The sequence below is a fragment of the Thunnus maccoyii genome, chromosome 24, assembly GCF_910596095.1.
Source record: "Thunnus maccoyii chromosome 24, fThuMac1.1, whole genome shotgun sequence".
NCBI classification, from domain to species: Eukaryota; Metazoa; Chordata; class Actinopteri; order Scombriformes; family Scombridae; genus Thunnus; species Thunnus maccoyii.
In genome coordinates, this window is record NC_056556.1 from 6,656,112 (window position 1) to 6,728,200 (window position 72,089).

General features: G+C 40.7%; 1 protein-coding gene and 1 long non-coding RNA gene across 2 annotated transcripts in view; one reads left to right on the top strand and one right to left on the bottom strand.

The window, feature by feature from the left end:
• The first annotated feature begins 15,297 nt into the window (after positions 1 to 15,297).
• On the top strand, positions 15,298 to 20,829 carry LOC121892391. The gene is made up of 3 exons (XR_006094410.1): positions 15,298 to 15,642; positions 15,947 to 16,187; positions 20,546 to 20,829. It is a non-coding gene; the product is annotated as an uncharacterized LOC121892391 (long non-coding RNA).
• Positions 20,830 to 71,123: 50,294 nt separating this feature from the next.
• Positions 71,124 to 72,089, bottom strand: part of LOC121892332 (transmembrane protein 182-like) — a 4,939-nt gene continuing 3,973 nt past the window's right edge. Inside the window, exon 5 of the mRNA XM_042405335.1 lies at positions 71,124 to 71,479. Within this exon, the coding sequence (XP_042261269.1) occupies positions 71,205 to 71,479 (275 nt within the window). The 3' untranslated portion in view covers positions 71,124 to 71,204. The remainder of the gene's footprint in view (positions 71,480 to 72,089) is intronic.

The following is a 72,089-nucleotide window of genomic DNA, read 5'->3' on the forward strand; positions in this document are numbered from 1 at the left end:
GTCAACCTCGCAAACACTACTCTGCCTGCCATACCTGGCAGAGGCACAATTGGATAACGAGCGGGGCTGTTTGCACCACCGGGTGCCTCATTCAGTGGGAATCAGGGGTGACAACAAATGTTTTTTTCTTTCTTTTTTTTTTCTTTTTGTGCAGTTAGTGGTCACAGGGAGTGTTTTACCCATCATGCTGAGCTAAAAAGAGACTAACAGGATACACACGTCAACGAACACCACATACAGTTTTACTCTGTGAGATGAGTCAAAAAATGAATCATTTTAAACAGGACGACTTTGTGTTTTGCAGACAAATCTCTTGATTTTTTTAAAAAAGGTTTTTGTAGTTATTCTCTTTCCTTCGACATCCTTGATCAGTGTTTCTAAAATCATAACTCTACGCTTCATAGTTGACCTTAAATCTATTGTCCATTATACTATTCGCCTCTGATGAAACATTTGAGCTAATCATGTTTTGCTTGCCAGCGTGCTCTCCCACACAGTCCTTCTTTGCAGAGCACACACACACTTCAAAATCAGCACCCAAAGCATGTATTAAATGCAGCATTCGATCCTTAATTAGGCAGTATATGGTTAATTTTTAATATCAACTTTCACCTGTTATTTTGTGCAGTAATACTACATGAAGGCAGGCAGTCACATCTAACCAGAAATGAGTAAAGAAGCAACAACAAAAAATAAACTAGCGTCAAAACTATAAAGATATATTTTTTTTATTCTATCAATTTTAATGTTACAATTTCATCAGAAATCAGATTGAGCACTTTGTATTTTGGAAAAAAACAAGCTTTAATTGCTTTAAGGGTAGATTTATTTGTAGCTATTCACCCTGGAAAGCAAAGTGAACAGTGCATTGCTCAAGATTCTGGTCTTCTTCACTCTGTATGATGGAATAGGAGCAGAAACTCTGAGCTACTAGAATAAGATTAAGAACAAAAATGGTTAGAGTAACACTTTAACCATGTGCCATCACAGCCCAGCTGTACGCAGATGTTCATTCCAGCGAAACATGACAGCCAACACTATTTCAAGGATTTCCCACACTTTAAACAGTACATGTGAGAACTTATCAGCGGGAACAGCTTTGGAATAAAAACCTTCTCTAAACCAGAGGCTTCAGTGACCTGTGGATAGGAAACCATTGTCCTGGGGATGTCCGCCGCCTTTGACAACCACCAGCTGCTCCTCAACACCCTTACTGACCTTGTGATCTCTAGGTCTGAGCTCTGATGGTTCATCTACTATTGTTCCTGTCTAGTTCACATGTGTAGACCTTCTTTATTACATTCATGATCACATACTGTACATCATCATTTCAGGGTGACAGAATAATTGTTAGGGCAGAAGGAGCCAAACCTTTGGACTCAAATGATCTCCATTGAAGTTGGTCTTCAAGTTGATTAAGTGCATCAAAGCTTGCAGTCATTTAAAATGCTGCAGGATCATCAGATAACAAATATTTGAGTGAAAAAATGTGAAATATTGCATAATATTCCTCAGATGCCAAAGGTATTGATCAAAGTTCAGGTCTCGCCACCAATTTGCTGTTTCCAATCAAATCTTTGCCCCTTTGCGAAGCTAATTTAACAAGTTAACATGACAACGAACAAAAAAAATTCCTTTTCATTCAGGGTCCATAATTACAATATGTGATTATTCACATTGTCATAGTTTGTTTTTGGAGGATGGAGGCTGGAGAAAACGTGCGTGTGGCAATCATTAAGGTATTGTTTGGTTAAGGAAGCATCATTTGCGACTGTCGTGCAGGATTTAGCTACTAATTACTATGTACATTTAAGACTAAAAATATCTCAGAGGTGGCTGATTGTGTTACAGAGGTATACGTTGCTTGTTAATTGCTCAGGTTTTCATAAAGCCTGTTTTTATCTACAGATTGTCTGGTTGAAAATTTTCTGTTTACTTCAAAATAATTACCTGTCACACAAGCGGTCGAGTCACGGGGACAGTTTAACGTTCTCAGCAGATATAATTTTTCTTTAAGCGGGTGGTGTTGAAATTAATGCCCCCGCCCAGACACACGGTCGGCCCCTAGACAGCCGTTTGACCTCTGACCTTCCAATTGTCTTGTTGTTCCAGGGTAAACAGAGACAGAAGGCTGAATGTCTGTTGATCTAATGGCCTGTTTGCCTGCCTGTTATGCAAGATTCAGATTGTGTTAGGTTTACCAAAAAATGTTGGGACAGGATGATGGATACACATATAGCACATCTGACTCATGGTGGAGACCAAAATTTTATTTTATGAGAGATTTTTGCAAGATCACAACATTTTCATGTTAGCCAAGTAACCACAACCTTTTTTAACTATTCAGTAGTTGCTTTAAACAGATATTGTAGAAAGAAACAAATATTTAGAATTGAACATAAGAGTTTTGCAGAAACATCCATAATCAACCTTTTCGTCCGGCAATAGGGTTGAAATACACCAACAGGCTGGTTTGGTTTGGTATTTTTCAAAAAATTTACCATTTTATTTGATTTCATTTCGCAGATGCTTTTTTCCAAAATGAAGTACATCTGAGAGCTGATACAACGCAAGCAGGGATCTAGTCAGGAGAGAACAACACATGCAAATGTTTTGCATCTTAAGTGCAGCTCAACAAAATACAGTGTAATCAGACACCCAAAAATAAACACTGTACACTAGTGTTTTACATGGAAGTAGGGTTAGGCTTAGGGTTAAAAAGCCCCCTACATTTGCATCCAGGAGCAAAGAAAATGAAGACTTACTGGACTTGCCATCTTATTTTACTTCTACAGTTTGCAGTAAAAGTGGTAGATTTTGAAGCCCATATATTGCTACACACACTTCCCTCCCACTGCTAACAGGATTTTCTATCATGCATGGCAAATCAATAATGCACATTCAGTAATGTACTCATGCAAACAGCATACACTAGTAAAATTCAGTCCTGTACAGCAGTGGAAACTTGGGGGTTACAGTTTATCAACCTGCCCATGTGTCTGCCAAACCGTCACTCAACCAGCATCAGAGATAAAGAGAAGAAAACTTGTTCTCAGAATAGAATCAGCTGTTCTCTGCACTGTCAGATGCTCCTACTCTCAGGAGGAGCTCTACTCATCCGACATCGGCACAGATAAGACCAAGACTTCATTTTCAGGAGGAGTGATGTAGAGCAGCTAAATGAGGGTTACTACAGAATGGTCGAAAAGGTGCAGCATCAAGCCGAACAGAGCCGCGTACTGCCTCAAAGCCATATCATCTCTTCTTTGTGACTGACCTCTCGAAACACTTTCTGGTTCTGAGGTGAATGATTCAACCCCCCGCTAGCCCAAATCCTAAACCTCACCCTCCAGTGTTTAAGTAGAAAAAAAAAAAATCAAGAGAAAAGAGGAAATTAATTTTGTTTTAACTCCTTTCACCTTTAAATGTGCCCCTGGGTAGCCAGGAGGCAATGAGAAGTGAGGTTGGATGTGATAACAGCTATCTGCAGGCTTATGCTCTGCTGCTCTTTGCTCTCTTTATCCCACAATGCACTTCCACAATGACTGTTCAGGGGTCATTTGAGATATATTCAATGTTTGTATTGAACACTGGATGAAATATCCAAACATATCTGTCCAAAGAAAGCTTTTATAGCTGTTACTGAATGTGTTGTATCTTCAACTCGGCCTTAACTGTACTTGCTAACATGACATTTCATGGGTAAGGTTTATCCAAAGCGCTGCCATTGTCATGCATATTTTAGATATAGGTGACCCCAGTGGGAAACAAATCACTAATCCTGCCCTTGACAGAGCCGTGCTGGACCACAGATTAGAGTTTTATCACTGCAAACATTAAGGAAGGCCTGATACCTTCGGGGGGAAAATTAATCTGATTTAGTCAAATCTGAGATTGGTCTTTTTAGGTGACAAATTAAAAGACACTGAGGTCTCTTTAAACTTGTTGCCACATGCCACTGATTGTTTCTTGCATGGTGAGCTCCCACTGTAAATGATTTCCTGTCTCATATAGATTTATGGTAAGTGAACATCTGGTTGCACGGGATTTTGTGTCGGAATTTATAAGTGCGTGCGTCTATGCTGTTTCTAGCAGAATAGCATGTATCCTATTTCGTGTTGTGTTGTGTTTTGTGTATACATTAGCGGACATGAATGAAAAAGGAAAAAAGGTGGAGTAAATGAAAAGAAAAGGATCAACCGATAGGATCTCAAGAAAGAAGCCAGAGGTTGTTAAAGGTAATGAATCTATACCTGTGTCTGTGCAGCCATTGTCGCTTATAATTGCAGTGGTGTTCTTCAGCGGCTGAGAAATGCCAAAGAGGACCGCTCAAACAAAACACCTGCCCCTGCTGTTATTTTACGACAATATTTCCTCCCTGAAAAATCCCCTGTCTCAGCCTTTCACAGGCTTCCCTGCCAAGGGTGCAAGAAAGAAAAACATTTTTTATACTAAGAGAGAAGGGGTGCCACTTGGGAGACAAAGGGAAAAGTGGTGACATTATGACGCGCCCGCGATGCTAATTAAAATAAGAGAAAGAGTCCATTCAGCAATGTTTCACAGATACAAAACAATAAGCTTTTGTGTTAAAAGAGAAATGTAATCCATACTAACCCTGTGCGGGGTTTGTGTTGTGTGCTTGGCAACGGACATTCCTCCTTCAATGATAAGCTTTACAATGAAATGTCACTTTTCTGCCATTTCCGCAAGGATTCATGCTTCTGTGGTGGTGGGTTTATGCAAAGTGAAGCGTTTCACTGCGTTTCATTTTATTTCCTTTGCTTGTCATTTAAGCAGTTTGTTGTTGGTACCGTATATAAAACTCTTCTATGGCTTGTTGTCATTTAAGTCTCTGTTATCCAATTCAGCTTTGTCTTTGCTTGTCATCTTTTTTGAAGGAGATGATGTGTGATTTTTTTTTTTTTTTTTCTAAAGGCCCTTAGGGTTTGTTTTATTTCACGTCAAGAAAATTTATATTTTTGATGTGCCGTATCACTGAGCATGTAAATACTGTAAGCCAATCTGAACATTCGCCTATTTGGGTATTCTCAAGAATGCATTCTGTCAGTTTCTATCTTGTTGTCAGTCGCAGGATGAATGCATTAAGCAAGACTTCAATGTCTCTAAACTGTAAGACTCTGCCCTCAGTCAAGTAGGAGGCTCTGAATATTCTCTTCAAGCTATGTGTGGGCATATACAGTACAGGAAAGAAAAAACACAAACACCTGTAAGTGCGTAAATATATTGAGTCATTAAAAACAAAGACAATAAAAGTGTATAAGTCCTGACCTACTTGGCATTTTGGCACTTTGGAGAACCTTCCAGCTCACTGGAGGTGGAAATACGTTTCTATAAAGACTCAGTAATATTTAGATGTGGTGATTCAAGGGGGCATAAAAGGCATTTGACTTTCCCCTGCTGTTCATGAATCCACTTGCTGGTGTGAACATGGGGGCATTATCATCTTGAAATATGGAAACTTCATGAATGAAAAACACTTGCGCCATGGGGTGCACCTGCAAAATAGCCTTGTATTCCTTAGTCATTATTCCACCATGCAGAGGAATGACTGGACTTATGACTCCCACTAGATTGCTATGCATAAAGATCTACCTCCATGTTTAACTGTTACAACAGTCGCTATATAGACATACTTGAGGACAGTTTGTCAGTTTGGTCCAGACTGACAAAAAGACAGGAGCTAAAGTGGCCCGTTTCAGACAGAGGCCCAACTGAGGTGCTGCATAAACGGCCAGTATAAGATAAATACTGTGTTTTTTTTTTTTAAAGCTGTAATTCATGCAAAGATATTCCAGCAGAGCCCCAGAATAAAAATAGACCTGAAAATGTGCATGATACGTCCTCTTGAGTGAAAAAGCAAAAGCTTACAACATACAATTTGTGTTCTGAGACTATGAAGATCATGTTTCAATCCATCCATCACTGTTTGTAAGGTTGGATTTACACTTCTTTGGGTTTTGTGCTGTCACGATGTGTTCCTTTTGCTTCTCTTTATTATTATATTGGCTATTTCATGTGTCACAGTACAAAGACTGTATGGATTCACTAGTTTCTTTGATATGTCAGTGATGCAAATGCAATGATGGTTCGAATTGACAAGAAACTCTTGCTGCTCTGACAAAAGAACTGGGCCAATTTATACAGCAAATGATTGTTAGCATTTTCTTTTAGATAACTTGACGAATGAGAAAAGTGAAGTGTCCTCTCGTGTGACAAACTGTATTCATATGGTTAACAAAATGAAACTCTGACCTTTGTTCCTTTCAGTTTCAACCTGCCAACTACTTGTCCAACCTACTGAAAGTACATGCTGTATCAAAAAGAGGATGATTGACAGTAATGGCAGGTTCCAGCTGAAAGAAAAAGGTGTATTCAACTGCTAATAGTGCTCATACTGCCTTTTGTTCCTCATGGGGTGAAACTCTGAGGTGTCTAAATGTGCATGTGTCTAATTACTCCCTTTAAAATGAATATTTCAACTACAAAATATGCCTTCGTCAATGACTCTTAAAAGAAAAGGTCTGCCTTGAACAATCATTGAAATTATCGCCTGGAAATAGACATATTACAAAACACAAGTGCCTACCAGGAAAATGATCAATCTCGCCTGTGAAATGAGTGTAAAATACAAGATATGTACTAACCCACCCACAGAAAAGAAATACACGAAGAAGATGAGAATAAAAACAGATAGCAGGGTGTGGAGGTGGAAAGGGTGGAATTGATCAACCAATGCACCGACCTTGGTATAACGCCAGGGTCATGCAAAGAAGTTTTGAGTTAATTTTTAATTTTCAAGGAACATATTTCTTATTCAGCTCAAGTCTGTCTTCACTGAATGTTTTAGTTGCCAAACCTCAACCAAAGTTTTAGTCTAACCTTGACCAAACGTTGGTCTCCGTAGATTAATGTGCTCATTTTTGGACTTTTACGGGATTTTGGAACTGACAAACTAGAACTAGAAGTTGTTTTTTTTTTTGCAGCATAAAAATTCACAATTATTCTGACCGTGCTTCCCACTCATCCACCCTGAAGTCTACTGGCTATATTTGGCAAGGTGAGCTCCTACAGATCTATGGTAAGGTGAACACAGGGTGAAAGAAGAATTAAGAAAGCAAGACATAAGTGCTCCGGGGCTCCACAGACCTGGACAAAGCTGTAGGTGGTGGTGAACACTTGGTCAGACACACTCTCTACCTCCCTTTCTCCCTCTCTAGAGCAATGGAGGTGGGAGTGCATTTCCTTTTTGTACAAAAAACAACATATAAACAGCTTTTTCCTTCCTCTTTTCTTTCTAACTCAGTGTCTTTACCCCTTTAGGACACTGTAGGTAAACAAAATTTGTAATGTTTACTTAGTTGCAGTCACCAGGGTACTTGTCAGCAGTGGCTCCGGCTTGTTGCAGCATCAGGTACATCTGAGTGGTTGGTGGGATCTGAGGCATCAGGGAGGCTGCGATGGCGAGGAGGAGGAGGAGGAGGAGGAGGATGGGTGGGGTGGGGGTGGGAGGGTGCAGGGGAATCGATGCAAGGCTCTTTTAGGCTCAGTTCCCTGGCTGTGCAGCTGCTAGCAATTACCTGAGAGGGAGAGGAAAGGCTGTGAAGTAACCCAGCGCTGAAGGCCTCTTCTCGGCTCACACCCTGAGGCTCTCTAATTACTCCACCAAAAGCCTGAATATCTGTCAGAACCAATCAGAGGCAGCCAGGAAACAGGAACATGGCGAGGCATTCATTTGTTTGTGAGGCAAACACTCGCCAGGTACTTAGCACCGAATCAATGTTTGATTTATTAATGCGTGTATGCAGGTCAGGGAGCCGTGCTTTATTACGACAATTCTCCCACTTCACAACAAAAGCTGTGGAAAATAGAATTATTAGGTGCAATTGCTTTTGTTTTTTTTTATCTTCCTTTGCAGTAGTAAGCTTGGTTTTGAGCTAGTGAACTTTTAGTCACATGCAAGAATGAGACAAGTTCGTAAGGAGTTGTTGGCAAAGGGCAAAAAGTAAAGTTTGAAAAAAAACAAAAAACACAAGAGGTGCTTCTTCTAGATGATAATCTTCATTTCTGCATCCTCTCCCCGACTCTCCTTTCCTCCCCCTCGTCCTTTTCTTCATCTTCTTCGCAGGATTGGCTTTGGAGTGCGGCCGTCCCCCCTGCCATATGCTTGGCGCCGCTCGTCTTTTAGAACCACTTTGTCACTCTCCCCAGTTTGGAGGTAGACTTTGAAAGTGATGTCGCAGGATGCAAAACACCCAGGGAAGGTGGGCCAACACCAGACAATGATTAATACTGCTTTCAGCGATCTCCTTGAAGGAAACTGAAGCATCATTGCATCGCAGTAGAATTACTTTAGCTTAGAAGGTAGGAGGGGACAGACGGGGGAGAGGGTGAGAAAGCAGAACCATAATTCTTTGAATCACCATATACGGATGTTTTTTAATTAAAATGTTCAGTGAAAACACATTATTCACAACCTTGAATTGCACGGGCAAAACTTATACTTTATGCATTGGGGGGAGGGAGGAGTGTGGAGGGGGGGACGTGTTGAGACTGTCACATTCACGAAAGCCTCATCTTGATTTCCATGCCATTCCTCCAAGGTTGAGCAGGTTGTTTTGCACCTTCCATTTGAGTTACAAAATGATAAATGATAAGAGTAAATGTCCACACTTTTCTTAACTTTCAGTGTTTGAGAAGTGTGCACACGCTGAGGCGCAACTGTTGGGGATTTTGGAGTTGGAGGGAGGAGAGTTTGTTGAGGAATGTCGGGTTGTGCCGGGTTGTGCCTGTGCATAAATGTTTGCAGTGATGATGATGTGTGGTGGAGTCTCCCCGCAAGGCCTGGTCACTTTGACCATGAGGCCAAGGATCATGTGTTCTCAGCGGCTGGCTAATATGTACTGGAACAGTGAGTCGCCCTCGTTAATAGAGGCCTAATTAAGACTAATAGAGCACAATGGTGCAGGTCTACTGAGGGCGCCCTGTGACTCATGCCTCCTCTGGGAGGTGGGAAGGTGTTAGCCTGCTTTCTTCAAGGACTAAGGAGTAAATTACACCTTGAATTTCAGTGATGTGGTGGAATATAACTCAATTATTGGAAATATAATCTTACTTGTACTTTACTTGAGTACTTCTATTTCCACGCTTCTTATACTTCACTAAAATTCAAATGTAAATATTGTTCTTTCTACTTCTTTACATTTATTTGACAGCTACAGTGGTCAGATAAAAATATAATGTCAGCTTGGAGACGACAAATTTCTAAATTGCAAAAATATCAGTAACACTTGTGTGAGAAACCTCCACTTTACCTCTAAACTACAACTTTTTAATAGAAAGCCTGTGTTAGCTTGTATGTCTGTTTTTCAGCGTTTTGGAAGAGCAACACCAAATTGCTCCCTTTATGTAACTTTTTGAATCCAGGATTTTTAATGAAGTATTTATGCATTGTTGTATTACTACATTTACTTATGTAAAATGATCTAAATACTTCTTCCAGCATGGGCTAATTGAAGAGCTGTGGGCTTCTTATTCTACATGACTGAATGAGCTGTATTACAGTTTTGAAATGGAAGTATTCCTACTATTTGATTTTTATCGAGTAACTATGGTAATCTATGCAGTTAGGAAAGGAAAAGAGCTGCAACTGACTTTTATCCCCTTTTTGAAAGTGAGAAAAGATTTGGGGGGATGAAATGGCAAAGTGATAAGACTTATGAATGCCTGCTTTTAGGGAGTAATAAGGAAGATCATTCTGAAATGAGTGCTGATTAATGCATTTTGACTGTGGTGAGGACTTAAAAATAAAGACAGAGAAACAAAGAAAGTCATGACTCATTCTTTTTCTATCCTGCACACACACACACACACACACATTTATGCACGGAGAGACATTCCCACACTCAATAAAACTACCTTTCTTTCGTATAGCAATTTATCTGAACTAATTAGAGGCTGCAAGTATCCCACAGATGAAATCTCAGTTAGTACCTACCATGCAAATTAAAGCAACGCAGCCCCATACTCCATTACACATATCATTATAAACTCTGCCCCACTTCAAAACCCCTGCTACCAATAATCAATCTTACCATGTTGGGAAATAAAATGCAAAGCGCTGAATTAACAAGCAGGCGTGACAGGCTGATTATTGATTTAATGTCAGTGGCTGGCTGGCACATGCATCTCTGAGGCACAGCACACTATTAAAACGTCCTAACTAGGGTAATTGCATTAGACACCTTTTTATACCACTTTGTGCAGCTAATCGGCATGTAATAAGGAAAGAGAAGAGACAAGAGCAGAGTGATTCGCTGAGTCAGTGGCCGTGTGATGTCATGTCTGGAGGTGGAGGCAAAAAAAAGGAAGAGAAATGGCAACAGGAGAGGGTATGACAAGTTTTTTTTCCCCTCTTCTATAGGGAAAATCAGGCGGCACTTGGAATAACAAATCATTCGTTTTGACTCAGCGTCTTACTGATGATGTTGCAATGTTTTGTTGAGTCATTTTATGCGGCAAGAATGGAATAAGATTAAAAACACCGAACACTAATGCAGCCTGAAAAAGAGAAAAACTTTGAAGAGGAACTTCACTGCTATAAATATGATTTCTTAATGTAATGTAGTAGAAATGTGCAATTATTTTCAAAATTGGTGCCCTATGACTAGAAAATACTGAGAAAAAAGGCAGTAGATAGGGATAAATCCTACAATAATGAGATTTCATTGCACATGGTCCCGTCCAAAGCTACTGATGTTGTGTTTACAGAACGCAGGTGGCAAACATGTTTCAGAGCTGAGCAGCCAGTTAGTTGAGACAAAGTTAGTATATCTCTTTGACTGAGGCTTATTTTCATTTACAAAAATGTTTTTCCCTCATTATGTCCGGATATTGTACTGGTGTGCAAGGATCATAAAACAAACTGCACATCGGTGGATTGTTAAAAGACCTCTGAGTCTGTAGTCTTCATTTCAGCTTTGTTTGGGAAACAATGGTGGACAAGGGAGAGTAAAACTACAGAACAGAACAGAACGCTGTTTCTTTTATCGTTACGGACAACCAGGATCTAATTGTGCTAAAGCTGTATGCAGCTTCGTAAGTTACAGCTAACACACAGTCGCTGTTGATACTGTTCTGTGTTTAGAGTCGGCAAAGTCTGATATAATATTCTGTCAGAGATCAAAGTCGGGTTTACCGAAGTTTTAAGTTCTGTCGATCCTCCCCGCCACCGGTCGATGCTGCAAAGCCACTCCACCTGATGCTCAAAATTATCTGGGTTGTTGTCAGTGGAATCAGAGAGTTTATCCAAAAGAAACTCAGCACCATGAATTTGTTGCGGTGTTCAGTTCTGTCTCCATCGTGGTGCATCCGCCACAGACATCACACCAGTCATCACCATGCACCGGCCGATGCTGCTAAGCCTCTCCTGTCTTTCAGCTGCGGCTGTAATATAGCTCCAGTGCTTGCTTCTTCCTCCATACTCTTGTTGTGATATTTGGCCTCGTAAAAAATAGTGCCATAGCCTATAAATTTATGTCGTAAAAGCAAAATACATTTTTAGATTGGGCTTTTCTTTGCACTTGAGGCTCAAAATTCTCTGGATGGTTGTTGGCAGAATCACAGAGTTTTGTCCAAAAGAAACTCAGCAGCTGTAGTTTGTGTGTCAGGTTGCAGCTGTAACATAGCTCTGGTAGTCGCTGCTAAATATATCTTCCAAACAGTTTGTGTCTGTTTGTGTTTGTTTTTCCTTGTGTGTTTTGTGAGACCCCTCGTTAACAGTACTTGAAGGCACCACTACAAAAAAATGAGGAAAAATAGTTTGTATTCCAAGGCTTCTCCAAAAGACTTTTGGAGGAAAGTTTAATGTCATTTATATATAGGTACTACTTGAACTTCAACTTGAAAATTGATGAAGTCGTAGTGTTTAAGCTATTTTTATGAAATTCCAGATGATTTATTCTTATATCTTGAGACTGGGCTGGAGTCTAGGGACATCAGGTATCAGACATGAGGCACCAGAATTAGGGAGAGAGAGGTGGCAGATTCCACAAAAAAGGAATTATATTTTCACATGAACTTACTTAGAATATGCAAAAGGTCTAAGCTAAATAATTCCTACAAGTGTATATGCTAAAAAGACCCATTTGTAATTTATTTCTATCACTTCTAAATGCTTAAAAATCTTCGCTGCATATGGTTGTAACAAGTACAGTATTTGCCTGCCAGGGTCGAATCTCAGGACTGAAATACCCTTCAAACTGCGGCACTTCAGCAGCTTGACTACGCTCCAGGCTTGGACCGCTTCTTGTCGGTCCCTGAATGAAGACGTGAAACTTCATTATAGACCCCCCAGTGAGGCCTGTGAGGGGGAGATAGCGAGAGAAAGGAGAGAAGAGGGGGTGGCCAGGTGCCAGGTGCTCCCTGTGACGGGACACCCCATTGCCACGGAGACACGGGTCAGGGGGCATGCGGGGGTGGGGGGTGGGGGGGTGCTCGGGGAGGGCACGTGCTCTGAGCTGCGGGGCGGCCGGGCTTTGGCATGAATTACCCGCCCGCTGTGCCGCTGCTTTGGGGATGCTGGAGGAGAGGTCACGTACTCAGTGGCCCTCAAACACACACACAGGCTCTCTCAGCAACAACAACAAGGCTCTGTGTGCGCCCAGCTAGTCACAACAGCTATTCTGCATTTAGCACAAATACAAGTACACACACACGCACACACACACACTTGGAGAGGATGAATTAGGTCAGCTTCGTTGGTCAAACAGGACGGACATCCGCAGCAGGGCACTAAACACAAATTATTCTCACTAGAGTGCCTTTAATATCAGAGAGGAAAGGGACAATCAGTGACTGGACCTCCTCCATTTAGACTGTCCCGCAGCTCAGTGTGGCGCCACATAAGGCACCTTGTCGAAAGAGCACCTGGACACAAGAACACTCAAACAAATAGAGTAAACTACAGTACACAGCACTGCACTCTAGTTTTTTTTTTTTTCAAGGTTTATGAAGTGTTAGATGAAATATAGCATTGAGTGTGTCAATGGAACATACTAGTAATCATAAATACCTAATGCTTTAGTTCCTGTCTATTAAAAGATCAGTTGGGAGTGATAGCAGGTTTACATTTGCATATGGATTGTGGTTTAAATGTTGAGCATCTCACTGTCTGACTTTAGTAAGAGTGTTGTAAAAGTGTTGACCTTTATTGTAATTCAGGGGGGGGGGGGAATAAAAACAATAAGGACAGCAACTTCTGCTTAATAATAACAGTGGATCACTGCGTCACAGCTGGTGCAAGAAGGGCAACAGGAATACAGGGGAAGGAAAGACCAAAATGTAGACATCTGAGGCAGAGCTTGATGCAGTTCAATGATTTAATACTCAGAACTGGAGGTGCAAAGGTTAAAGGGATAGTGAGGCAGGCAAGGGTCAAAACCAGGGAAGGCAGCTCAAACAAGCAAACAAATCTAACAGGCAAGAATCAAAACAGGCACAACAGATGAATAGAACACAGAGCAAGACATGAAGCGCATAGCAACTTAACAATCTGGCATAGAAGAATGGAAGTGGACTGGTATAAGTAGTGAGTGGCTGATGAGCGAATGAGTGGCAGGTGAGGAGTGGGCGGAGTAGGCCAGGTAACTGCAGGACTGATTAGAAATGGGTACAGGTGTGTAGATGGGGGGAAAGTCTGAGGGCATCTGGTGGACAGCTTGAGGATGGCAGGTCCGGGGAGTTGGAGGAAAGTATAGCCTGGGAGAAGTGACTACTGGCTAGAGACAGAGAGCAGTGCGGAAGGGCTGGGGATGAAAGAGCGTGGCTGCGGAGAGGGACCGAGGAGCAGATTGTGACACACTGAACCTCCTCCTCAGCATGACACTGCTGCTAAACTGGAGGTTTGTTTTCGCCAACGGTACGTGATGATCCCACTCTGGCGGAGGAGGGCTGGAGAGGAAAAGAGAGAGAGAGGCCAGTCCGCACTGTTCAGTGCTAATCAAAGGCCAGAGGCTTCTGCGTCTGCCTCCAGCCGGTTGATTGCCAGAGACCCTGGATCAGTGCCTTCATCATCTGACAACCTGTGAGAGCGACTCATTCATTCAATCCTCTCCTACACACCGCCGGGACCTCAACAACACCTCACAGCGTAATGAATCAAACGCTCTGCCAGGAAAACACAAACCCCCGGATAAACACACACACGCAAGTGCGCATGTCACACTAATGATTGTCAGTGAAGACAAAAGAAAGTTTGCTGACGAGTTTATGACTTATTCTAAAAGGGGAAGAGACGTCGGTTGCGTTAGCAGATGGATGCACAGCGGTAACATTCTGCCGCAACGTTTCTTTTGATATCTAATCACGGCAGACGTCAACAGCGCCGTCCTTATTATTGCGGTAATGAAAACCGAATCAGTCTCACACGGATTAATTTGTAAAAGAAAAATAATTAAGACAAAGGTCCTGTATCAAGCAGACAAATCAGAAAGACAACAAAGTATGATGCGTGACAGTTTCCCTGAGTCCTCCTGCGGTGATGCAGGCCTGTCCTTTGTGTCATGACTAGTTGCTCTCTGGCATTAATCAGAGCGTCGTCCAATCTTGTTAGGCGGAGCTGGGAGATGATAGGGAGACTGCAGGTCTTTAATCAAGGTTAGAATAATCTGTGATGGTAGCTGATTATAAACCTGATCATCAGCAACATATTGTCACCTCCTAATCATCCAAATAAACAGAGAGAGACCTGCCCTCAGCCCCCACGTGGAGGAATAAATTACATGCACACACACACACACATAAACACATGAGTCTTACACACGCCTACATGCATATGCAAACAGTTGCATTCTTGCCCACACACATAGGCTACACACAGAATTTGATCAAAAATACACACAGGAGCTTGAATGTCTACACGCGTGCACGCCACGATACGCAATCTGCAGCATGCAGCACTTTTACATCAAATACTTTCAATGCAAATACCACGTTTTATGGTGCCTTTTGAAATTTCTTGCCTCTCAGCGATTGAGAAATGATTGCAGCTAAGAAACCCCAGCTTGAAAGACATCCATCAAGACAGCAGATAAACAATGAAACGGCCCCTCTCAAGTCGATGATAACCTCAACTTCTTTCTAATCTACTTTCATGTGCTTTGTCTCCTTTTTTTTTTTATTTACTCCCACTCTTTTATTTCACCTCTCACGGGGTGAGCCTCTCCTCTCCTCTCTCCTCCTCTCTCTCTCTCTCCCCCCCCCCTCCCCTCTTCCAGAAGCTCATTACCTTGGGGCCGAGTCTCGGCTGTTTTCAACACAGCAAAATTATAACACGAGCGGCGACGGCACTCGTTAGCAGCCTTGTCAATCATCGGAGCGGGCAGGGGGAGAAGCAATCGGCGCCGGGGTCAGCGATGAAGATGTACATTCTCTATTCATCCATCACATCTTCCGGGAAATCAATTTACACCGCATCAGCGTCACAGTGCCTCAACAACAGCGGTGATATGAAAGAGGAGGGAAACAACTTCTGAGAGAAAGACAGAGGAGAGTGGTAGATTCGTTTAGATACAATCTAATAAACGTCAGTCATCTTGTGTTTTTTTTTCCCTCTGTCACCCCCAGGTAACCTGAATTCATTGTCCTCCAGTGTGCAATTACTATTTGCTAATAACTTTTTATACATTTATTGTGATGATGAAAAAATAGCTAAGCATTAAATAGCAACCAAAGAAAAGCTAGTTATCAACGTGTTTATCCTCATCCCACTGTAAGTTACTGAACCCAATTCCTTCAACGTGCTTTCACTTTCCTGTCCCTCTTCTTGTCCCGTTTACTTATGTATTCTCTTTGGGAGGTGGCAGGTGACAAGGCAGAGATTTGGGATGTTGCCTCCGCTCACATTAATGTAGTTGTTGCTTTCTTGCAGGTGTCAGCTTCATGGTTCATTAACGGTGTTTGGTTTGGGGAAACCTGAAGAGAAAGAGGATAAAAGACGAAAAAGACAGGTAGAGATGGAAGGGACTCGGCGGCGAGGAAAGTAATTGGCAACATAAATGAAACCTGGTGTCGCGCTGACACTGTCCACGTTAGTAGACTGCAGATGAAAACGCCTTTGAACGGTAATTCTGTGCTGGACATGCAGGCTTTGAGAAAACCTGAAATGTGAGGTGAGAAATAGTCAAGTAGAGGGAAGTGACAAAGCAAGAGAAGGAGGACGGAGTGCCAGTTTGTGTGCATGGAAGCATGTACGAGTGTGTGTTGCCAGAATTGTGTATTTGTGTGTGGGTGCTTTCATTCCAGGAGATGTCATGCTGTTTGAGCAAACGGTTCTCCGTTAAGGCCATCCACCGCCTGCTGCCGGCGCCGCCACCCCTGCTGTACCCAGCCAGCCTCGTGCCAACGCCTCCGACACGGCAGCCGCCAATGCCAGGAGCCCGTCTGCCCCTCATCTCAGCAGAGCAGATGTCACTCAATTGCCCTCCACCTCCCCCTGAAAAACACCACTACCGCCACCATCCCCTCCCTCCACCACCCTAACAGGCAGCCGTGCCGGCGTGCCAAGCAGGCGACACCCGACATGTGAAGAGAGAAGGGTGGCGGGCATATCGACGGGACGGCGGGGGGGGGGGGGGGGGGGGGGGCGGAGGGGCGGGTGGCAGGCAGGAATGCACAGCGTGGGAGCGTTGTAGATTTTTCGCACTCCCTCCATCGCCTCTTCTCCCCCCCCCCCCTCTGCCCCCAAGCCACCCACTCACCCACCTCTCCCTTACAGACACCACCACTACGCACATGCCACATGCACTGGCACATAAACACATGCACAGCTTACCCCCCCTCACCCCACCCTACCCCTTTGCAAAAAGAGACACACTTTCCCCTCTTTCTCCCGAGATGACACCCCCTGCAGGCCTTTGGAATATTCTAATTCTGTTTCCTAACTCTTATTATGTGTGGAGTGTGTGACATGTGAATTGTAATTAGTCGCTCTGGGGTGAGCAGAGAGCGAAACCCCCACCTTCCCCAAAAAAAGAAAAGAACCAAAAAAAGAAGAAGAAAAAAAAAACACTGGAGGGCGAATAATCTTTCCAAATACCCCGTCCAATTTTAACCCCCCAATCACCACCTTTGATTTTCTCACATAGGTGTACGCACACACTCCCTCAGCCCTTCAAGCGCTCTTTGTTTCCCCTTCCGGCGCTGATCCGAGGCCATTCACCTCCTCGCACATGCTACCTCCCTCTACCTCTCATCCATACAGTAGCTTTCCTCCTTCAGACCGCCGTGGATCTTATCTGCAAGGGAGGCCTGTATCAATAACCCTGCAGCCTCCACTCCTCCACTACAAAGGGCCCAGGCGACAGGGGCTAGCTGTAGGGATGGAAGATAATGGGATTGAGGTGGTACTTAAATCTCAGCGAACCACGGCAGCTCAAGTAATTAGTGGATGGGTTCCATACTGGGGGCGCTAAGCAGAGCTAATGCTACCCTGGGCTCTGCTGCTGGAGCAAAATTAGCAGTATGGGAATGTGTGGAGCTATCACACGGATTATCTGCCTCGCTCGCAATGCTCCGTTTCTGCCTCTGTCTCTCAATCTTTCTGTCATCCCGATAGAAGCTCCGACTGTACTCCTCAAGCTCAGCGCTCGGCTCTCCAAGAAACCCAAACCCATGAACGCAACAGAGAGGGGGGAAAAGAAGAGGAGAAATCAAGCTGGGGAGAAGGTGTGGGGGGGGAAGGAGGGAGGGAGGGGATGGCGAGGAAAGGGGATTGTAATTTCACAGCAGTGTCAGAAGAGCCAGCCGAGGCCCTGTCTTTCTATTGAGGCTTCATTAGGGCGAACAATGGACTTCCCTGCCATCTAATTAGACGAGGTTAATGAGGAGAGGAGGGCCCGGCCGATCCCCACCGTGCATGCTGTGTCACGGGCGGGGGGGGGGAGGTGGTCAAGGGGTCCTGGGGGCGTGAGGGTGCGACGGGAGGGTCACCTCATAGCAATCTTACAGATTATTGCGTATTTGATATGGAAACAAGGTACAGTGTCTGGGCTAAACGTGCTCCTGAGTGGGACAGAGTGTAAACTTCATCTAAATCAGACTGCAAGAATAAATGAACTTTATTGATCCCTGAAAGAGAAAGTTGGCTTATACAGATGAAAATGGGAGTAGAAGGTTGATAACAAAGCATATATGTGATATATGATGCTAATACATTTTTTGTATTAGTTTTGCAATGTGATTCATCATGCAGAGAATGGCAGAGACTTTTAACAAGAGAACATTAGTGAGTCAGTCAGTTTGTTTCTTTAGCTGCAGCCGTCACCTTCCATCTCAACATTAGATTTTTCTAAGTTTGCAGCTTTAAAAATACACCGGTCAGTTTCCAGGAGCTTAATCTTTTCAGTGATGCTTGTCTTCACTCTGTAACACATTTTTCTTTTCTTTTTTTTTTTTTTTTTTTAAATTCAAACGATAGCACAGAGAATAATGCTCCCTTGCAGGGAAATAGCCAGCCCAATTCCAGCTGCACTGTACCTTTCAGTGAACCCTTTAAGACTTGGCTTGTTGCACAGTCAGCCAGTCATTAAAGGCTGCATTCTGCATCCTCCATCCCACTGGCTATTGAAATTCATGGGTCAAAGGAGCAGCTCACCAAGATGTTATCAGATGAAAAAACTGATGGCTATGAAATGGACCAGATATTATTTTTAAATTCATTTTCCCTCCTTGTTTTGTTTAAATAATGACAATATACCGTATGCAGGGATACAAAATAAAAAATAAAATCAAAATTTAGCAACTGTTTGACTAGAAATCAACTTCCCTTTCAAGCTAATGCAAGTCCATAAGCATCCTTGTGTGTGTGGATGCGGTTTGGAGAGCGTTCAGGAGTGAAGGGGTCAATCACTGAGGGCAGTGTTGCTCTAAAAACTCCCTATTTATTGCTCCAGAAATCCTGTCTTCATGTTTACACATTTTGAATGTAGGAAAAAGAGAGCACTGGTATCAGATACCCTGAGTTGAGGTATAAAAGTTGGATCTGTGCAGTTAGATTCCAGATAACAGGTTGGTTTTTTTTTCATCCCTTATTCCAGTTTTAATCACTTGTACACACAAACAGGTTAGAAGAATCACATCACACCCACAAAAGAAAAACGAGGATGATAAACAAACTAGAATCAGCTTGTTAACAGAGTTATAAAACCTCAACAACAACAGCAGATCGCCTCACCACAGCATGCAGCCCGTGACGTCATTCGCCATTAAGAATACAGCTAATTAATCAGTTAGGTGTAAGAGAGAAGGAAAGAGGCGCCTGTGTGAATTCAACATTAGGGATGCGGCAGACGAGGGAATAGGTTTATGTATAGATAACAACAGATAACAAGCTTGTGTTGAGAAACAGAGAAGAGTGAAACTTTAGGAAATGCTAATCTCTGTGACAGAACAGCTGGTATTTAATGTATGGCGTCGACAGTGAGAAGCAAACTGTAACATAAAAAAGGAAAGAAGATGCTGTTTCTGGGGTTTGGTAATTCCATAGTACCTAAAAAAGGAAATGAAGAAGCCATGCAGGCAAACTATATTTTAATGGCTTCATTTTAGTGTTAATATTAGTCACATCTTTGTTTTCATGAGTCCAGGTGTTGCTTTGTAACACACAACGGGATATCCATTTCTTAACACTGAGCAATTTACCATTTTTCTACACAAAAACAGCCCTTTTCAAATGGCACCGCAGTGCATTACAAGAGATCCGAGGTAGCCTCCGCCTAAGCCGCCGGCTAGCGGCGTGGCTTTCTAAAATGGGACACGAGGCCTTACTCTGCCGATGTGTGTTATGTGATTTTTGTGAATTGTGAGGCAATTTTGAGATTAGAAAAACAACGTTATCACCGCACATTAGTGAAACCAAGAGATTACTCCTGCAACAGCGTGGAGGCAAGGTCTCGTTTGGACACATACACATACATACGCAGGCAACATCTAGTAATGTGTAGGTCGTGGTGTGCAGTAATAACCATAATCACAGTTGCTGTTAGGCTAATTTCAGATACATTTTATGTGCTCAGGGTAGCAAAAAAGGCATTTTACTACTAGATAGATAGATAGATAAATAGATAGATAGATAGATAGAGAGTCTTCTGATATTCTGCAGTTTTACACAGCCTCAGTCTCAGGTCTTTTCATTTGCCCATAGAAACGACTCCGCTGAAACTGACATGCGCGAGAAAATTTTAATCAAACAAACCCATTTCTCCTCAACAGCTAAACCAAACAAACGGGCCTCAACTTTCCCATTCAAGTCAGAATGACAGCGTAACACAACACAACAGCGGCGAACGCAGCGTTCTTTATTCAGGGAACGTCAGCCGCGCGCTATTCTGTTGAAAATATCAACTTCAGATGTTGAGGGGAGGAAAAAAGACGGGCGTTTTGTCTGCCTTTGTTGGTTTGGGCTTGATATGCCGCGTGAGCCTTTCAAGCCATTTGTTAGACTCAATTTCTTCCTCTGTTACATCTGCAGATTACGTTTCAAGCAAACAACCAGCAACATGAAGGCACAGAAGCGCTATTATGGTGAGAGAATGACAACTTGCATAGGCAGAGAGCAGGAGGAGAGAGGAGGAAACACAAGAAAAGGATGAAAAAAAAAAAGAGCTGATGTAAAGAAGGCTGGGGAGATTGGAAAGAGGCGGAGATAGAAGTGATGAGAGACTACAGTGATGGGATGTATATGTGTGTGTGTCTATTGTAAATCCATGCGTGCAGGTTATGCAAATAAAAACACTTTGATTCTCTGGCCTTAGACATAGTCTCCCTCTTATTGTTTTCTTTTTTCTTAACTCTCCCTCTTAGTTTTGTGCCTCTCCAACAGTTTTGTTCATGAAAAAGTGTTTCAGCTAAACTTGAAACAGTTGACAGCTTTCAGGTAATCTAAGGATGTGTTCATATGCGAAGTGTATTCTTTGTGCTTGTTTTACACATGAAATCATATATGGGGGTTGACCACAACATGCTCAAGATGCATCTGGGTACTGTAAAACTTTTTCAGTAGACAAACAATCACAGTACAACATTCGGTGGGGAGTCTGACAGTTTCATAATCACAAATAAAGAGAAAAAGGAATTCAAGCAGAAAGATAATCTTTGTTAAAAAAAAAATTACTACATGGCTATTATGAGAAGAAGAAAAAGCTGAGTGGTATTAGTAGTGTTGGCGTCTACCAGTTTCCATGTTAATGCTAATTCCATGCTAATTAGCTTGTTAAGTGGTACAGTTGGCACAAGCATGACCCTGTTGTTTCAATGCTTGTTTTGTCATATCAGCAAAAAAAAAAGCTTTTCTAGTAAAAAACAAAAAAAAAAGAACACACTGGTGACAAAATCATGAGGAAAGAACAGAGGTGGATGATATAATATGCTTGCTAGCAAGTAATCTGGGCTACATAGTTCGCCTAGCTAATCTTCAAAGTAGCTCTACTTTCCTTTAGTTATCAAATAGTTAACAAGCCATCTTCCCTCCCAAAAACACTATTCTTACAGTTCTTGTAGCATAAAATTTCAATATAGAATCAGCAAATCTCCAAAGAAAGCAACACTTAATTTCAAGTTGATGCCTGATTTTCCTCTCTTATCTACAGAGACAATCAGAATGGCCGTTTTGACTGAGAAGAATTAGAGAAGAAGTGTGAAGTTATTGTATATCTGTTCCTCAAGAAAGTTGAGGCTCACATTTCTTTTCCACAAAGCCATTATTGGCAAAGTAAACGCATGAAGAAACAGACTCAACTGTTCTATCTCGGGTCATTGAGAAGGGTTTATTTCATGGCATCCTATACTTGATGTCCTTTTTTGTAGATGATCATCTTGCAAGGAACCAAAATAAAGAAATTTAGCAAAGCTGCAATGTGGGCAGTGAAGACAACCAAAAGCTACCTTTACCTACTACCTAACTTCAACTCCACCAATCAGGCACTTGAACACCTGTAGCTCCACCCACTGAAGGGGTGACTCAACCAATGAAATTACTGCTCCAGCAAGCTAGTATTTATTTCATGTGTAAGGAGCAAATTTGCCTGAAAATAATGCAGTTAAATCATGCTACACCAATGCTACTGAGCAACATCTTTGCCTAAAAACTGAACAACAGAAAATCCTAAACAATTACGAGGTATTTGGTACCTTGTCTATCTCCATGTTTCTTTTAACTATTTATTGTCTTTCATCCTTATTCTCTCCTAATGCCCCCCCCCCCGTGTATACTTTAATACCACAGCTGGTTGTACCTGTGACTCAGAGCTTATTTTCTGACTATCATCATTCACATTAGGTTATATTTTTTTAGAAAAAAAGTCACTTGAGGTGTCACTTTAAATTTCCCAGATGAAACACTGTAGCCTTGTTTATCCCGCTGCTGTTTTTTTGTGTGTGTGTGACAATGACATTGCTGCATTTTAGACGCATACATTGTTTTCCCAATTAAATTCCATAGCAAGTAGCACAATTTGACCATTATAGGATACCGATGGGAACACCTTGTTATGTCAGGAAAAACACACGTCCTACTATCTTATGATAACACTGGGATTAACAGGACTTTTTCACCCCTAAATCCTGAGACGGGATTTATCAGCGCTCCCTTTTGTTCCCTCACAAATTCATTTCTCCTACACATGTTTTATCACCATGTTTTAATCACTGCTCCTCTTTATTTTTGTTTTTTTTATCACAAATAAACAAATTAAACCGAAACTCAGACATGAATTTGTCATCCTGATCTTGCTTAAGCCTAATTGGGCTAGCTAGGGTCAAAACACAATCTTACCTAATTAAGAATCAGATATTAGCTTTGGTGTGATCTCACCCAGGGTGATAAATTTGCTCTGAATCTCTGAGATGTGTTGTTTTTGTGCTTTCGGGCTCAGAACATGCATCCCTCACAAGCATGTAAGAAAATCCTCAATCCCAGCAAAAGTGAGACCAAATCCTGTTCCATATTCCATAGCTCTACATGCTATGAGTGTGTACACTTCAATAAGGAGGATCACTTGCCACAGCACAGTAGACTGCTGACAAGCCCTGTGTTCATGCTATTCAAGGCTCGACAGCAGCACACAGCTTTAACCTAGATCGCCATCTAGTGATCATGTTCAGTACGACTGTTCTGACGCCACCGTCAAACTCAACACACACACACATGTTTGTGTTGTAACAGATCGAAGAAATGTTTACTATCAGGAAGATGTCTATATAGGATTTTTTAGGTAGTTTGCTTTTAAGTGTGTTCAAATGTAATTGCAGCAATCAGACATGTTTTCTAATCAACAAGGAATAAAAATGTTTTCTCTAAGGTGCATTTATATGGTCATCTCATGAATAGCTGACTGTGAGGATCAATACGTTCTCGCTGCTTCTGGTGACAGTTAAATTGCTCATTTCCACCAATGGTTTTCCAGGAAATAAACAATGACACTTAAGTTGCAACTTGCATGCGATTATGAGATTCATCTGCCTCCTGATAGCTTGTTTTCAAGTTTTGTATCATTTCAATACAGCCTTGTCTCTTCAAAAATATTCAGTGATTGAGAAATGCGACCTCGTTTTCGACTTTTTGTCAATGCAATTTTGAACGTAAGCCTTGAATTTAAGTGAAAACATGAAAATCAACAAAAACTCTTTAATTTATTTGGAATGTAATCCTTGAATTTGAGCTAAGACATGGAAATTTGTATATTTAGTTCTTGACATAATAAATTTTAAATGCTTGTGAGCAATTCAAACCACATGTATAAAGAAGAAGAGAATGTCTGTGCCTTTTCTCAATGTTTTTATGTATATGTGTTTATTCCTGTATAGTGGATGTTTACCCGAGTGTATGTATATATGCCTTAACTGTATTTATGCACATGTGCAGCTATACCTCTGTGTGTGTGTGTGTGTGTGTATGTCTGTGCGTGCGCACGTGCGTGTGTGTGCAGAGGCCATGCGCCTCACCTCTCTATAATGAAATCATACGGGTCAGTAAGGCCGGCAAGGCTCGGGCAGGTCACCCAACAGATCGGAACTAAGCTGCTTTGACCCGGCCTGGTACTGCATGCCAAACACACACACACACACACACACACACACACACACACACACACACACACAAACACACACCATACACACTGCTTACAGCACAATGGAACCACTGTACAGAGGGGAGGGTGTGTGGTAATGATTAAAAAGCAAAGCCAAGCTGTTACACACACACACACAACAACAACAACAACCAAACAATGCACGGATTCACACAAACAATTGTTTTCTTTTTTTTTTTTTTATTTCGCTCCAAAACTAATAAAAACCTATCAGAGAAGATGTCCTTTAAAGAGGGTTTGAAAAATTACATCAGGAAATTAAATCAACAATAGAAGTGATCAAAGTTGCTGTAGTCTGTAAACACTGAAATGCTACATTAGATTACACTACAGCAAGTTGTGTTTCAGCGGAGTTATTATAGAGAAAGCTTTAATCATTTCTCTTCTATTAGCTGCTGCTCGTATCGCCCAGGGACTTCCATTAGAATTAAATTAAACAGTGGAAATGTAAATATTGACAACATATGCATAATTATTTATTCCACAAGCAACAAGATCAGAAAATTATTGCAACAGCATCGTGTTAATATGAAAACAGAAAGATTTGCATTTGTGGGTAATAAAAATGCAAATCACATTACAGAACAACAAATATAATAATAATAATAATAATAATAATAATAATAATAATAATATAGTAGCATTCAATGGAGCCCCCAGAAAAATGTCAAAATTTAGGAAAAGTAAATATAGTGTATCCATAAATTTGCAAATATAATTATACACCTCCCACCTGCCATCCACCTGTGACCTTTGCATTCTATATTTTCAGTCTGTCAGAGGTCAAAGGTCAACAACTCCAAGACGGCAGTCCTCTGGAAGCTGTCCCTTTTTTTAAAGAGGATAATCAATTACCAGAAGACTGATCTCTGCCGTCGTGTCCCCGCTCATTCCTGCTTCTTCAGATCAGCGAGGTCCCCATAAATTTGAATGTAAAACAAGCTCACCAGCACAGGGTTAAACACGTAATTAGCCACGACAAGTGAATATGAGGAACAGACTTAGTCAGGAAGAGAGCTATGGTAATGCAGGAGACTTCGCAGCCCTGCGAGGCATCGAGATGGGACGTGGGAAGGGGAGGGTGTGTGAAGAAGATTTCACATGCAGATATTAGAAATGCAATTGTCTTCTGAATACGGGGCGTCGGTCTGGAAATTGACTTTTTCATTATTCAGTTAGTACAATAATTAAATATTCGATGCCCTGGGTTGGCGAAGCTACTGAACCACACCGAGGATATTTAACTGGGCCTGACAGATGTTTTAAATAATGTTTATTTATCAATACTAATATAAACTGCCCTAAACTGTCACTCTCCTGTGACCTGCCTCGGATTTCTCCAGGCTTTGCATCAATAACTCACATCCAACAGCAGGAAAGGAAGATAAAACTTAGACAAATTACCAAAGTTTTTCCTTTCTTTCTGTCAGTTTTTGTCTTTTTTTTTTTTTTTTTTCTCAGGAAAGTCTTAAGAGCACGTGTCTTCTCATCTGATTGGCTGTTTCACTCCGACTTCCGGTGACACGATCGAAACACAAAATCCAAAAGTAAGATGTTCATATCTGCGGCGGCCTTGTTTGTCCAGACAAAACAACGACCCAAATGTATAAATTAATAAATGAATACATGAGCAAACACCAAATAAATATCCACACAGATGAATTAATACATAAATATATGGACATATTTATTCATAATCTCCATAGCAACACATTCGCCGGCCCCGGCAGATCTGAGAGGGAAAATATCATTATACAATAATTAGGCTTCCATCCACTTTCCATCGCCCATTACCAAATATGAAATATTCTATGTATTTACATCTGAAAATGTCAATCCCAGTTAATATTATGGTGTGATTTGCAAGTCATGCAGCTCAGAAGACCCATCAAGGGAGAGGATAAAAGGCGAAAAAGGAAAGAGATTCACTTCTTTACAAGTCCAGCCAGAACAAGGCAAGTACAAAGGTAAAGGAGAGCCAGGGCAGAGAGGGATTTCAAAAAAAAAACAAAAAAAAAACACTCAACAGATTTGGAGCGGACCGATGGACGCCAATACCGTAGTTCCAGTAAGCAAGAAGAGAACAGAGTCTGAGGTCGTCCCTCTGGCTTTCATGTGGGTGAGTACTCGTGTCTTCGTACTCTCCTTATGTTACAGTTTCCATATTGGAACACGTTTATATCAACGTTTGCACAAACAATTTTCACTGAACCTTCTGCTGAAACGTTTACTCTGGCTCTCATAATTTCTGTCTGCACCGCTGGAAACTGGAGAGACAGCCACTTTGAACTGCCATGTGTTGCCGCTTGTTCACTATTCGCCTGAACGCAGCGCCCGAGTGCAACTGCGGGGTCACGCTGAACCTTTATTCTCCATCTAGCCAAAGTAACACGTCCACTCCAAGAGGCAAACAACATGCAAGTGGACTCAAACACTCAGCGTGTGTGGAACAATACGCTTCCTTTGGATCTTTGGAGTTGGAATCCATTTGCATTGGCAACAGGTAGCGGCGCTCAATAGGGGCCCGAAAATGTCTGGTTAGAAATTCATCTGCTCCTTCACATCAGAGATCTCCAGCGGGCTCAACAAGGGAGAACAGGGGGGGACAAAGTGGTAGAGTGCTTTTGTTGACAGGCTCCAACAACTTATAGTGATCCTTCATTGCTGTGTTTGATGGACATCTGAGCACCACTTGTGAAAGTGTGGGGGATGGTGAGGAGAGGGTGGCATGAGCGGGAGGAGGGGGTGGGGTGGGGGGGTAGAAGGGGTGGGGGTTTGGTGGTAGGGGGGGGGGTTGGTTGTGCATGGGGTGTCAACACAGGGACTGATGGAGTGTGCGCTAAAGCACTGTATTGAAAAAAATAAACAAATCAGAAACAATTAAGTGTGAACTCTCATGGAATATTCATAGGCGAGCAGCCTTTGCATGACAAGCCATCACGCCACCTCCAGTCCATTTTTTTTTTTTTTTTTTTTATGTTGTTGTTGTTCCTCCTCTCCATGTCCTGCACACATGGAGATGTGCCTGCCACTTAAATCAAATTAGTCATTAGCAAATTGAATCAACAATTAGAGCAAAAGAGCTACATGGCATTAGCGTCAGTTCAGTCATATTTGTCAACCTATCAGAACAACCTCTGGAGTAGTTTTTCCTGCGGTCCAACTCATCTCCGGTGCGTTCAAAGTCAAGGCTGTAGCTCAGGGCAGAAGACGCCTCCGTCCCTTTTCTGCCAGGGTCACCTAGCATCACAGCAGCTTGAGCACACTGATATTTTTTTTTTTTTTTTTTTTTTGCCAAACTAAATTTGTTTTGTTCACCCGGCTCTTTGATGGATCCGGTGGCTGCCCTGATCGCCCCTCTTTCTGCCTCTTCTGGATTATTTGTATCGACATTTCTCACTCCTCTCCACCACGGCTTTTAGTTAGAGGCTGTCAAAAACATTGCTGGCGGAAATGGAAGTATCCTCATTATGCAAATGCCGGGCTCCACTGATGGCATGTTCTGTTTTATAAAGTGCATCCCCTTGTCAGAAGTCAAAATGTATTTGAGTAACTTCAGAGAAATTGTCACTAAGATTTCAATTTGCTTTGCCTGCTATGCCACCATCAATTTAGTCAGAACAAATATAGACATATGTTTATTTCTTTAAAAGGAGCAACATGATTGTGTTGTTGTGGGAAGTGTTCTTCACAACCATATATTGTTATATAAGAACATCTTGTGCAAGGTTTTGAATAATGAAAGTTGGGCATTTGAATAAACTCATTTAAGATTCATATTATTTAGTAAAATATGATAAACAGCAGTGGTTAGTGTATATTTTTAAATGATTTTCTGCTCACAAGCTCACTTGCCTCGAAAAGAGTTGACAGGGCATCCTCCAAGGAAAAAAAATTAATAATCATGTTCCATTAGAGGTAACAAGAAAACACATTTACAAGTGATCTTCTGTAAGCTGCATGAATAACTGGATAATTTGTAAAAAATTTGTAAATGCATCTGATTTTTTTTTTTTAAATCAAGCACACAGTAAGTCAAACTGTAAGTCGAGATCACTACAAAGTTTATCGCTTATGAATAAAAACAAAATCACAACCCCCTAAAGTTTGCATTGAAAGAGAGACTCTGAAGACTTAGAAAGCAGTTTATTTGAAAATATCAAATAAAATATGATATTAAATATTTAACATCCTTTTTTTCATTATGTGAAGTATTCTCCAGATGTCATTTCAAGCCTGGAAACCTTTCCCTTTAATCCTTTAATCTTTGCGACAAAAACAGTCTCCGAGTGGCCCTCAAAACTTGATCAATTCAGAAACTAATTTTTGAGGAGATTTAAGAGGAAACGAACTTAGTAACCTTGGTCATATAACAGATTTGATGCTGAGCCTGCAGTTTAAAACTTATAAAAACAAATATTGGGTTGCAGGATGCCACACAGCCTCCAGTCTGCAAACAGCCCTGTCAGCACGGGTCAATAGAAATCTTATTTTATGGGATGCAATTTGAAATAAAACTTCTTTATAAAGTTTCCTCTGTGATTTAAGGAATTACCCAAAAGGCACCAAGGGATTTGACTTTATGGCGTCATGTTGTTTATCAATTTACATATGTGGCAATCTTGAGGGTCTCAAACCCAGAAGAATTTTATGTCTACTTCACTTTCAATCGTCTATCAAAAGTGGAACTAAATTCCCCAAAATGGACAAAACATACATCCAAGTGAAACGGAAAAAACTCTCTCTGTTCTCTTCGCTGTTACCCACTGTCCTCCATCATTGTTACGATGGTGAAAAGTGGAAAAGAAACATGAACTTTAAATCTGACAGCAACAAAAATAAATGGCGCCTGGCTACTACTGTAGACAAGCCAAAAAAGAAGGAGAAAAAAAAAAAAAAAAAAAAAAAAAAAGGAGAAAGCGAGAAAAAACGTCAGGGTCGATTTTAATATTCATGAATTTTCTACCAGCTCAGTTCAGCAGTTTCGATTAAGCATTAATTAGGAGCCAGAGGGGAAACCAAACAAAAATAAGGAGCTGAATGACTAATGAAGGTGGTGGAGATGTGGGTAGACTGCCATGCCACTAATGGTTCGGTGTTATGGGTGCTACATGGGCAGGAGTGCCAGTGGTGTGGGCGGCTAGATGCACCTCTGCCCACACCAGAGATTACACTCTGAGAGAAAAACACACTCTGGCCATGGAAGAATAACATACTCGCCTCTAAACAGCGAGCAACCGCTGCTTTCTCTCTCTTTCTCTCTCTCTCTCTCTCTCTTGCTGCTTGTCAGTTGAAAATCCTCCCAAGTCCAGTTTGGGGGATTTTTCGTGCGTTCATTTTAAGGCGTACAAGCTCCCTCTGGGTGATGGGAAATTTTCTACAACCCCTCTCTTCATGAGACATTTTTCCAAACCAGCTGCGTAGACTCAAAAACATGCATGTTGGGGTCAAGCTGAAAATTGTTTTTCCACTTTGGAGGTATGAGGTTTCCGCAGCTATACGGCGGCGACACATGCAGTAAAGTGTGAGCTGTTGTGAGGAAGTGTACAAGCATATTAGGCAGTTACTTCACACACACACACACACACACACACAGAGTTGAGATTGTGTTTCCTGAAAACAAAAAGTGGTGAAAAAGTTGAAGGTCACATCGATTGGGATCTGAGTTTGTGTGTTTTGCTGCTTTTTTTAAAAAAGAAACACATCTATTCTCTCTATTTAAAGTCATCTCTTACAGAACAGACTAATTAAAACCATTAAAAGGTTTATAGTCAATTCAATAAATTTAAAAAACAACATCCCTTTGAAAATGGTGACCTCAGACAAAAGGAAAAAATGCAATTCTTCACCATCTTCAATGTTATTTTTGTTGTTTCTTTTATTAGAATTACCGTCTTCAGACTTTGTGCTGTATCATCATAAAGCAAAGAATCTGTCGGTGCAGCTACCACATGCAGTCAGTATGTGCTTTATAGCTGTATAGCCAAAATATAATGTGCTGTACAACACATGTCTGCTTTTAGAGTTTTAACATCATGACATTTTGATACCGTATATCTCACATTAACTTAACGTAGTATTTTAATGTTTATTAATTTGCATTTTATGTCTTTTTCATTGGACAGGTCTGGTCCAGGACTTTAGATTGTTTACTAAAACATCACACACATAGAAAATTATTAGCGTATGTATTTAATTAATTTTTTTAATTCATGTTAAAAGTCATCTTAAAAAAACTCTCTGAGCAGAGGACTAGAGCTACGAGAGAAAGAAGAAATAATCCCACATGGAGGTAACAACAAACAAGAGCAGAAATACACCTATAATACTAAGTTTAAGGCAAAAAAAATACAGCCAACCTGATTTATATATATATATATATATATATATATATATATATATATATATATATATATATATATGTATGCAGTTGGATAAAAACACATGTAAAATGTACATTTCTGTAAGGCATGTTCAGAGATAGTTTATATCAGAATGTTATATAAATACAATTATAATACAGATCTAAAATCATATTACAGCTGTATTTATTTAAATTTTTACATAAAGCAAAACTGCCCTTAGGTTTTTTTTTTTTTAAATATGTCACCACTAATATGAAGCTTAATTATTAGTGTAGTTCATGCATTTACAAGAACACAATGTATATGTATGACTGTGCTGGATTGAATATATTCCTCAAATATGAATAAACAGCATAAATATGAATTTGGCATAAAATTTTCATTCATTATTGTCATGGCTCCAAAATGTCAGCTAGGGCACAATTTACATCCTATAAATATTTTCACCTCAATTATTTGCCTACTTATTTCCCTAAAATATTGAGACATCGTGTAAAGAAAATATTATTATCTTATCGGTTATATTGTTACTGGAACTTTATGAAAAACGCATCAGATCACAAGGGGAAGAAAAAGAAATAAATAATCCCCACAGGAACAGAGGAAGAGGACAGAAAAAGGAGGGAAAAAAAAGGTTATCTTTTCTTTTATCTGTTTGAGAAAGGGCTTTGCAGTCTCCTCTCCCAGTAAAACAAGGATAAAGGGAACAGGGAAAAAAATAAATGATATTGTTACAGAGGTATTATCCTTAAGCCTGCCCATGATATTTGAATTGTATTGGTGAATTGTAATCAGGTATTTTAGCTTAGCGGTGCTGGTCTCCGTGTTGAACGCCTACCATCTGGTATTGGACGACAGTGTGACAGAGGGCTGGAGAAGGAGGGAGGAAAGGAGGAGGGGAGGGGGGTCTGAGAGAGAGAGAGGAAGCCGTTATCCAACTGAAAAGCCTAGCGACTTTAGTTTCCCAATCTCTAAATCTACACATTTTAATGTAAGTCCACAGACAGGAAGCCCAGAGCAAACAGTGTTTGTATGACCAGATATAGGCTGGAGATCCTTTCCAATCATGGAGGAGAAAGTTGGCGACGGTGGGGCTTTGTTCGCTCTGGGTGTAGGTAAGGAAAAGAGAGAAAAAGAAACAAAGCTAGTGTCTAAATTATCAGGATTTTTTTAGCAATCTTAAGGCCCCCATATTGCTCAGTTTTCATTAATTTATTTTCAAATATCCTTTAGCTTGGGACAATGTTCTTTGAGATGGTTTGCAAATAAGTTGTTTAGCTAAATGACACTGAAAATGAATGAGTCAACCTGCAAGGAAATTTTAAAAGTGGTATTAAATATCATGTAGAAAAGGCTAAAAATTTATAGGTATTTAACATGTCTGGATCAACCTATTAGGGGGCCCTTGGGAGACAAAATTGCTGTTGGGACCCCTATTGTATATAGTGTGTGGTAATGTTATTAAACACAACTTAATCAAGGAATATGCACCATGTGAGCATAGTATAAACTCAAATAATAAGGGTATTGATGCTAGATTTTGACAAGACCCCTTTAAAAGACAAGAGCAAGAGGTTAGGTAATAACGCAGGAGCCACTTTAACTGATGTTGTACATTAATGGTGTAAAATTGCAACTAAAATTTTTGCAATTAATCACATTATTAAAACCAAAAGACATGCAGAGATCCTTTAGGACTTTGGGGGCTCCTTTGGGGTATTTAGGTTTCCAATTTGTTAAGCATGATAACCTTTAACCTTTACAAAATTCAGAAGGGGAAAAAAAAGGCACTGGTTACGGCTACAGAACCGCTGCAATAATTTCCTAAACTATTGACACGGAGCAGGATTCTGTGGCAGTGGTCCACAGGCTGTTCGGACTGGTTTTCCGTGCCGATAGCAGTTTGCTCTATTGGTATGGAATGGGTTTCCGGAATTTATTGCCGGACCTCTTGTAGATCACTAACCGGATGTTTTTTACCGTCACATCAGGCATTTTAGTGCCGTTAAACGGGACATTTTTACCACATTTTACAGTTTTAACCCAAACCACGATCTTTCCCCTAACCCTAACCAAGTGGTTTTTGTTCCTAAACCTAAACATTTTAACCCAAACCATGGGAAGGATTGGTGCATCACCTGCAAGCAAAACGTTCCTCCATTTTGAAACAATTTGATCACCTGATCTTGCACAATCAATACCAATGTGCATGCGTAATAATTCCAAACCAACAATAAACAGACAAACAGCAACCTCCCAAAAAAAAACTTTAAAAAATCACATTTTGTGTCAGTCAGTGGCAAGAAAACATTTATTTGATTCTTGGAGTTAGCCAAATATTTTCATACATTTTTTTCAATTAACTTGTTATGCTTTAATAAGTTTCTTTGCTTGTTTCTCATTTGCTCGTTTCTCTTTTTCTTTTCTCTTTTATTAAAAAAAATGCAAATGTAATGCAGTTTAACTGCCTTCTTCAAAATCTTGGATATCACACAAAGCTACACGACCGTTCAAATGCTGCAAATTTGTCTGATTGGAAGAATTTTAACAACAATAGACAAGCGAACCAATCAAGACCAGCTGTGGTGCATCAACAACCTGAACCTGCAAGCAAAAAAAAAATTAAAAAATGGGACAACTTTAAAAGATCATAAATGCACATGGAAGAATTTTTGAATTTTTTTTCTTTAAATCTACATTCATGGCATTTTTAAGCTGCATATAACAGTAACTTTACAATTACTTTAGATCCACCCATTCTTGCTTGGATATTCATACATCCTGCCACGTTATCCCCCCCGGAGAGAAAGAGTAAAAAGACAGACAGAGAGGCTCATCTGTACCAGGGCCGGCTGCTTTGACCCCGTGACCCCAGCCTGTCTGATGAGAACTCTCCGACGCTCCACAGAGAAGAGTCCTGTTGCGGCGGCGGTCCCTACCGGCCGCTGAATCATTGGCTCGTCCTCGGCTGTAGCCGCGGCTCGAGTGCCCTTCAACCGTTTCACTCGCTGCGTTTCAAGTGACCGAACGCTGCCAAAACAGAGATCCGGGGCCCAGAGTGTCCTCAGATGTAAAAGCGCCACATCAGTGTTTGTTTATCGGTGGAAGCAAGTTGTTGTCAACCTGCAGAATAAAAAGATTTATTGCGGGGGTTGTGGTGCAAATTCCAGTCACCAAAAGGTGTAAAGCATCAGTCATGATTATTCCGTGCTATCACTCCCCATTTCCCTGCAAACTGACTAATCTAATGCTTCACACATAACATTTGTTCTTATGTAACTAAACCTGAATTGAACCTCATATGAACATCTTATCTGGTCAGCGAGGGTCAAACACGGAGAATAACAATGATTATTAGCAACAGCTCGGGGTGAGAGTGAATGCCCTAACAATTAACAAAGGGAGGTGTGTGTGTGTGTGTGTGTTAGATTGGGGGGGGGGTTAGTTTTTCTTTTCTTTCTCTCTGCCTCGCCACCTATCACAATTCATTACCACAAATTAGGGTTCAATAAAATTGCTATTCAGAGATAATTAGGAGTTGGGTTTGTGGTGGCAGGGTCGTGGAGGAAGGAGGGGAGTGCTGTAGGGTCGGGGGTTGGGGGGTTGGGGTTGGGGGGGGGGGGCAGAGAAAGGATAGGGAACGGCGGCAGGGAGGGGGGGGGGTTGCTTTCCACATCTCATCATGACCCGAACCAACAAACCGAGGGTCTGCAGCTGGGGCAAGTGAAGTGAGACCCTGATCTGCCACCCGAACAACTCCCCCCCCCCCCCTCCTCCCATATGATGAGAAGATCTGCACACAAAAAGAAAACACACACACACACACTCTTTCTCCCCCTTCCTCTCACCTGCTGAGTTGGGAGCTGCTCCAAATTAAACAAATTATTTCAGGCCTCTCTCTTTCATTCTCTGTTTCTCCTTCACAAAAAAAAAAAAAAAAAAAAAAAAAAAGTGGAGCAACGGCTCACCGACAAACAGTGATCCCACATAAGGACGGCGGCTAATAAGGTCGTGTGTGTGTGTGTGTGTGTGCGAGTGTATAAGTGGCTGTCTAAGTGCAAGGCGAGAGCCGGGGTTATGCCTGCATATGTGCACCAAGTTGAAGAAGGTTTGTCTTTCATTAATTAACACTTTCCTGAAAGCACAAGCTACCCATCTTCGCATCTGAGAAGGAGTGAAATATTTGTCGGGGTGACAGAATATGCCCGAGAGCAGTTATATTTAATTAAAATACAGAGCTTGTATTTCTTTTGTGTCACCGTTATGATTAATTATTCAAATATTACAATGAATTGGTCAGTGTACAGACCATAAAGCTGCATTTCTGACAAAAAAACAAATATTTAAAATTTGTTTTTCACCGTAAAATTAACAGTTTCTCTGTTGGTAAGATGGTAAAAAGTGAACACCCAAGTTTTCTATAAATAATTAATAGACCCCCTGATTTAAAATATTTTAAGTGCACCATTGAATCAGCGCAGAGCACTACTTCAACGTACCACCTTCTCAATGTTTTATCCTCTCCTCAAGATTATCCTCTTCAGTCAACAACTCTTTATTCAATATAGAGAGACTGACAATATGAGCTCCATATTTTCAAGATACAAGTGAAAAAAAACAAACATCTTGTCCTCTTGGATTTATTTTTCAGGAGTGGAAAGAAAACAAGGACACAGGGAAAGTTGAATGTTTGGAATTTTTAGCTCTATGTTGACGGCAGGTAAGCTACAATTTGATATTAAAAATGACACTTAATATAAATACGTTAATTTTGCTACTTGTTGACTAATACAAATGTCTTTATAGAGCTTTCGCACTTTAAGAGTTGAAAGTTTGACATTTTAGCTTCAAATTCTTAGCTAATAAAACAAATTTTATTCAACAGTGAAGCACATAAACTATCAATATGAGCTTGATATTTTCTAAATAAAAGTAAATTAATAATGGAATTACTATGCAAAACGTCTTCTCGGATATTTTTCCTGAAACGGAAAGACAATGAGACAGGAAGAGTGGAAAGTTTGGCATTTTACCTTGACTTTGAGAGTACATTAAGTAGTTTTTAGCTTTAAAATCTTAGCTAACTGAACTTTGTATTTAAAAACTTAAATATAAGTAAATGACAGTTGTACATACGTATAAAAACAGTGATTCTACACGTATCCACTTCATAGGCAATTCTTGAAAGCTTTTACAAATTAGTTGTTTAAGCTAAGTCTTTTCTCAGAGAAATCATTGGATTAAGAAGTAATGTGAGGGAGTTTCTTTGAAATAAACGGGAAACACCTGAATATTTAGCAAAAGTGAAAAGGTACAGATACCTAAACTTCATCAACAAAACATCCACTGATCTGAGAAATGCATAGCAAACTTAACACCAATGATAGCGCCAAAAATTAAAACACATAAACCCGACGGATTACCACTTTAACAAGTTATGTCTGTTTACTTTCAAGCGCTGCTTTGGCTGCTGTTACTGACATTCAGCTGCTCTGTTGAACCTGTCAACTTTAACTCCACTTGTTCTCTCTTTTGGCTGTTTGTGCCCTGCATCCTGCTCCTCCTCCTCCTCCTCCTCCTCTCCCGTCTCCTCCAGCTGTCTGCGTGCGACTCTGGCTGCGGCCCCAGCGCCACTGGAGGGGCCGTGTGAACCGGCCAGTCCGGTCACCTCGCATCAGTGTCGGGCTGGAATGTGCCATGGCCCTGGCCCTGGCCCTGGCCGGGGACACCACTCTGGGGGTTGAAGGGAGGCGGGTGGGGGTGGGGAGGTTGTGGTGATGGTGGTTGGCGGCTGAGCAGGTGCTCGGTTAGGGAGCGGAGGGGTGGGAGGAGGGTAATGTTGATGTCACGTCCCTGCCACCCATTGTGGTTGGGGGGGACATGGACACCGAGGGACACAGAGAGCCTGTGGGTGCGCCTCTCCAGAGGTCACTGTGCCAGATCGGAATCACACTGTGAGCCTTTACTTATTAAGTGGCTTTCTGTGCTCCCGATGGTTAGCCAGCGCTACACGACAACCAAACCTGTTCCCTCGCACAAAAAGACCCCCGTAAAAAGATACGGCCTGCTATTGAGACAGCCACTCCACCGTTGTGTTTGTCCCTGCTACTACCAACCACTGTGAACAAATATGGCACATGATACCAGAGGTGTAGCATTCCTTCCCACTTCCCTTCTCCACTCCTTGTTGAAAGAAGTCCTTTACACACCAAACAGAGCATCGCAGACTCTCTGATCAGCAATTATGCACTTTAGAGGTATTAAATACTGCTGAGGGGGGGAGAGGGGGCCTCCAGGGACCACCAGCAGTCCGTAAATACACTTCTCTCCGGAAAATGAAAGGAAGAGACCTGCCATTTGTAGACATTATTCATGTATTAAATGCAATGCCTGGGTAAAACAATTATGTCGCGTATATTTCAGCTTTATTTACTTGCTGCGTCTTGTCTCGTCTGCAGATGTGTGCACAGAGGATGACAACTCTCCAAAGTTATTTACTGTGTGTGTGTGTGTGTGTGTGTGTGTGTGTGTGTGTGTGTGTGCACTCATTTGTGTTTATCAGTGCTTAACCGCCTTTCCTGCTTTGTATCTATATTTATCACCATTCAGAGGTCAGAGATCACCCATTTCTAAGTGGTGAACTGGCACAAAAGATTATCATCAATTAATATGCCATAATAACTGGGTTCACTTTGATATTCACTGTATGCATTTGTCTTTTAAAGTGATCTGGTTTGGCAATCTAGCCGCCTCTTCTGTAATGTATGCTAATGTGAGTAAAAACACTTTGGATTGTCTCTGAGGAATAAGAATCCATATTGGGTTTCATACCGGCAGCGTATTCCATTTTTGGCGTCGAGAGAAGTTCTTCAGCAGCCAGTGTGTCTCACCAACTTCATATGTATTCTTTTCATATTGTTTCCCCAAAGTTGTCTCTGTGAGCGGAGCCTGGTGAGTAGCCAGAGAGCCCATTATTCAAACCGGGGTCCTGACACCAGTTTATGGCTGAATTACATTAAATTGCGTGTAACTCGACTTCAGCAGTGAGAAGGAATTGTTAATATTCACCCCAAACTCAGCAGGGCTTTTGCCAGTGTTGGCTAGTTACAAAATCCTTTGATATGTTTTTCCATGTAACCTTGTTCATTCACCCAGCTGCACTAGATGCATAACACAGACATCAGCTATTAAAAAAAGAAAAGGAATTTCAAAAATCATACAACTGCATATGAAATCAGGACCTCAAATGAATAGAGTAGGCGCTCTCAATAGGCTTCTTTTTGACATTGTTTGATGTATAACTTCTGCTATTGTTGGCCTTTGAAGTGTCACTTTTTTTTTCTTAAGCATACTTTTCTGAGATTCTTGACACACCAAGCCAGCTGTTGGATGCAGTAGGGCCACCACTGGAGCATCAATGGGTCATTGTTAAGCATCTGTGGCTGACCATCAGCCATAGTTTTTGCGGTATTTTTGCTGCACCTTTGCCGGCAGCCATTTGGCAAATTAAAGATGTTAAATTGGCAGCTGAGGCAACTGACCGGCTATTAGGCTTGGTAAATCAGTGTTCTCACATATGTAGTGCAGTTTCTTAGACGTTTTTCTTCTTTATAGTTGCGACTTTTATATCATATTCCCAGTTTGCATAAAATGAGACCATTTAAGCAGTTCCATGGCATGAAAATAGTAGTCAAGTTTGATTTGTTGGTCTTTCTGCAATGCTAGGATTTCTTTGACGGATTACAAATACAGACTGCTGACAAGGACTTCCTTTCATTCCGATATAGGTATGTGAATACTGCCTTACTTAAAAACTACTTCTTATTCAAAGACTTGCTCTGCACTTGAATAAATTTATTACATTCTTCCATGATTATTAAAAGACTTGGGCAAGCTAAAGGTAATGGATTAGTCGACCCTTTGGTGCCAGTTCTTGGAGGTTGACTTGGTGAGTCAGGAGCCCTAAAAGGTAAACGACCAATTTTGGTGTCAACGTCAATGCTCTGTAAAAGACTTATGTATCACACATGGCAGATCTTGGAATCTATAGGCTTTGGTTCATTACGAAACCCAGTCAAGACTCAAGTTTGGCTCTTTATAGATCCAAACTTTTAACAGATTCAAAGCTCAGATCTCTCCCCACTACTAGTCAATATCAACTTCACAAAATAAATGCTCTAAAGTATAAAACAAACTCCTGTCCTACATCAAGAAACTATAGCTGTTGAGCGTCGAGGCCTCTCCGAAGTGCACTCGGCAGTTAGTGCACTCCAGCTGCACAGTAGCTGAAGCACCCTGGGTGAGAGGGCTTAAAGGACAGCGTGAGTGACGCAGCGCCTCAGCGCGATGGGGCGATGAGGAGAGGGGACGTGACAGGAGACAGTTGCTACACACTGTGTTAGGCTGGCAGTGTCACACCTGGCAGCTGTCAATCACCACGCTCCCAAACACCTCGCTCCCTGATATCGCCGGAGCCGCTGCCAAACATGCCTTGAGTGGTGTCATCCATCCACACATGAGTACTGGCTCACTCTGCCTGCACTCATCCTGTCACTGCAAGTCAGAGAGAGAGGGAGAGAAAGAGGGGAGAGGGAGGGAAGCATCCATCTATTTACATATGGAAAGGTCACAAATAGCCTGCAGGCACTGTGCTAATTAGAGAATGTGGCAAAAAACTCAAAGATAAATTGAAAGACAAAAATGGAGAGTTATCTAAGTATGCTGGCGTAATGAAAGTGGGGATAAGGTGAATGAAAGGAGAAAGGAAGTGGCTGAACCTTGCAAAAGAAAATTTGTCACTGAAGTTAGAAAGCCGAAACAAAGCAGCGGCGTTTGAGTTTGTAACCGCTGCATAATGTTGAGATTGTCTTCCCATTGTTGAGAATCATCGATATAGTGGAAGTAATGACCGACCTCCTGTGGTCCTACCGATGTAGCTTTAGCTTGGTGGTTAGCACAAGCCTCCACCAGCAGACATTGACCATATGATGGTGTTCAGATGACCGGGCGTGTGTGATTTCCCTTAGCCAGATAAGCGAATCAACCTTTATAATTCATTGTGACAAGCTGACAGGGAAAATGAGTGTAAAATTTTATACTTACATGAATTTTTGTGTCAGATCGCCGTCTGTGCACTTGTTTTTCTGCCTGGCCATAGCCGAGGGCTTCTTTCTCCGCGGGCGCTCCACGGACTTTGTTTCCAGGCCTTCAGACACATCGCCCTTCGCCCTAGTGAATTTGCTGATTAATTTTGGATGCTCCCCTTAATTAACACCCCAAAGGAAAGTGTAGATTTCCTAACCCGCCTTTGCTGCAGAACAAACAAAATGAGAGAGTCTGAAGAAGGATGACCTCAGGGAGACAGACGTGTTGATGTCCGAAATGACATTACAGGAGCAATGTGAAGGCCCCGTGATGCCGGGCCTAGACCTGGACATGGGCGATGCCTCAGGAGCTCCCAGGCCTTTTAATCAGCGGCTGGAAACGAGCTCCCTATTAGTCTCATTTCATTTGCTTTAGCGTCGGTAGAGAAGCAGGCCTTGCATGATGCCACCCGACGCTTGAAACATGCTGTTCTTGTGCCAGTGCTGGTGCCGCCTCCAGCCCACGGTCATTAATTGGTGCCACTCTCTTACTTCCAGTGAAATTGGCAGATGACGGACAGGGGCGAAATAAAAATGTGATTTCTTTCCCTTTTTTCCCCCTCATCCCAACATCAGAGTGGATTTCACTAATTGGGTTGAATGGCGCCCATCTCGTCTTGTGACAGCCAAGCAGGATGCATGTGAAGCTGCGGGCAGCTTGGAGAGCTCTCACCCTGCCATGCCAGCTCAGAAGACATGCCGGCGGGAGGGGGGCGAAGTTGCAAAAGACACGCTGAGACAAAAGAGCACAGCTAGAGATCGCACGCTCACTTTTCGGAGACCTTGAACAAACAAACTTGCACTTTGCCTCGCTGAGGGCAAAAGGATACGCACATCATCGCTCAACCAGACGGTAGCAAATCAGCTCACGAAAACACAGGGGGTAAAGTCCTCTGAGACTTCCTCTGCCTTCTTGGCCTGTGCATAGTCAGTAAATCACTCTCAATGGGTAATAAAAAGGTTGAAGTGAACACAAACAGCAATGCAGAGGAATAGGAATGTGGAAAGAATGGCAATGATGCTGCAAATTGGCCATCACAGTGTATTCTTGGAGTGCAAAAATTCACATTTTAACATGAAAACCTGAAATTATTCCTCACGACTTTGGCCCTTTGGAGCTTTATTTTTCACTATGACGTCTGAGCTCCCTGATGTCTTGTGGCTTTTTGTGGGAAAGCAAATCTGCATGTGAGTTTCTCTACTGTCTAATGGTGCTCTATTATGAAGAGAACATACAGCATTGGGGTCACACAAAAGGCACCAGGAATTTACTCTCAAAATGTATGAAATGTGAATTAAATACTCACTACATAGAGACCAATGACTGTAGAAGGTAGACATACAGTTTACATAACTGCAGACTAATACAGTGTCCAATTAGGGCCATTAAAAACACATCTGATCCGCCTTCCTCCAGTAAAACAGACATGGATGTTTGAGCAGGTCGTCTCAGCTCCGTCCTGGACAATTGTACACTTTGTGTTCGCCAAGATTCAAGGAGGGGAGGAAAAAAAAGCAGAATTCCCATTACAAAAGGACAAGAAGTGCAGGTGTAATTGGGATATTTGGGAGTGTCTAGTTTCAGGGCCCATCGGAGCTGTGGTGAAATGAAGCCTGTAAGACTAGAGTGTCGGACTGGCAGGAGAGGCTGCCCTCTCACTCGCCTCTGCTCTCTGTCTCTTCGCTTTCTGTATCTCACTTTTACTGTACTCTCATTTCTCTTGCCTCCTCACCCCTTTTCTTGTTCATTTTCTGTCCTTGAGTATCTGCATTTATACTCACTTTCACCACATTCTGTCCATTCTTTTGCTTTCTTTGTCTTAACGATCATCCTACATCCTCTCTTTCTGCATCCCAACAGGGCATGACACCCTTCACCTGCCCCCCCCCCTTCTACTCGCTGCTAGCAATGATAGCAGCTTGATCGGGCAGGTATAGGTAACAAATGAGATCAATTAACGTGTCCAAGAGGGGCACCTACCGGAGAGTCCGGTTGCACTAAACGATCTCCTCATCTTTTGTTTCCCTCCACGGGATTCCATTTGCAACCTCATCACTTTCCCAGCCCGAACAATGGAGCCGATTGTTCCTTCCTCCTAATGGAGAAGGCCCAAAAAAAGCCTGGCCTCTTCCCCTGGCAGCCAAGGTATCTTTACTATCAGGAGTTGGGACAGGGGGCAACCTCGCCGAAATGAAACCTTGCCCCCCTAACCGTCCCACTGCCCCGCCCTCCCCAACTTTCTCTCAGCACTCCTCTCTCAACTTTACAGGATATCAACAAGCTCGATTTGTAGCAAATTTGTTTCTCCGGCTCCCTTTAATTGAATGACTTTGGCACTAACAAGGAGCTGATTGAGCTCAATAATGGCACTGTTGAGGGCGGAAATGCCAGAGGCTGAGTTTGTTTCTCCCTTCAAATGCACACTCTGTATTACAGCCCAAAATTACAGACACCTCAGTGGAAAAAAATGGCGAGACGAGTTTGAAGAGAAGACGTGCATGAAAGCTATACTTTAAATGGTAAACAAATGTTTTCTTGGACATTGCAGGTACATCATATGCCTCTATAACTGCTCGGCCCCTAGAAAATATATGTTGAGCAGAATGAGATGTCAAATCAATCCATCTTCCAATACATGTCATACTTTAGCAGTGTTCCTTTGCTTGGCATGTCTATCAGTTACCATCCATTTACACCTTTCTATCTCATCAGGTTTTACCATCATTTCAGATGGAGCTTTTTTTTTCTCCCCTCCCAATATTCAACATCCCTTTTGAAACGTAGCAGCTGACAAATTGACAGTCACTTTCACAAATTTCATCTCTCCTAATATTATAACCAGCTTGATGGAGAGATGGGATAACTAAGTGAAGGTCTGCAGAGAAAAATCACCAGCGGAGAAGCAGATATAGGGGCAATTATCATGAGAGAGACAGGGGGGGAGCCAGTGATGGCAACCATCGAACCCCTGAGCGTTCGTTTAAATCTGCTTGATGAATGTGATGTGTGCTCCTCATCTGTCCCCCCTTCAGTCTGTCCACAGCAGTTAGACGGGATTGTTTACTATAACCTTGTAATCAACCTGGCTTGGCTGACAGCTCACCATTACCCCTGATAACAGGCCTGCTGCAATTTGGCCCCCAAAAGAAAATATATATATTAAAAAAGCAGACAAACACACACACACACACAGAGAGACTGCTCAGGCCCTGTCTGATGCCTTATTGATAGAGCTCTGGCCCTGTTATCTTTGCGCGTAATTTGTTTTCAAGAACTGTGATTTACATTTCAGTGGGATTACACCTTTTAATGCTACATGCGGGCGAGAAGTGGGCAGCCGTTGAATACTCCACATCTCCAGCACAGGAGGAGGAGGAGGAGGTGGGGGGGGGGGTAGAGGGATGGAGGGAGGTGGTGGTGGTGGTGGTGGTGTGTATGTGTGTGGAGAAGAGAGGAGGGTGGAGGGGGGGTTCAAACGGTGCATTTCCAAGTCCTCAAGTGGAGAGGATTACAATTACAATTAAAAATCAAAAGGCCTGTGTGTCCATCAAACGACTGCCTATAACCCTTTGTGTACCTACTGCCAAATAATCGTGGCTAGTGGAGGGCTGGCAGATGCTAAATGCTTTCCAGCTAATTGTGGCGTATTACCGGAGCTTGTTCATCGGGATATTATGCAATAAGTGTTATTTCAGGCAAGAATGCAGGTTCTAAATGGCATGCTAATGTGAGTCCCTTGGCAGCATGTTAAAGAAAATCCATGCATCACCATTAAAACAACAGCAGGGGCCAATGGCAAAGTTCAATCATCTTGTTTTGGATATCGCCTTGATGTAGTACAACAAGTTCAGCTCGACTCCAGCTGCCACTGAAGTCTCACACAGGTAGTGCATGGTTGCAAAAAGGGACATTTTTTTTTATACCTTCCAAATATGGTGCAAGATTGTGTGAAAGTTAATTATAATTTGTCTACAAACGTTCTAGTAAAGTTTCATTCAAAATACATAAAATACTGAATGAGGTCTGATGGGATCTAGAAATATCTCTGAATGTGTTAAAATATTTTAAATGTCAGTGTTCAATTTCAACATTTGACATGAGTCTTTATCATTTAATCTTTATCATTTACAGCAGTGGCTGAGTGGTGGAAGTTAGTGTAAAATAGTAGTCAAACACTGGTCTTGTAATTCCTTCTCTGAAAATATGAGTTTCCACTGGTAGCTGTTGTTGAATCTGCCCTGCTTTTTACTTACACCAACACTCTGCACAGTGCCAGCACCAGCACACCACCCCCTTACACGCATCTTAATCATGTGCATTATTTCAGTAATTCAGATCACAACATTTTACATAATTCTTTGTTTATTCATTTTCTCAGACAGTCAGTGAAATTATGTAAAACACACTCTCAATGGCACTCGTTGTGTGTAATAGAATGCAGATTTCATGTTATTCTAACACATTTGCTTACTTGGAGGCAAAGTGTCCCATTTAAATAAGAATTACACTTAAATGTCACATGGGTTTATCTAAATTTATAAACAGTGCATTTATTATATTAAATTTGGTGAATCCTAAACATGGATTGCGGGAGCTAGAATGAGAGACGTGCTCCGAGGGTTATGACTTACTAATGCCTATTTAAATTGTAAACGCTTCCTTCCTTTCTGTTTTATTTACCCACCGTTCTCTCCCCAAGATGACATGGCACCTGAAGAATTGCTCTTTGAATTTTCCAAGCGAGGCTGCCATTGAAATTGAGAGAAACATCATTTGCTTTTGTTGAATTAATTCAATCATTAGCTGGCAGTTTGAAACCTGCAGCTCCTTGAAAAGGCTGAGATAATACCATTCCTGTCATTCATAGTAGCCCGGTGTCTCCTGATAGCCGCCAATCTACCTCCTAATAATTTTCTGGCCAAATTATAATACAGGAATCCTCATTCAGCAAGGTGAAAGTGTGAATGCAACAGTGAATGGGGAGGGAGAGAGCCCCCTCAAATGTCTTTTTCCGAATGGCAGCAAAACAAGGAGATTATAGGGGAGAGGGAAACTCGTTTACCTCATCAGTGGCCTTTGTGCACCTTGAGTCAGCTTTCTGAAGGGAAAGATGTTGAACTCAATCATCACTGGGCTGTCTGTGCCGAAAACACAAAGTCGTTCCTACTCATTCAGCACAAGTGAGAACGCTCCATTAAAAAATACATCCTTCCTTTGGATTTTAAAATGGTGAAACTACATGATGGAGATTAGAAACACTTGGAATTTATTTTAAGATTGAATAAAAGAAAACACATTGTTTAAAAAAAACTATGTAGCTTTTTTATGAATGAGCTGTAAAGACAAATGTATTGCAATCAAACACCACTTTTTTTTTGCTTGCGTGCACAAGCAAATAACATTTCCCTGTCTCATGCAGTTGCATTGACGCACACTGTGCATGCCTTCTATTTCACACACACACATACCAAGGATAGTTTCCATATGGGACAGCAATATAATAGCAATAGGGTACATTAGATCCCTTCCATACAGATGTTCACCTCAATTTCTGCAGCAGTTTGGTCCATCTGTGTTTACAGTGAGCTGCTTAGCACACGCCTGTGTGAAGGGAGGCATATCAAGCATATGGACATTTTACAAAAGGTTACCCTGCATAAATTAGGTTGAATGGCAATCTGTTGAGGAGAGGTGGCTTACTGTGAGCACTAGGTGGTTTGGAGTAAAAATGGATAATAAAGGCATCTGGTTTTATAGCCATTTATTATAGTGGCCAGCACAAAATGACTGTTTTGTTACAAAATAAGGTATCCACCATTTAAACAAAGTGACAGTTTGTCACATTGAACAACAGCTATAAAAATAAATATAACTACTGTGCATCTGGGAATAGTGTTAAATATTTACACTGTTTTGAATATTAGCTCTTCACATAATTTGGAATTATATGATAATTAAGATTTGTAAGAATTACACCCAAAAAAACGCTGTACTTGAAACTCTCAAGTGTTTTGAGAATTAAAAAGTAAAACTTAGAAAAGAAAAATGTTTTGTACTTCTTTCCAATCATCTTTTCACTGTTAAGTACTCTTTTAGATCAGCAGTATTAAATCATTTTCAATTAAAAAGTAACTCTGTTAAATCCCTACTATTTAATGAGTTTGGACTATTATTTTTGCACCTACAAGTTCCTCATATTTCATTAGAGAATAAATGTTTTCTTTGCTCAATTCTGGAGGCAACACTTCCACAGCAGGACGGGGTTTAGATTTTTATCACATCTTAGAGTGACATCTAGTGGCGACTTAAGTCATGACACCTTAAGCCCACATGTGGCCCACAATACACCAAACTTCTGTTCGAGGTGTACACTATTTTTGATAACTTGTAATCTCAACCAAGGGCCTGTTTTCTGCATTTCTTGCTCAGTACTTTGTGTTTTTAATGGGAAAATAGACAAAGTGATTATTGCCTTTAAAATGACATGCCTTGAACTTTAGGAAACAAGTCGTGATGCTCAGTGATAATGTATCTCTGAGAAACTTTCTTCCCTGAGAAATTCTTCCTTTTATGGGGTTTAAAACCACAAAAACATGAAATTGCAGTGTAATATTTTTCATCCTGCAGCAACCAATGCCAATTTTACCATTATCTCTGCACATACCTGCAACCATTTCTTATCATCTCTACATTTAGTACTTTTACTCTCTCCTCTTTGTTTTGTGCATATCCCAAGTGCATCTTCTGCTCCAAACAGCTGCAGAGTGTCCTCATGGCACAACTTCAAACTTTTGAGCCTGACATACTGTTTGCCACCCATCTGTTTCTTATCCTTACTTCCTGTCTCTTCTGAATACAAACTAATGAAGAAGAAATACCCCTTAAAATCTCTAAAAACAACCCGCAACTGCATCATGGTCACCGATCTTTTATACATCCACCAACACATCTAATACATTCAGTCTAATCTGCCTATGTTTGCTCTCATCTGTGAGTTACCTTCATCACTGTGTGGGTGGTTAAGATTGATTAACAATAACAGCAGCTGACTAGACAGGAATAATTCACCAAAAAACAAAGCATTTGTGAATTAAGAAGGCCCGCGATGATGAGAGATGGAAGGAGGGGGAAACCGTCGCTTCCTATGTTGCCGAGTGTTCTGATGTCGACTAATTGAAGCTTTGTCACGCAGATCGGCGCGGGGGAGGTTCAAAGCCAAATGGTGGTCCGGTGACAACACACGGTTTCATTTGGGAGGCTCGCTGCCTTTGATGTGCACTACTTCTTCTGCCCATGCGGCTTTGATACAAGAGGTCAGTGCGGCTGGTCAAGAGAGCTTGCCGGAAACAACAGGCCTCATGGGAAAAGGAGCGGCCAGGTCAGCTTCACAGGAGAGGAGTAAGAACCGGACGCTACAGCACCAGAGTGGCAAAGTTTCATATTCATGCAAAGATCACACATCACACATGAACAGTAGATGTAGAGACAGTAAAAAGCTTTCAGGTGAATTAACCTCATCCTCTGGCCCCCATGTCGGAGGTCTCCAGCCAATACACAATTATTCCAAAACAGGTTGCAGATCTGTACAACTTGATCAAGTTGAGAGAAAGTTTTAGATACTGGGTTAAGGTTAGGCAGTTGGGGATCAAGGGGCTTGCTCAAGAGCATCTTGGTGGTGGTAAAAAGGGAGAGGCAAGCACCAACCATTTTTTTTACCAATACAACTTCAAGCATCATTTCTGGTCCCTTTTGTACACAGATTTAATACATACATACATACATGTCTGTGTACTTAAATTAATCTACTGAGCTCGCTAGGGGGACAAAAATCTGCCAATCAACTTCCAAATTACTTTCTCTAAACCTTTCATTTAAACTCTATAGTGATTTGGAATAGAGGTCATCCTCATCCTGGACACCTATATTTGGATCCAACTGTTGTGAGACATTCTCTTAACGAATGGATCATCCTTGACATCATATTTTCATATAATCTTTATCGTTTCACATCTATTGACATTAACTTTTCTAACAGCAACTCTCCTAGACACCATTTTTAAGGTTTCATTTGTGTTTTTCTACTGTACCTGGATAATTTTATGATAGGGTTGATATTTTTTTTTTAAATGAATATAAAAATGTATAGTAGAGTGCTAGCGTTCTGCAGGAAGAACAGTTGGTAGTAAAAGATTTAAAAAGTTAATATTGATTTGATCTCAGCTTTTAAGCCAACATGGATGAAAAGTCGTTTAAGTGTTCAGGAAAAAAATGGAAATTTGAACATCTACAATTCCATAAAAAACATGACTTTTCTCAACTGCTGTTTCCAAGGTCAATAACCTCACATTCATATTGATTTTCCATGCATTTCTCTGCATTTATTTGCTGTAGTTCTAACTTCCATGCATCAAACATGAAGGTTATGCAAGATGTACAGTGAAGAAGCCTTTCCATGCAAACTAAAGGTACTTAATTTTACTGTATGGACCTTTTCTTAAGCATTCACAGGTGATTTGTATTGACCTGAGTTGAGTGATGCCAGAGAAAGCTATTGAGGGTAAGAGATAAAGACACAAGAAGACAGAAGTTCATCCTGTTACAGTCCCTTCTCTTCAGGCTCATAAATACATCATTGGCAGAACTTTGTGCTTATAACCAGTCGAACACTCCTTTTCGTTTTGTAGCAGAACGGTTACAGCCCTTAACTCACCCTTCCGATGTCTTTTCATGGCCGGTCCTTTTGTTCTTCAACATAAAAGGAGAAGGGTCTACATGAAGAGGTAGGGAGACACTTTGAATAACATGCTGATCAATAAAGACCATCCAGCATGGAGATAATGTTGGGGAATTTAGAGTGTGGGTCATTGAAGTGTCATCGATAGTGCTCATGATGGGAAAGGGTTCATGGTGTAGGTCATCTTTTGCCACGGCTGATTTGACCATATAAGATATAAATGTTCTCTTTGATGGGGTTCAAAGCTCGGTAGAAATCCCAGCGTGAGAGAATTGTCTTGTAAGTGGAAGGTTGATGGTTTGAGTCTTGAACCAGAGCTAAAAATCTGGATGGGAAAGATTTTAAACCCATCTTCTTAAGCTGCTCAATAGCAGATGACGAGTGCTACCGCTACAAGTCATCTTTTAGTAAGTTAATGTCAAACTAAATATCAGTAGGCATGGATGATGTCAGAAATAGAGGAGGATGCCTGTGTAGCTTTGTTTTTACTAGCATTTAATATTGAATATTGTTGTTTGTTTTCAGATATGTCTATATTTATCTGGTATCTGAAATGTGATGTTGATTATAGAAGTTATAGATTATAGAATGTAGAAGTTTTAAAGGCTGTATGTCTGGTCAGATTGGTTAATGTTTTTTAATTTTTTGCCAATTTAGAGGGTGACTTTCAAACCATGTTATATTTATTAATGGTACCATTGACCATTGGTTGGAGACCAAACTTAAGTTCAAGCTACAGCCGTTTACTTCACAGTATTTTGACTTCAAATGTTATTTATTGTCAGGGCACTGCTGAGTATTCTTGGTCTCTCTTATTTCTGTGTGGATGACAAGATCCATGAAATTTTCTTTCTTGTAAAAAGGATCCTGTCCTAAATGATAAAAAGAAAGCTTATAGGAGACACAGCAATAATGTGTATAAAACCTGAGCTTTGATCAAGTGTTTCTTCAGGAGTTCTCAGGCCACATCTAAATGTGTATGACATTGTGTCAACTTCATGTTCCTGTTTGTTAAAATTTCATTGGACTCAGTTGGAGTTCTGTTTCAGTACTACTCAGATTTACAGTAAAGTAAATTCATAGTTATGATCTAAACCACTGTGTTTGTTTTACTACTTTTCAATTGATGTGACCCAAAAGTTTTTCATTTTTGCTTTAGACACCTTATGTGTCATGAGTCCTTCCTAGGAAAAAATAAAATATGATAATCTGTATAGGAAGTGATGTATTTTACATTTGCAGCAGCAACAATTGGTGTTTGTTTATTGTAAAAAGATGAGGAAGAGTATTAAGCATGAACAGTGATAGCCTGCAAAATTGAATCATGCAAAGAAACTGAACAGAACAGAAAATACAAGTGAAAGATGGTTGCCAAGTGCAGTGTAGTAACCAAACAAAGTAAATCTAGGAACCACAAGTCACATTCGTACTTTTAATCTAAAAGTCAGATCTCAGTCTGTAGGCCTCATAGACTGTCTGCTGAGGGCAAGGTCTGCTGAGTGCAAGAATATCAGCGTTATCGCCTGCTCCTTTCACTCTCCCTATGATGAGCTGTGCTGCCGAGTGTGTTGTTGCCTAATTCCCTCTAACTACAGCCCTGTGTAATCACATACCCCAATTAACCACCTCGGCTCCCTGTTTCCTGCATTGCGCACGCCGCCCCGTCTTCTCGCCACACCGCGTAATTAGCTTTCATCTGAAAATGAAAAGAAAGGAGCACCTCAGCAATTGTGCAGCCACTCTCTCTTTCTCCCTGTCTCTCCCCGTCTCTCTAGCACTCTACTTCTCATATGATAATGGCCTGCAATTTCAATCAGATGGATTTTTATCGCTGACACTAAGAAGAATTGGCCCTCATCCTAGTCCCTCCTTCCACCACCCCCAAACAAGCAACCCGCCTCATTTGATAGCTTATGCTTGTGAGACAGCTATCAAGGAGAGTCCTTGTTGTGACTGGGAGGTCTTAGTTTGATATTTACAAAAGATTTAATTCCCTTTTTGTGGATGTGTGTGGCATAATGGAAGGATCAGGTTCGACATGTTTCCAACAAGGTGTAGTACTTAATTTAGCAGCACCTAAATGGGAAAAGAACGAAACAAACCCATTGGAGATTCTTGGTCTTTATCATTTTGTTGGTTGCATTTAGGGGTGAGATTCTCTTCTTTGAAAATCTGCTAAAGGATGGTAACCCTTATTTTCTCCTTTTAAATCTATGCTAATTATTTAGGTTGTGTGTGTCATGTATTTAATTTTAAGCTTTGCCCAGAAGCTTTAAATTAAAATATTTGATATCAAACTTTATTTTTAAGTAGAAAAACATAAAATCCACCACCTTATGTTTGATGAATGTACTGTAACTGTTCTGTCTTTCATGCTTCTCAGGTCATATCTTACTTTGCTATATGTTACTGTTGTAAATTAACTGTTAGCTACTCTACACTGCCATTTGTGACAGTCCTCTCTTGTAAAAGAGATCTCAATAGACTTCCTGGTTATATAATACGTTGAAAAAAATACAGTTTTGTCAAAAATATGGTGCACATTTTTTGTTAATGCACTTGATTGCATTGGAAGTATCCAACAAGATATACTGTAATACGTCTTTACTTTGCTGTCATACAAACATTTTGTCACACCTGGTTTTTTGTTTTAGGGTAGAATTAGTAAACAGTATATACACTTTACACTTTCATTTTGTTTTGTCATTTAAATGATTTAACTCCATCTACAAATTATACCAGGTCTCGTATACTCATACATACAGGATTGTAATCCAAAATTAAATTGGAGTTCTCCTTGAAGAGATAACTGTAATTGAATAAAAAGGGCAAAAGGGCAGAGAATTAATTGGAAATTTAACCTTTTTTAAGATGAGAAGGAAGGTATTTTGCTCACTCTTTCACTTATTCACAGGCTACGCTTTCACCTTTATGACTTGCTGAATATATATGTTGGTCTTACAGAGCTCTTTGTCACCCTTTTGCCAATAAAATGTAAAGGTAAATGGTAAATAGACTGCACTTATTTCCATCTAAGTGGACAAAGTTCTTTACAATTTGCCTGTCATTCACACAGATCCTCGCCATTGGGCCATCATTTGGGGGATTCAGTGTGTTGCCCAAGGACACTTTGAATGGAGCAGTTGGGTGGTGGTGGTGGTGGGGAGGGGGGGGCAAGAATCGAAACATCTAATCTGAAATTACTGGACGACCCACTCTACCCACAACCACCCAAACATTAGCCTTTAGTCTTCAGAAAAAGGATGTGATGTCACACATTTGACGAAGTTCTGTCGCCCAATTGTACAAATTCACAAGCCAAAGATGAACAAAGGTTCAATTTGACCTGGTCATCTGCTCAATGTTGGTGCTACTGTGAGCGCACCTTAGGGTTGAGAGTCATGAACTGATAGACTAATAGCATTTAATGTTTAGAAATGAGGTACAAAAGTGAGGTTTGAATCACACAGATTGTTCTTTACATGCCTATTCCTAACATCTGACCTAACTATTTTCACTCTTACGCCCCCTTTATGTCTTTAAAATCAGAAAATCACAGTTATGCTGCCATTTAACTCCAAAGGTCAACTTGCCTTTTGTTGTGGTTTTGACTTCATCTAATCATGTGTCCAAGTGCTTGCTGCTGAAATAAAGGCGTGTCATTTAGCGAGACAGACTCTTTCAGCTCACAGTTAGCACAAGGCTTCTCTGCAGATGAAAAGAGAGATGATATCATTAAGAACTTATCAGCAGCGTGAATGCTCCTCACAGGTACATTGGTAATGTGACACGAACACCACACCTCGGTGTCACCAGGAACAGTTCCAGCCGGGTGAATCATTGTTCAGTCATACAAGTGTGCATGCCTGTTAATGATACAGCCCTGACATTTAACACATAATAAGGTGTTTCATCCAGATCTCCATCGGAGGCGATTTACAGGTGGAACGAACCAAGACCTTTCAGTTCTAAAGCATCTTCGGTGGAGCTGAAGACTGTCTGAATTCCTGGTTCTTGCTGCTCTTCCTCTTGCCTCATTCTCTCAATCTCTCTCTTTACCCCACCATCCCCCTCTCTTGCCTCTCAACCTGTTTGTTCTCTTATCTCTCCTTGTCCTGAACGAATCGATGAGGCGCTCGTTAGCCCAGGGATGTTCATTGGCGACTGTTTGCTTGGAGAAGAGATTGGCCTAAAACAGAAAAAAAAAGGGGGTGGATGGGGCAAATTCAGCCCTATTGTGCTCTTAAACACTTAAATGCATTCAGCAGCCCTGCATAGACCAACATCTCCAGAAGTGGTGGATCTAAAACCTCACACAGGTCCACCTATTGTGAAACTGAGCTGGATCTTTCGCACCTGTCATGATGTAGATGTAATTAAGGAATTAATGCCCACACCGTGTAATGCTTGTGAATTCTGTTTCAATAATGAAATAAGGTTATTGTTTAAACTCATGATTTTACAGTTTTATAAACTTTCTTCTCAGTATTTTTAAGTCACATAAAGGTTTAAAGCCAGATATTTCAACTTGCATCAGATCAGCGTTATCAAGGGAGCTTTGTTCACCTCAATACAGAGGATACTTTTGCTGTCTCTTAATCTCTTTTTTTGCAGGAACGGCCAATCACACAGAATTAACAAGACTAAGAGCTAACATCTAAAGGCTCAGAGGCTGTACTAACTGTGTGCTCAGACACAACACAAAGCAAATTTTAGATGTGGTGCGATTACATGCAAAGTCAATACAAACACACAAGTAGAGGCTAATTCAGTACATCAGTGTTTGCTTTGTGTTTTGTCTGAACACACCATTAGGCACTGCAATGAGCTAGTACTCATGTTAGCATGCTAACATGCTCACAGTGACAATAATAACAACATGCTACAACATGGCATAACGTTTCCCATGTCCACCATCCTGGTTTAATGTGTTAGCATGCTAGCATTTACTAATTAGCATAAAACACAGAAAACAACTGATGCTGATGGGAATATAATTTGTTTGCAGGTATGTGGTCATAAAATATTATTGGACAGTGCAAATTTTAAGGATGTGGTGCGATTACATGCAAAGTCAATACAAAGACACAAGTAGAGGCTAATTCAGTACATCAGTGTTTGCTTTGTGTTTTGTCTGAACACACCATTAGGCACTGCATTGAGCTAGTACTCATGTTAGCATGCTAACATGCTCACAGTGACAATAATAACAACATGCTACAACATGGTGTAACGTTTCCCATGTCCACCATCCTGGTTTAATGTGTTAGCATGCTAGCATTTGCTAATTAGCACAAAACACAGAACACAACTGATGCTGATGGGAATATAATTTGTTTGCAGGTATGTAGTCATAAAATATTATTGGACAAGTTCAAATTTTAAGGACAATCAGAGTTACAACAATTCATCCTGAGGGGTTTATGAATATCTGAACCAAATCTCATGACAATCCATTCCATAATTGTCAAGACATTTCAATATGAACCAAAAATGTCAACCTCATGGTGGTACTAGACGAAATGTCAGGGGATTACCAAATTCAGTAGGCTTCCTCTTTTGAATGTCTGTATAAAATTTCATGGTAATCCATCAAATAGTTGTTGAGATATTTCAGTCTGTACCAAAGTGATGGACTGACCGACAGACATGGCTATCCCTAGAGCTGGCTAAAATGATAGATGATCTCTGCAGATGTTACAAATATCCCCTGTTAATATTATAATATTTTTAAAATTTTAATTTTCCATTTAAAAAGAAGGGGGTGCTTCCTGATGAAGCAGTTTTGTCACATTTCATTAAAAACAATGTTATTTCACTCACTCGCAATTTCACATGAGTGGAGCTGGCTTGCAGCCTTTCATATAAACTAAATATTATTTCCATCTACAGGAGGGTGGAGGAGGGGGGGGGGGGGGGGCAAAGACGCAGGAGGCATTCAGAGTATGAATATGTATTTGAAGTTGAGGGGAAGAAAGTGTAACTGTTTTCATAATCATTTGTTATTTCAACACAATTTCCACAGAGTAATGGTTCCGTTTGGGTAGATAATCACATTCACAAACTTTCCACAAGTACAGAAGTGATCTTCCTGCCTTTAGTTGTAGTGATCGAGGGCAGACATGGACAGATAGGCACGAGTATGCATCCTGGGACACTTAAAACAAACCGCATTGCTTTCGATGTCATTACTTTCCTTACAGAATGAAAAATAATGCTGGTAAACATATTTATGCAATTGATATGCTCTTTCAGTTTCAATAGATTGTGTTTGCCATCCATTTTTCATTAGTGCACTTCTCTTGTCATATAATTTATACAGTGGCTTGCCATATCTTATGTATTGAACAGAAGAGGGGGGGAAAAAACCCTTTTGGAAAGGAAGATCTATTTTGAAGTGTGTAGGAGGGTTGATCTTGTGCTGTTAGCCTTTGATATAATTCAATCAAAACTGAACAAGTGGGATGCACATGTAAAGGAGATCTTTCTTTCCTTATCTTTTAAGCCCATCCAAATCTGACATTTTGGGCTATTTGGAGAGATACAGAACAGCTGGTAGCCTTGTGCATCTTACTGTGTATGAATCCTTTTGAACACAGTAGCTCCCAGTATGCTTCTTTTTATGCACTGCTTTGTGTGGTGACATCCCATCTTTTAATATCGTACAGAAGATTATGGAGGTGGACATGATTTAAGATCAGGACCCTGGATATAGAGAATTTGTGAGATATTACTAGTTATATGTGGACTCGTTTGGGCAGATTGAGTAAAAATATAGCATCTAAGTTAGTTTAAATGCTTCTTAATTTCAGCAGCTTTCACCTTTTCCTGCAGCAGATCAAACCACAATATGTGGTCCTCAAAGTATTACTACGTCACCGTGGCAACCATCAAGTGTCCAAAAACTGTCCATTCTTCTCTCCTAATTTGTGTCTTGTGACTTCCATGTGAGCACATTTTGGTGGGGATCTGATTACACCTGTAGCCACATTCAATCACAATGAAGGCCTGGTCTGGGCCTGCAGCCAGTATCATGGCAAGAGGCAGAACCTTCAAATCACTCAAATCAACACCGGTGTCTTGGCATCAGAGTGACGGCGACCCTCTTGCCTCCGAGGTTTGCATATACAAGGAGGGCTTATCCTCTTAATAAATAAACCTGGAACCTAAAAATCACAGGAACACAGGAGGGATCATTGCTGCACTGCGCTGCACTGCGCTGCACTGCACTCCCCTCCTCTCCGTCAGAGAGGGATTATCCCTTTCACTTAGCGCACACGCCGCTAATTTCTCCTGCCAGGTTCAACTCCCAGAATGCACCAGGGAGATTGGCTGTCTCTGCTTCTTTTCTTTCTCCTCTCTACCTCGTTGCCAGTCTCCCCTCTTGCTCCTTCACTCTCTCCTCCCCTCCATACCTGGCTCCCTGACTTGTTTTATCTCTGTGCTGGTGGGAACACAAACCCCAGTGTTTCTTTCTCCTCATCCTCTTCTTTGATGATGTTTTACAAAATTCACTTGGCAGGCTACAGAGCCGTATTCCTGGGACTCAAAGGCTGCACGTGTGTGCCTAAAAACAAGATTAAGGTGCACACCTCTCGTAAAACAGGTGTTGTCAGTATTTAACAGGTTGAATTTTCTTCTTTTTTACCTGATGCAATCCTCATTTTAAGCTTCACAAGACAGTGGGTTCTTGGATTTAACACCGATGAGATTGAGCAGGGCTGTTTGTTCACAGAATCATCTATTCACTTTACTCCTCTCATGATAAGTCATCCAGGACAAGACAAGCAAAAAATCTGATATTTTATTTAGGAATGCATTAGCTGCAATGTCTGACTTTCTTCTTCATGCATTCTGAACCAAGTATTTAAGATTTGGTTAAATATTTTTATCTGTTGATAAACAGTTTTGTGTTGTTTTAATGTTCAAAAAGTAATATAGATATAAAGGAGAGATCCATTAACAACTTTAACAATGTTTTCCTTACATGACATAACTAATAAAGTCAAATTGATTCCTCTTGATGACAAGTTATTTATGTGCAGTGGTGAACTAAATACATTTTTTTTGTACTAAAATATAACTTTGAGGTACTTCTACTTATTTACATTTTATGCTACTATATGTATCTACTCACATAAAGTCAATACATTATGAGGTAAATATTGCAGGCTTTTCACTACATTTATTAGACTACTATACTTCTCAGATCAACATTAAACACAAAAAACACACTGATCTTATAAAATATAATGCCTTGATACAATATAGATTAGGCAACTTTAACAGTATATAAAGTAGCTAAAATCATATGAGTCAGGGACAACAGAGCCAGACTAGCTCTAAGGTAACAAAATCTACTTTACAGGATCTCTAAACCTCACTACAAACATGTGTGACAGAGGATAGAGACAACACATAGTCCTTAAATAATGCAATATGATTCAATTAATTAGGGAAATACAATAAGGTGTGTCTGAGAGCAGGTCAGTACGTATGCAATGTGAGGTTGTGGGAGTGGTGAGGAGTGTGTATGGATGTGAAACACAAAGCACAAACAAGTAGAAATGTCAGTCAGCAGGCCAGGGAGAAGAGACTGAGAGGATCTTGCAGGTTTGATTTATAGCCTCCTGAGACCAACCTACTCAGGTGTGTTGCATCTCTGACAAGGTCTCAGCTCCACCCATCAACTCCCAACAGCCAACAAGGGAATACAAGATGGGGCCGTCGCACACGTTATATCTTGTCTGTTTTGTCCTTTACAAAATCCCAAGTGCAAAGAGAAACAGGTTGTAGTTTTATAGGGAGTTATGTGCCAGATAAGCTAGCTGTTTCCCCCCTCTTTCCAGCATTTGTGCTAAGCTAAAGCTAACGAAACGCTTCTTCAAACTACTGCTTGTAACATGTTGCCAATAATTCTGCTGTACTTTTACTTAAGTATGATTTTGAATAAAGGTAAGGGAGTATTTTTATATTGGTGTTTTTATATTGTTGTATTGATATTTTGACTCAAGAAAAGGATCTGAGTATTATATTTCTTGTTAGGTCAAGAGGCAGTGTGAGTGTGGAAAAGGAAACACTAACTTTTACAGAGAAAGTAGAGGGATACTGATCTGTCTCTGGGTAAATAAAAAGATTCCACTGCATGTCCCGTCAACCCTAAAGCACTGTAGGAAATTATATTCCTGACAAAAACACAATATTGTATGTTCACACCACCAGATTTATATGTTTTCTTCACCTTTCAGATGTATGCATTTGTATCCTCTATGTGTTTACTCAGCACATCAAGTTAGTCTCTCACCTCCGGCTAATTCTCACACCCTGCTGATGAATCCCAAAGAGCAGAACGTTGGGCTATAAATCGCATAAGCCAGAGAATATACAGTAGGTATCATGGTTTCATGCTCGCTCAGCAAGTTTAGTTTGAAAGCAAATTGCCACAATGAATGCAGACAGCAAAAAAACTCTGCATGAAGGCTATGGGAATCTTTTTTTTTCTTCATTTTGTGTAATTACTTTACCTGTAATCAGGGCTCAGACTCTATTATTATATTAGACTATATAAGTGGCTAAAATCAATTTTGTTATATTAACATTGAACACAAGACAACCTGACAGAATTATCACCTGACTCTGACGTTCTCCTCGGCTCTACTGAGGTTTATAGCATCTCTTTACTTTTTGTTCTGGTTTTCCTGCCTGCAACTTTAATGATTTGGTTTATTCTCACCACTCAACACCAGAAAACAGAAAGAAAACTTTGATAAACTGACTGTACACTACCTGCCCAGCACCAAACGGTACACAGACAAAGTTAGCAACTAGCTAGTTGACATAGTGGTGCATTTAACTGCTGAAGAGCCCTGAGAAGTTGGTGGAGACCAAACCAGAGCTAAAAAGGAGAGTGGATACTGGACTACCATTTAAGATCATCTTAAAAAGGTGATAATATATTGTGTTCTAAGCTTGTTTCTGTTGTCCCCAAGTGGCCAAATAACAGTTTTTGCAGCTTTAAATTTACTAGAACAAACAACTCCTGCACACTGTCCTCTGTGCTTGCAATTAGAGGAGATTTATTGGGAACAAGTTTCAGTACACATGACCTTCATCAGGTTATTTCGGCATTGAAAAGGTCAGCCTACCACGTAAAGGGGGCGATTGTGACTTGTTGTTAAAAAGACGTGAAGCTTTTTGGATCTTTACCTTACAGACCTTCTCACCCAAAGGTTTGAATGATGAGCTACTTTTTAATGTGATGTTATGAGATGAGAATCTCTTTGATATACCCTCTATTTTAGACTCATCTTGAATTAATTATTTATTATAAGACATTTGTCTTCATTGGGAAATAACCTGATGAGGGTCTGTGTACCGAAACGTTTCCAATAAATCTCCTCTAATTGCAAGCACAGAAGACAGCGTGAATTCTTTGTTCTATTATTGTCGGCCCGTGGTCTTCTCCGACGCACCTGTCTATCTGCAGATGTGCAAAAGTTCTGCTCCTCAAGCTTTAAATTAACTAAAATCTACTAAAATAAATCTAATAATATATAATACACTCACATTTTCCCACCAGATTTCTCTTTGTGGAAGCGTGGTGAAAAAAGTATTCAGATCTTCATATTGAGAAATAAAATTACAAGCATAATAATTGTTAGCTAAATAACCAACCAAAAATCCAAACAAACAATTAATTTTTAGTGCCTGCTCAAAATATTTAGGTTGGAGGGAAATTGGACTCATGACTTCAATATTTCTAACACAAAAATGTAGACGTCTAGCCTCTGGACCTGCTGTATTTCTGCACAGTAGTGATACATTTGATGATGAAAATGACAGCAGTAAATTAAATGAAACTGAATGAAATGATGCTGTTTCCGGCCACCTCCTGTCAGTGTCACCCATGGCTGACCTGGCTTTTTTCCGCACGTCTTCTAGAAGCTTCCCCCTCCCCTCCTTACTCCGCCTCCCCCTTTTCTCTCTTTGTAAACCTTGGTACGAGAACGCAGTCGGCATCACAAGTGTTGCCGCTGCCGCCGCCGCCACCGTTATCCCGTCTCCCCGGCTCACCGCGGCGGCTGCTGCTGCTGCTGCTGAGCTGTTTGTTTAGGAATCTGGGCCCGAAAATTGTATTCCATCGACCATGCTCGCTATCAACACACAATTATCTGGGTTAATCATGTGGAACTGTGGCAAATTCACCTGGGGCTCAGGAACTAATGACATTCGCGTCTGGCCCTGCTTTAGTGAAATGGCCCCAGCACCTGCAGCAGGAACACGGAGATTGCCAAAGAAAATTTGGTCTCATTTCGTCCTCCTCGACGCCTCCCCCCACCCCATCCAACCCCTCCCTCCCTTTCTAACCGCTACCACCCTTCCCCCTTTCCAATCTCTCTGTCTCTCTTCCCATTTCCATCCCACTTCGCCCTTAAAATTTGTTAATCTTTTCTGGTTTCTTCCTCTGCTCCTCCTCCTTTTGTTTCTCTCGCACCTTCGTCTCCTTGGCGAAAGAAGGACACCCACAGTCGCCAAGTCGCACGAACCCAATCACGACGGCCTGGGTGAACGTCAATCTTCACGCCTCTTGTGTAATCATTGAATTTCCAGCTTCGCTACCTGTGTAACACCTGAACGGTAGATGGTGTAAAGGTGATATAGAAGACGAAGATGATATCTCGCAACAAATTTGTGACTTTGGTTCCGGACAGACAGCGACTTGTGTTCTCGCTGTATAATTAAGAAAGTGATTGAGTGCAGTCAGCAGGGTGTTGATGCTCTTTCTCCATCACACTTTCTCTCCCTTGCTCTCTTTGTCTTTCTATCACACAGACACACACACACACACATATACACACACACTCACTCACTCAATCATACACACCACAGAGTCATTTCCACCAACTTAGAGGAAGTAGAGGAACTCAATGCTCATAATTATACATCAATACAAACATATGTTTCCCAATCACAGATGCCATCCATGTGTGAAATGGGTGTCACACCGTTGGAGGTCTCATTATTTGTGAAGTGTGTGTGCGCGTGTGTCTCGACTCTTTGGCTACCACCCACGTCGGTCACAGTGACTATGTAATATACCTCCTCTGCTGATAATCTCAAGCGGGACTTTTGCATGCTGAGCGTACTGTACGTCAGATTCTATTTCCAACAATCCTCGTTTGATGCGAGGTGCGAAACAAATCCCTCCTTCCTCAGGGGATGTGTTGGTCAATGTGGATGGATTTATCATTCCACTGGACAGCAGTAGACGAGCCGTTCATTGGGCTTTTTTTTCACACCTCCTGTGCTCTTCAGTTGCCTTTTGTTGAGAATTAAATAACAATTGTGCCAGTGTTATCACACAGAGCTCGCCTCACTGCCTACCACTGTCACACTTTAAATCTGATACTGCTCAAAGAGCAGTTGGCCTGATTCAAGGAAATTGACTCCGGAGTTCTCCCATCGGGTGACTATTGCATATCTGCTCTTGCTTCCAGACTCAGGAGTTGCACAACAGGCTGGCGGTCAACCTAACCAACAAGCTACTACTACTACTACTACTGCTTCTTGAATCCTGCTTTTGAGCAATATTTGAAAAAAGCATTAGTGAGCAGCTAAGACCCAAAACTACCAATTTTGAGGTCTGGCAATGCGAGATAAAAATGGAATAAAAGTGACTGGAAGTTCTCATGAGGTATGGACATTTCTTTTCTAAGACTCCAGTATGTTATCACCCCAGGGGGCTCCAGGGTTTGCTGTGTTTCATTTGGATTATCGTAATTTGATTAAATGCCAGTTTATGGAGGAATATGTACCATCTAATACCAGTTAAAACGATATGGACATACGAGTGACCCTGTATGAGCCTAGAGGATCTTGAGGTCCCTATCATTTTTAAATTCATTCTGCCTTTTATATCCCTCAAAAAAAATATGCCCTTTAATCAGATGAAAATCAAAATTAAGCAGCACTCACAACGAGCCTGGGATCATGTATGGCCTTGGGCAAAAATTTGGCATATCCTCACCTGAGGTCCATCCAATTAAAGGCTTCACACACAAACAAACAAACAAACATACCAGTTACCATCCAGTACATGCACAATGTTCAGAGTGGTTCAGAGGGGACAGTGTTATGGACAGAGCTGGGCACGGGGGCTGCAGGTAAAGGTCAAGAGATTTTCTCGTTGGCCTTCTGCTCCAGAGGATGATAACTGTTAGTGTTAATCTGATGTACACACTTCACAAATGGTATTCTCTAGGCTTGTTTTCTTTTTCAAATTTCCCTCTACACTGTGCTCTGTTATAATGAGGATAAGTTCATGTATTGCTGATCATATGTACAGGGCCTTATAGACAGACTGGAGACAGTTGCCTCATGGAGCTTTAAATATCACCGTCTGCACTTTTGTCTCAGATATACATGCATGTTTGCACACAGAGACAGATCTCTATACACAGAAATATATTCAAGGCCATGATTGTGAGGCTAATTGAAAAATGTTCACCAAAATAATCAAATTTAAAGCTTAAGAGAGCATTCGAGCCCACATAAGAAGCAACATCAGGGTACACACACACACACACACACACACACACATACACACAGGGAGCTTGTCTTGTTGCTGTTGAGTCCGTGACATGGTTTAACAGTCTCACAGGATCCATAAAACGCCCCCGAAGGCTTCATATAATCTCTCCTTTTTTCCTGCTTAATAGGAGATAATACAAGTGCGCACCCCGATGAATCAATATGCAACAGCAGCTTTAGTTTGATAATTAATACGAGTGTCGGAAATAGATTTGTGATTTGGCAGGGCAGGTCTGATATGACTCTGGTCTCCTCTCTCTCTCCCTCTCTCTTTCTCTCTCAACAGCCAAAGTCCCTGTTCCACTCTGTATCCACATCCCATTGAACTAATCTCATTCTTTTTTTCTTCTTCTTCTTTTTTTTTTCTCAATAGCGCTAATTCTTTGACTAAAGCCTGTTATCTCATTAAAGGCCCCGCGATGGGATTCGATGGCATCCTGACATCTGTATTCATTCCCCTCGAAATTAGTCCTGACACAAATTTAATGAAAAAACACTCGGAACAGTGGAGATTAGACGTCATGCCAAGTATCACAGAAGGGAGACAAAAAAAAAAAAAATCATCTATTTAGTTTTGGTTACATTTTTGGAAGGGTGGATTAGCACTGTTCCTTTAGCTTTTAGTTTTTTCGACTGCTGAGGTCTGTTAGCCTATACCTTTTACTCGCTCGTTTTGCCTCTTTTACACTCAATCCATAAGTCGGATTGAGATATTGAGGAGTGCACTGAGTTTGCTAATGGTATTTTAAGGCTGACTGCAACACTCGGGCGGTAATTCGATATCAAACGCTCTTAAGGTAAGAAATGGCGAGACGAGACAAAAGAGGAGCACCCCTGGCCCTGAGTAGATAAACCCAGACGAACTGAGGACGAGGATGCACGAGGAGTGGATCTGCAACCACCTAACTTCCCACCCCGCCCCTCGCCTCGCCTCCTCCGCCTCCTCCTCGTCTCCCACTCCTCCCTTATTCCACCACCAGCCTCACCCCCTCCCCTCCCGCGCCATCACCCTGTGCCTGTGTCGGTTGCAGTGCTGATAATTCCCTCTGTTTGGGAAGAAAAAAAAAAAAAAAAAAAAGAGATGAAAGCGTTCATGGATGAAAGAAACTTGGATTTAATCTTTCTCGCCGTCTTTCGCTCTCTCTTCCAGTACACGGTGTTGATCGTTTTCTTCGGGAAAAAGGGCGAGGAATGAGGAAGAGGCAGGGAGGAAGGGAAGAAGAAATAGATGGGAATGAGGAAAGGGGGATAGAAACAGGAGTAAGCCCATTTGGAGCCAGGTGAGGCAGGGTTGTGGACCAGTTCAATAGACTCAGTTTACCCTTCAGAATGTACACACAGTGACCTGATGAAATAGTGGCCTGGAGAGGAGGGAGGCCACAGATAAAAAAAAAAAAAAAGCCATCGTTTCCTCTTCATTTGGCTCTGGCCATGATAAGGTCTTCAGCTCTCAGATATCTGTAGTCACAAGGTAAGAGGCCTGTCATAAAGGAGAGATAGAGAGAGACTGCAGAATGGACTGAGGAGCTAAGAGAAGACATGCACCGAGGAAGAGGAGGAGGAGTGAACGCGGTGTAGACAGGCTGTAAGACGGATATTCGCTCATCATATGAAATAATTCTCGGTGTTCAAATTGAATCCCTCTGATGTCACACGTTCACCAGACATGTGAGATCCACTCAGAACCAGACACAAGCAGCTGCCAGCTGATCTACTGGATCTATATTAAAAGCTGCAATTGGTAAGATTTTAATGTAAACTTGCACCCATCCTATATGATTAAATGAGAAACTGTGGCTGCTGATGGTCTGATAACCATAAGGCAATGTAGTCTGAAGCTTAAACTGTGTTTTGTTATTTGCTGTGAAATCATACATTTATTTTGGGGTTTGATGTGTCACCACGTAAACGAGAGTGTTGTGTCTTTATCCAGAGAATTTTGATTTTTGAAAAAATACCTTTACAGGACAAAATGAAGTTTCATATGATGGGAGGCGTGAATAAGCACATTCATCTTGGAGGAAATTTACCTCCAAATGAGGATGACTCAGTGAAAAAAAAAAGACTTTCCAGAGAAAGTGAAACACACAGTAATGCATTTTTGCAGCTAATTTGCAACAGCAAATGGAGGAATGCTGCCTGGATTATGTTTTTCATCCACAAACTGTAACTGAGGAAATATTGTTAAAAGACCTTTTTTTTTCCACAGCAGACACACAAAGCACAAGTGCAATTTACATTAACAATAGCTAAATGGTATAATGCATGATGGTTCACCAGTATGGCTACAGTAAAATGTTCACCTACAATATATTTCATTTGTTTTCTGTCAAAACATCCAATGTCAGAATATTTAGAATATCTGCTTGTAGCAACTGCAGGATCATTAAACTTTTTCATGGTTATATTTTAGGTAGTAACAGCACTTTGTTAAGGTTTGGAAAGATTGTGCTCTTGGTTTAATACAGAAAAAGTCCACAGCGACTTGAACCACAAGACACAACATGTTTACTGTATTGACATTTTTTACTGAAAACACAATCTCAACAGGACTTTGACACCAGAGACCAAGGTAGCACACCATTCACTTGAATAAAAACTGCCTGTGAGCAATGTAAATGGGAAAACAAGACAGGTTGGTTGTTTTTTGTCATATGGAATATGGAGACTGTCCTCTCAAGAAAAACAACACACAAGGCCATAATGTCAGCTGCCCAAAAACAACATTATGTCGACAGCCATAGTAATTATAACCGGAGCAGTGACGCAGTTCAGATGACAAGTTGACAATTTTCCTCACTCAAGGAAGTGTGGTGGTGGGAGGCACCAACCCAACAGTGGACTTCGTCTACAGTGTTCATTCACTCTTCCAACCACAAGTGTCACATTTTCAGCCGCAAGTCGGGACAGTTTTTTTTTTCTTTCAAAAACCATAATTATTGCAGCCATGATGACGATGGCCACACCATGATCTTTCCCTAAACCTAACCAGACCTTAACCAGAGTGTTGTCACATCATAAAACATCATTATTTTCTAACAGTGGTTTGTAACAGTTTTTGAAAGCACAGACAAATGATGTTGTCCTGCCGATTAGGGCGCCAGATTAGAAAACACTCATGTGTGTCGTTCTGGAGTTCACAGTCCAACAATGTATTTGGTTATTTAATTTGACTTGTTGGGACTATGTGTATATGAGTAAAAGCAGAGGAAAAAAATAAAATTTAATAACATTTTCACATGTCTGATTTGCATAACAGCTAAGGTCTTAGCTGCAAGAGTTAGTCACAAGTGGTTTCAAGTAAACAATGAGCATATTTTCCTGCATTTTTTCTGTGTATTTTGAAGTTATGCATACTGAAAACCTGAATGGAAATGCAGAGAATATGAAGCTGAGGTGAGGAAACATTGACAAGCAGCAATAAGTGCTGCTTTTGATAAATTATGCTTTTTAAATTCCTGGTAATATAGATTAATTGTTGGTGTATTACTGCCACAAGCTGTTACAGGCACCTCAAGATACCAAAAGAGGAAAAAAAAGATATTTTACAGTCACTGTAACCCGACCTTGGAAACAAATCTACTTCAGACTGTTATAAATGTTACTGAAATGACCCATACTTTTTTAACTGGCATCTGTTTTCTTGCTTTACTGTTGTGTATTTACTATTACTGACACAGTCTTCTCTCCAGTGGACCCCTCATAACAACAGCCAAGGTTGCTGGAAGATTTTGTGATAAAACTGCGAAACGCCTTGAGAATTTTTTAAAAACTCTTACTGTACTCTGTGAGTGAGCGAGCGAGCAGGGTGCCAGGCCACAGACCTCATTATCCACCCCTGACTGGCCTGAATGGATGAAATGGAAGGCAGAAAAAAAAAAAAAAGGCAGAGACAGATAGGAGGAGAAGAAGGGAAAGAAAAAGGTAAGAGACGATGATCTAACAGCGCAGACATGGGTAATGGAAGCACTTGATGCTCAAAATGATTTTAATGAAGAAAAAGAATAGGGCAAATTACAGAAAAGATCAAGCAAAGAATAAAAAAAGGAAGATAAGCTCTTATTCTGTGCCCTTACACTTGGAGAACATACTCTGTCACAATAGCATTCATTATACAACTTTCTCCTTTTCCGTAATTGCTCATTTAGATATTGACCTGCAGTCATTTGAAAACTTTGAAATGTAGACTATAGGTTACACAACTGCCAAGTCCTATTCCTAAATTAAATTTCCAATATTTCTTTTGTAATCACAGCTTTTAAAAAGGCCACACATCTCATCCCACCATCCTCGACTTTCTGTTGAATCGTTATGAAAGCACATTGTCGGCCCGAGGACACCGGCATCATCCCAGGAGGGGTGCACAGCAGTGGTGGAGGTGTGGGGGTGTTGGATTTTATAGCCCGCAGCTCCCTAGCCCCACTTTGCCAGCCGGGGCAAGGAGCCTGTATGGCAGCCAAGCGTGGCTCCGGCCAGCTCGGGCTCATATGTATGGAAAACACGAGGTCTGGAGAGGGAAGTCACAGGGGGTCATGCTAGTCAGAGAGGCAGCCCGGGGTCCTGGTGCAGGTTAGAAGGTCTTGGTTCGGGAGAAGAGGCTAATTTCTTCTACTTGGCTGAGCAAAGGCCTGAATAATTGTGCCCCCTGGGTTGGCCTTTGGGTAATGTGGAGGTAGAGCAGAGATTGTGAAGAGCAAACAGGGGGAGGTTCAGGATCACAGAAAAGGTTGAGTCAAGGTTGTGTCCAGCTTTTAGTAGTTAGCTCATTAAATTCATGTTATCAAACTAAAAACATCACTATTTGTGCTTTACACTGCATAGTACACTCAATTAAGTGATGTTATACGCATACAGTAACCCAACCCTGCCTTTATGTTCAATAGGGCTGCAAATACTCAAACATCAACAGCATCACGTGGAGTACATGGACATGTTTAGATTTCCAAATCATGCTTTTCACAGCAAGAACTGATATTTCATCTAGTTACTGAGGCTGTTAAATCAAAATAAAAACAGGTTGTATGATTTCTGATTTGGGAGAAGTGAAAAGTGAGTCTTTTTTCAGGATTATATGTGCATATAATGACTTAAACATGTAAAAACCCTGAAATATTCTGGTGTACAGATGATCAAAAATGGTAATGGTTGTTTAATTCTTATGTATATTAAAAGACCCCCTCAGGAAATTATAAAATTTGAAAAATAACGTGTCAGACATGTTTTTACCACAAAAAATATCAATACATTGGTTTAAAAATCTAATCTAGTCCTTTTCTGTCATTAAAAAGTCCAGAATCTACAAATCTGCAAATTAACCCTAATCTTAACCCACATTTAAGTGAAGGGTTTTTTTTTTTTTTTTTTTTAAATTGTCAACTTTGTCTCAAATGCTTTGAAAAAAGGCAAGATGGCTGAAATTAGTTTGATTTCCACATATGTTACAAGCTTTACCAGTTTTTAATATATAAATTTTGTTATATACATATCTAAAAAGCAGCCTTTGCATATAATCATGTCAAAATACAAACAAAATTTAACAAACTAAAGAATTTCATTGAACTTTAAGCTAAAATGTCTCTTTAAAAGTACAAAAAGAGATGAGTTGGAGAGTCCGACGTCTTTGTCGCCCCTGTAGTAATTGCTGCAGACATTTCTATCTACTGAGGACAAAAACCTAGTTTGATGATGTGATGTAAACGACTACTAGTGGTGGCGGAGTATGTGTGTGTGTGTGTGTGTGTGTGTGTGTGTGTGTGTGTGTGTATAGCCAAAGTATGTGCAGGAGTCCAAGGGTGACAGCTACAACAGCACCACATCCACTCACGAACCCAAGTAATGAATCTGCCACGATCCTGCTTTCAAAAAATTGAAACCAAGTGATATGACTGGATCTCCTCACATTCATTTCGAAAAATAATTTAAAAAAATTAAAAAAAGATCACCCCCTTTTAAACCCATGACTGCGTTGGCTGTTGGCTGTTGGCGGCGTGACAAGGGAGAGGCGGTGACAGATGTTTAAGCACGGCGAGGGCCGGGGAAGTGAATGTGATATGCTCAGGTGTAATTATACTCACCTAGTTCACAGCGGAGATTAAGAGGAGAAGGGATGGAGAAGTGCAGGAGTGTCAGACATTAAAGAATATTGAAATCCTCGCTGATGAGCAGTGTCAACTCTCTTATTCCTGCCCCCCTCTCACCCCCCACCCCCACCTTTCTTCCCCTTCTCTCCCTTTTGTCACTGTATCATCTCAAGGTCTCACTTCTGTTTGCCTTTTCCAATTATCAAGGTGTGACTCTGGGCTTCCACAATCCCCCCCTCCATCTTCCCTCCCTCCCTCCCTCCCTCCCTCCCACCCTCCCTTTCTTCCAATATAATGTTAACTATATTGAACTATAAGACAAAAAAATCTTTTGTTTGTCAGGAAATTTACAGTTGTTGAATTCATTATCACTTACAAATTTCTCCTCTGGTTCCAGGCCTAATCTGATGCCAATTTTGCATTTTTCCTTTACATAATGCTGTCGGACATCATTGCAAGGACATTGTACTGTACTTGAAGTGATTTAATTTAAAAGAGAAGTTAGAGAAACATTCCCAACATTATCTTGAGACAACACTGTCCTCTAGTGGCTGCTGTGTGCTTTACACACATGCCAAAGCAGCCATGAAGAGGCCCTCCTGTCAGAAAATGGATTATGACAGTCTAATTTATTATTATCATCTCCATCCCTCTGACCCAATATTTCAGAGCTTCAACCTGGTGTCCTGCTGACAGGCAGGCACGGTCACACTCAATCTACTCAATCCCTCAACACAGACACCGGTAGCCGGGCAGGCTTCTTCTCTCCACTTTTGTCAAAATTGATTTATCAATTATAATAAAAGCAGGGTGGGAGTGGTGGAATATTAATCACAGTGGGATCTGTTAAATAGATTAGAAAAAACGATTCATAAATGACCAACTGCAAATTTAGTATTCCAATTATCCTCACTGATGGAAGTGGTTATCAGAAAGATCCACAGATTTATTTTGAGTCTATCTTTGGTTATCAGTATGTAGTTTGACAAAAGAGCACTAGTGTTTTGTTTCATTTTGACTTTCTGTAACTGTCCTGTTCTCTGCCTATTTCTCCTTGTTGGTAATGTAAAAATAGACAAAAGAGCTTAGAACAGCTAATATAAAAATCTTCCTTAAATTGGTTACAGAGGCAAAATGACTAGCACTTTAACCAGGACCTGTATGTAGTGGTGGCACAAGTATGGAGATCTTTAAAGTGTCTAAAATCAATGTTTTTTAAAAGAAATGTAAAAAATGTCAGAATTATTAGCAACTCTGCAGCTCCCCTCAGCTTTACAGAGCTTAATAGTGAGTTTCAGCACATTGTTTAGCTGTCTGGCTGCAACTTTACTGTTTTAGTTCACTCTCAGCGCTCTTATAGCATTGTTTTTGGCCACAGCAGGCAGTTGTTTTCAGAGAAAACCCCACCGTACACTACCTGCTCAGCACCAAACAGCAAACACACAGTTTTCGACAAAAATAGAGCTAAAAGAGAATGAAAATTGAACTTACCTTCACCAGGTGGACAGAAACACGACTCTAAATGAATGATAATGTTGCTCCGTAACTACTGGATGTGTAAAGAAGTGATTGTTTGCTAATTAGTTTACAAAATCAACTTTAAAAAGGTGATATGTCAGTGTTGTGCTCACAACTTGTTGAACTTGTAAAACTTGTTGCTCACAACTTGAAGTGGAAAATCCACAATTAAAAATACACCTTTAAAAGTTAAGTCCTCTTATATTTTTGATATTACTGTATAAGGTATTTTAATGTAGCTGGTTGAGGTGGAGCCAAATTTAACAACTTTATATACTGATGAGTAGTTTATAGTTTACAATGTGTCATTTTAAGCTGTTAGATAAATGTAGTGGACCAAAAACTACAAAGTTTTCCTCTGAAACGCAGTGGTATACAAGAGTATGAAGTTGCATTAAATGGAAATCCTCAAATAATGTACCTCCAAAGTGTCCTTAAAAGAGCCTACATACTGAAACCACACAGGTGTTTTCACTTATGTCGCCTGATTAGACCTGTTGTCAGGTCTGTGTGAGTGTGTACATTCAAGCATTCAGTAGATATTTCCCACAATCTCCTGTTGCACTTTATCATTTATCTTAATGATAATGAAATTTATGAACTTAACCTTTATGGAATCACACTGTAAAAAAAAAATCATAAAAAAACGGTAAAAAGTCTGGCAGCAAAAGTTGCCAAACACTTACCATCAAACAGTAAAAAACCATAAATTATTCTAGAGATTTATTTTAAAAATACGGATATTTACTTTGGACATTGTCTGCATTTTTACAATCCAACCATTGTAAAATAAAAATAAAATCTCATTATAAAACATTGCTAGAATGTTAAACAAATCAATAAATCTGCACAAAAAATGAAAAAGACTGCAGAATTACCAGTAAGTGTTTGGCAACTTTTGCTGCCAGACTTTTTACTATTTTTTTATTTTATTTTATTTTATTTACTTTTTTTTACATTAAATTTAAAGTTTTACTGTAAAAAACAGAAAGTTGCCTTAATTTTACATTCAGTAATAGGATGTGTATTATTTGTATTTTTACATAGAATTCAATGTAATTTAACATTCAAGACCATTAATAGTAAGTAGTAGTAGTAGTAATAGTAATTGAATAATCCTGTTAAAACTAAAACTATAATATTCTATTATATTAATTTACAGATTACAGCCTTTATTTTATGGTGAATATTTTTAATAAAAATAATTTACTGTGGCATTTACACTTAATGTAGAAAAAACAAAAAAAACAACTGTAAAATAATACAGTAAATTTCTGTGAAATCACTTTTTTTTTTTTTTACAGTGCAGCCAAGGTTTCTTTGCTGTCAAAATCTTCCTAGCCAAGTACTTTTCTCTTCTCAACTTCTCTCAAGAAAGAGTCTTAATAATGTCACCTACAATGTTTGATTTATTTAGTTTTATATAACAAGTAAGTCACATTGGGTTCTTTTGCAAGGGGAATATGATCAAGACAGTTGCATGAGGTTAGACAAAACAATACTAAAAAAGAATATTTTTTTAAAAATGAGCTACAGAAGGAACATGACTTTTATTATAGGTAGGTACTGTCCAGTGCTGAATAAACTGGATCCGCCATATTTTAAAAATGAGTCACAAACAAGCATCCGGTGCTGCAAGTTCAGGAATTTTGTTTCTCTTCTCCAACTCTATACTGTGAACACTTTGGCCAACCAGAATAAAGAGCACGCCAGCAAGCAGGCAGAAGAAGACGGCGACCGGAGCCAGGAGGAATGAGGGGCCATGTTGGATGCTGAGATGGAAGGAAGGGCAGCTGGAGACTCTCTGATGGAGGACAAACTGCTCCAGAGTGTCTAGTACCTGGACCCACATCAGATACATCACCAGCACTGCCAGCAGACACAAGCCTGACAGAAATATGAAATCATAGTTAATGTTCAAGATTCAAATTGTTACATCATTTCAAAATTATTTAATCATCGTGTTTGTTATGAGATGTTTCCATGTCTTTTCCACCGGATGATTATGCTGATCATCTAAGATGATTTAAAACATTTTATGTCGAAGTGTCAGCAAATCTATACAACATCCATAAATAAACAAGACTTTTCTGCTCAGATTACAAAGCTCAGCTCTGAAACGGCAACATTAACCTTTTTATCTTTACATAAGATGTAAATGGAAGCTTGTATGAATAATATTTGAATTATTTGTGTCAGATTACTCATGTATTTCAAAGGCAACCCTGAATAAATCTTTCTTGGCTTATTTTGCAATATCACTTACATAGATCATACTTTAAAGCAAATGTTCTCTCTGTATGGATATGAAGCAAGACATTTGATTTATGGTCAGAAGCAGCGATCGCGTTCTAAGGATTTGGCAGCCATGACATAAGAGATGCCTGGATGAGCTGAGACTGAATATATTCATTATGGCTGATGGGTTAAGCAATGCTTGAGGTCAGCTTCAAGACTTTTCAAAAAAGATTACAGTTAACTTTGTTGTACTTGAGTA